This window comes from Lepeophtheirus salmonis, chromosome 13, assembly GCF_016086655.4.
Source record: "Lepeophtheirus salmonis chromosome 13, UVic_Lsal_1.4, whole genome shotgun sequence".
NCBI classification, from domain to species: domain Eukaryota; kingdom Metazoa; phylum Arthropoda; class Copepoda; order Siphonostomatoida; family Caligidae; genus Lepeophtheirus; species Lepeophtheirus salmonis.
Window position 1 is genome coordinate 35,733,506 of NC_052143.2, and position 72,089 is coordinate 35,805,594.

At 30.6% G+C, this 72,089-nt stretch overlaps 1 protein-coding gene and 1 long non-coding RNA gene across 4 annotated transcripts; both read left to right on the plus strand.

Moving 5' to 3' along the window:
• The first annotated feature begins 3,113 nt into the window (after window positions 1–3,113).
• On the plus strand, window positions 3,114–16,307 carry LOC121128707 (uncharacterized). 3 transcript variants are annotated; one of them, XR_011783301.1, is made up of 5 exons: window positions 3,114–3,426; window positions 5,185–5,372; window positions 5,707–5,918; window positions 15,527–15,686; window positions 15,794–16,307. It is a non-coding gene; the product is annotated as an uncharacterized lncRNA (long non-coding RNA). The 3 variants fall into 3 exon arrangements; XR_011783302.1 differs by lacking the exons at window positions 15,527–15,686; window positions 15,794–16,307 and adding an exon at window positions 12,629–13,231 and having other exon boundaries at window positions 3,115–3,426; XR_005868253.2 differs by lacking the exons at window positions 15,527–15,686; window positions 15,794–16,307 and adding an exon at window positions 8,956–9,621 and having other exon boundaries at window positions 3,116–3,426.
• Window positions 16,308–29,236: 12,929 nt separating this feature from the next.
• On the plus strand, window positions 29,237–30,942 carry LOC121128511 (matrix metalloproteinase-9). Its single transcript, XM_040724092.2, has 7 exons — window positions 29,237–29,368; window positions 29,477–29,647; window positions 29,709–29,735; window positions 30,152–30,319; window positions 30,408–30,428; window positions 30,489–30,653; window positions 30,721–30,942. Exons 1-7 carry the CDS (start codon window positions 29,317–29,319, stop codon window positions 30,855–30,857), a joined length of 741 nt encoding a protein of 246 aa, XP_040580026.1. The 5' UTR covers window positions 29,237–29,316; the 3' UTR covers window positions 30,858–30,942.
• The last annotated feature ends 41,147 nt before the right edge of the window (window positions 30,943–72,089 follow it).

A 72,089-nucleotide genomic window follows, 5' to 3' on the forward strand; every position in this document is an offset into this window, starting at 1 on the left:
AGAAATACTCCGGATTGTCATAACTAATAATGCTCCTTGCCTGTTGATACGTTAAAAAGTTTCAAAATAGCAATGAAACATATGCTTAAAAAGAACCTTCCTATTTTGCTCTTAGTAGCATATAATTTTACATAAATGTATGCTCTCCTTATTTGATATCATGTTATAATTCCTAGATATGATTTTATCTCGTCACATCTTTATACAACATTCATAACAGTATAGATTATAGCTACAAAGTATCCCAATCGTTTTAGGTCATACGTTCTACAATTCTATCAATACAGGTGCAAAGATGACCTGTGACAGAGAAAAAAAAATACATTCATTGATCAATCAAAAATAACATTAATTTGTACATTTTGTCTCTAAATCTTCGACAACACAGAAATTTGTAGACCTACTCTCTTAATTGTTCCCAACTGTAAGGTTATTTTTATTAAATAATAGGGATTTTCACAGCTTAGTAGAATAGAATTATAGTTCATAGAATATCAACATTGTCTCCTTAATGCAGACAATTGGATAAAGAAAAAAAGTGGTAGCCAAAGATATAATAATCAGGGTTTTCTTTTAAATCAAAGAAAATCTTGTTACATTGAGGTCAATGTGTTAAATTAAAAATTGAAGAAATAAATTGGCAAATAATATTATTCAATATTAAGATAATTTAAAGGAATGATAGGAAATTCAGTGGAGTCCACAGGATAATAGATTTATATTTGTATTTATTATTATTGGGTATTTAATTTTTTTTTTTTAAACCCCAATAATTAGTACTTTTTGAAAATCAAGTTTAAAAAAATTTTTTGGAAAAAAATTTCAAAAATCAAATTTCAAATATAAAGTTTCATAGAAAAACAAAACTTGATGTAGAATTTTTAGGGATAAAAATTCAAAAATCCACAGCTATTTACAAAAATCAATTTTTTTGAAAAACATTCAAAACCCACAATTAATCACAAAAAAGGTAATTTTTTGAAAAAAATTTCAAAAATCCATCGTTGTTTACATAAAATTTAATTGTTTTGGAAAACAAATTTTAAATATTAAACTTTTTGGGGAAATTTTTTTAAAAATTCACACCTATAGAAAAAAAATGTAGAATTTTTTTTTCAAAATCCACTGTTGTTCACAAACTATTTAATTATTTTGGAAAACAAATTTCAAATGTTATATTTTCTAGTAAAAATTAAAAATTCTAATATATGTCTATGAGTTCTTTAATCTATTAAAAGATTATGCCAATAAATATTTTTTCCCCATTGAATTTTTTTCAACCATATTCTTGATCCTGACAATATATAGAACCTGATACTTTTACAAATTACTTTAAAAAATTCAAAAACTATATATTTTTCTATAGTGATAAATGAATTAATAGCATGAGTTAAATGTTCAAGGTAAGGTTTTCTTCATTATTTTTAGAGGAATTTCAATATAAATATCGGCCAAAATAGATTGGTATCCTTTTTGCAACTCCTAAATAATCGGTATTGGTCATCCAAAAATAAATATCGAGTCGTAGCTTATTTGTCTAAGATAAGTGATAATAATGTCACAGACTGATTTCAATGAACACAACTTACTTCATCAATACAAACATGATTTTTTTCAGACTCGGAACATCGAATTCAAGAAACTAGAAGGAAAGTTTGATCGAAACTTATGGTAGCTACGTATAGTTTTTACATATTAACTATCTTCGGACAGGCAAGTATGCATTAATACTCTATTGAATTCATTAATAAGTAGTGTCAGTTTCTTTTATATATAAAAGTCAGCTGATAAAAACAGGTGAAGAGAGAAATCATAGCATTTTTGTTTATCACAAAAAGCGTGTCGCAATGATAATTCGCGTAGGGGTCACTGCGGGTGGGGAGACTATATTTAATTAAATCTGGTATTTGGTGAAAAAAGGTTCTGTGCATTAGATGCAAAATGTTGCATTTAAAAATAGTGAGTAGAACTAATTCTACGAAAGATTTTCTGAGTTCATCTAGGAATTTTATTTCACATTAATTCGTGACTATATTTTTATTTTGTAGTACCCTTGTTCAAAAAGTTGTGACATTTCTTTAATTATTTGAAAACTTGATTTAATTCCCTTTACAACATAAAAATAGATATTCAAATTGCGTTTTTGGTTCTAACACAAAAGAGCAACCCGAAGAAATGTGCATTTTTTTGGATTAAAATAGTACAAATAGTTTGTACGGCGCAAGAGTTCGTACATTTTGCTTAAATTTTGTGCAATTATGGATTTTTACGGACTTTTTAAAATTGAAGCAACTCCCCCATTGCAATAATTAACATATATTCACATATTTGAATACAGTCAATTTTGCGATACAAATAATCGTTGCATAAAAAATGTTATTCATTATGTGATTTAGTAGATCCTCGTAGTGTCGTTTCTTGCGTTTTCATCAGATAGCGTCACGTCCAGCCAGTGCTTTGACTTTGGAGTTACAGTATGTAATTCCTCGCCCCTTGTGAGTCACAGAAATGGAGGACAAACTCCAGCAACTAAGAGAGTTTGTTGTGGTATCGTATAAGTTTGAAATCCCCATTCCATTGTAGGCATAAAATAGTAAATTTATACAAAGGATGAGTGAAGATGTTCTCAACTAGTTGAAACTACCACTATAAGGCATTTGTGACTATCAAAACTTGTTTTGAATGATTTGTTTTTTAGTACCAATAACACTTATCTACTTTCAGTAAGATACAAAGATAGAACAATATATATCAATTGTAAATATCATGTTAACTACATTCTTCATATTTCAATCTGAAAAAAAAAACCGAACACATTTTAATCAAAAAAATAGATAAGATACAAAAATTCCTAAATTTTTCATCAAAACCCATAGGTATATAGAGTGAAATTTAAATATATCATACAAGTTATAATTGAAAAAAAAAGAAATTGGGGCGTGTAAGATATTATTTCCTTCTTTTTTTCCTTTTCTTCCCTCCCCTCCCTCTCCCCCCACCACATAAAGCAGATCCTTTTAAATATTACACAAAAGAGAGGAAAAAAACATAAGAGAAGAGAATTATAACACTGAATAATAATAATAATAATAAAAACTGTGAATACTTGTGACAGGATTAACGTAGCAATGTGCGTGCACGCATTTATTCCTTAATCAATTCCGGTATTATTCAACTGTTTAACTGGACTCCGTGGCATTTATTTTTGTAAACATTTAAAAGGAACCTCGTAATCATTGTCTCTATCTTCATGTCTTCGTCAGCTCCTGGAGACACCAAGAAAAACCAGTCCTTCTTACCCAATGTTACTCCATAGCCTTTCTTAACCCTTTCCTCGAAAATGATAACTTCCGGCAACACACGAAGAGCTGAGAGGACGTTTTCACTTTCTCTTGACAGAAACTACATTTTTTTTCTTTTTCCAGGGTAAGTTTGGAATTCGTATAGAATATCATTTTGGTATCGATATAGCTTCTGATGCGAGTTTGTGAAAGGGGTATTTAAAATACGTTGAATGATTTCTTGAGTTATTTTGGCCTTAAGTAAAAATTTCTAAGAAACTATTTGAAAAAAGACACTATCCTAAATAAAGGCTCGTGTAAATAAATTACTCACGTTGGGGCTGTGTCGACTAGAGCCATTATCGACTCGGTTAGACTCCACTTGAGTGGGCGATTTGTCGACTCTGCTTAAATATTGTGTTATTTTCAAAAACAAAAACCCAAGTTGACTTCATATTTTATGGAGTTGGCTTTATTTTTATCAATAAACTTCATGTTTTGAGTTTTGTTCATTAAATTTCTATTTAGTACCAATTTCGAATGAGATTCTGTCAATTTATGTGGAGATATTCTACAATTTTGTAACGAATTACTAAAACATATTAGTTCAAAAGTGGCTATTAAGGAAAAATAAATCAAACTTTCCTTAAAATACTTTGTGAAAAGTAGTAAGGTAATACATGAATGACATTAAATATTAATTACTAATTCGGAATTGGACATGCGTAACTATTTAGTTTTGTTGACAACATAATGATTTTGTGGATGTGTCATTTTTAATTGTATCCTCTATATGTAAACCCACACTTATTAGTCTGATAATAATTAATGCATGTTTTGATTTCATATCTAACCCTTTTGCATCGACGGGACCCTTGTGCCCCGTATTTTCATTCATTCTTCCTTGCACTATTTTTCAATATATTTAAGATATTTTTAAATTATTCAAAAGAGTAATCGTACATTCCTAAAATTTATTAACACCTTTTTATCATAGAACTTTATATTTGCCCTATATAAGTCTTCAAACTTTGTCATTTTTTGGAATTCTATAAAATAGCATTCTTCCTAGCATATGCTTTTTATGTATAGGTATTAAAATTTTTTATTGATTGTTTATTATTTGTATAGTATAAAGAGTAATTGTTGAAAATTTTACCATGTTTTGATGAAAAATGTAAACATTATGGCCGTTTAAAACACTGGTGTCCCTCTGAGTTTGAAAGCTATTTTTTTTTCTTTTAATTATATTTTAAAATAGATTAAGGATGAGACATGTATCTTTGTTTTTTGTCCTTTTAGAGTATTCATATTAAAGTACTCTTTATTAGTAAACTGATTAGCAAGTAATACATGTACATACAAATATTTTTATAAATACTTTATAATCGAATGTAGAGTTGTTTATAAATGAAAAAAAACCCCGTAAAATAAGATATTTTAACCTTTTTAGCTGCACTATTAGTAACTAAATTTATAGCATTTTAGACAAAGCAGACATTGCTGATGAAGAAAACATTGACAATTCATTATATGATAATAATACTTAAGTTATAGCTTATGAAGAGATTACCATATAAACGAATGCATAATATGCTTAATTGACTCTTGAAGCCCACGTTCAGGTTATTATTATGATATTTCGAAATTTTTACTTTGATGAAGATCTCAAAGATGATTAGAGGGATAAAACATATAAAATAAGACCACCGATAGTCTATCTGAACGGAAGGATCACAAATTTTTTATCCTACAATTGTTAAGCTCTCAGATCAAATAACTCCTTCAAAACACTAAGATTCAATCATCAACACAATTTTATCTAAGAGTTTTCTTTGAAATAATACTCTATACCGTTTATAACATTAAATATCAAAACAATTATCGCTTCTTGACTTCAAAGTTGTAATGGACAAGAGTTTGATCATATTCTATGAAGGGCATAAGAGTGGAATCAAATCGTCAAGACCAACGAAAAGAAAAAATGTATCTGTTATAATGGACAATCATAGTGGACATTAACCGGAGTATGAACAAAAAAGAAAACAATGTGCTTACTGTGCAAGTAAAAATATAGAAAATCGAACTTTGGTAATTTGTATGGCTTTTAATCTTACTTTATACTTATTACATTATTAATTATATTAATTTTCATCAATATTTCATGGTAGAATTATTACTTGATTGAATTATAAATAAAAAGTATATCAAAATAACTAAAAATCTTAAGAATTCAACTCCATAGCGTAACTTTAGTATTTCGTTTACCCATAATAAAAAATTACGGTTCATACCCAGAGGGACACCAGTATCCCATCAAATTCTGGCGAACCGTTTAAAGTTATTAAAAAAATAATTATAATTAGTTCTAATATGATCAAAGAGATCAAGAATTTACTATAATTATCTTTGATTTTCTTTTTAGTTCTTTGTGGGTAAGAGAGGACCTTACTTGATCAAAAAATAACGCTGATGGTACGAGTTCTTCAGTTAGGTACGACAAATGTGCCGAGAATGGCTTGATTGCTACATATACATAACTTTTATAGATCTTCATATAACTGATCCAGTTATTGATTGGTTTGAGATCAATAAAAAAGCTGCTGAAGGAAGTGGAGCTGTAAATCATCAAGACAGGTATCCAAAAATAAAAAAAACATATATAGTGATTTAGTTTATATTGCTCTCCAGTCACAAATACAGTCAGTCCCCTTAAGTAATTCTTGAACTATATTTTCGCTGAACAGATCGATCTTTATAACATAAAGAAGCTTCGACATCTACCTTGCTTTGTGTAAGGCACTCGGTCAGATGAACTGTCGAAACCTTTATCCTGTACTTATGTAGAGAAACCCCAGCATTATCAGTTCCTTACCTATAACAAAAGTCTAAGTGGATTACATTATGCAAAGCTGTAGGATATCTTGTTCTTCATTTCTAGCCTATCGTCCAGAGATGGATATTTGAGGTCCTTGATATCACAACAAAATAATGACTTAGGCTAAATAATAGTTTAAACCAACACTCAAATATTGAACAATGCTATTAATGAACAAAGCGTACCCTGTGAATGAAAATTCGTCAATCAATGATACTTGATACATGAAACAAAAAATGAATACTTATGTAATAAACAGTAAAATTTGACGCATGTACAAGTAACAGTGTCTGTATATGTGTTCAACAAACGTTGTTGCAATTGGGGGGTTAGTTCATGAAAATAGCAAATAAATTGAAGCCCAACTCTTAAGATACAAATTATGCACTATATCAAAAAAATAATATTAATAATTCCGGAGTGCCCACCCCCAAAATTACTTTTAAAATTTTTTTCAAAGTGGTAAGAAGAAACTGGCTAATGCTGTAATTATTAAATCCTTTTTATGCGAAAAACAATAGTTATATAATATTTAAGTTTATGAAGTACAGTTTAAAGGTCATAAAAAAGGTCCAAAGTAACAAAAAAGTAAATTTTTTCTAAATTTTTTTATTTTAACATGTGTACTGGGGTCTCCAATATTTAGGATGGCCTGTAAATTCAATCTTCTGTTGTAATATAACGAAAAAATTATGTTTCTAAATTTTCAGTCTTCAGGGGCCGTTTGTTTTACTTCTATAACAATTGTACTTTAAAAATGTTTGGCCAAAACTGAATTTCATTTTTAACCCCTAATTGCAATACTATAATAAGGATCATCTGATTTTGATGATGATTTATAATTTGGGGGAGGAAAAGGGACTGCAACACCTATATATGGTTATTTTTCTTATTAGAATATACAAAATTTTCTCTTAAAATTTAAATTATATTAAAAGGATAATTAATAAGTAAAAAAAGAATAAAGGTTTTTTTTTTTTTGAACTGAATTTTAATGGTTTTTATTATATTTAATGAACTGTCTAAATGCTCTCTACAATCAAGGAAATAAGATTCACCAAAAAATTACAAAAATATCACAATCCTTTTTTCTTCATATAAATACATTTTATATTTTACAACATTTGTTTAAGTAACACACATTATTATTATTTTTTTTTTTGCTTTATACGTGTTTAGAAATTGCAAATACGTTTGTAGTACTTACTTAGTTGTAGTACAAAATTAGGTTCGTGGGATTCTGACAAGGATTTCCAATAATGGGGTTAACTGTATCATCTTTATAAACAGGTAATTAAACTGTTGGAAATCATACATTTAAATAGTTTGAATAATTAGTCATTGAAAACCCCTGAAATGTCTAATTTTTATTACAATAATACGGCATTTTACCATACCAACATTCAAAAGTATATTTAAACAATATAAAACTGTATTTTCAATTAGTAATTATTATATATGATATAAATTATTAACATCTGTGAACGAAATGAATACTTTTTTTTTGGAATATTTTATACTTGTGAGTTTATTATCTCGAAATGTAGCTAAATTAATAAATGAAAATCAAGAAAGACACTTTATATACAGAATAAACCATCTGTGTCTCCCCTTTCATTTCTTTCTTTCATTCACCCTCAACCTTGACTGTCAATAGGGAAAGACCAAAATTGTAAAATAAATATCTATATATATAAATATTGAATTGATAATCATGTCAGTAACTAAGTATGATATGACAAGAGTTCCAAACGCAGGCCTTTGATTGATATAAAATAATTGTTAATTCCAAATTCTATGTTTAACCTATTTTTGAGTTCATATTACATAGAGCCATCTGCTTAAAATCATACAAAAGTCAACTAATGAAATCTATGAAAACAGCTGAAATTATTCAAATTATTTGAATATATGATTTCCAACCGTTTAATGACCTGTTTATAAACATGATCCAGTAGCAACTATTATTAGAAATCCTTGTCAAAATCCACGGAATTTAATTTTTGGTAAACAGCTGTGAATTTTTGAAGTTTTTTTCCTAAAAAATTTATTTGTTGTGAACAGGTGTAAATTTTTGAAACTATTTTTCAAAAAAATTAATATTTGAAATTTTTCTAACTTATTTTTAAAATTTTTTGGATTTTTAGATTTAAAAAAAAAAATCCAAAGTTTACATACCTTGCTACATATTTCAGTATAATAAAATGAAACAGCAAATGACAAATCTACATTTAAAAAATACAACATCGAATACCAGTATCAAGTATCCTACCTTCCATAAAAAACATTCTCTTCATTTTGAAATTTGATATTTGTATTATTACATAAACATGGATATATATATATGTAGACCTCCATGCGAGAAGTAGAATGTGATATACTTCAAAAGTACTCGTGTAGTATGACCAAATAATATATATTTGCTATTTATTTTTGTATTGTGATGAGAAACAACATCATTCGTTGAATATACATAAATATTTATTTAAGTATCGGTCATTACCATGGACTTAAAATCAGTCCTGTCTCCTCCCTGTTATCAGTCCTTGACAAGTGTCCCAAATTTTAAAGCCCCTTCAACAAGATAATCATTTGTACTACTGGTTGGTCAATTGAAATCTGAACACTTACTAATTCAATAATTAATTAAGGTCCAGGGATTAAAATTATTTCATATCTTTATATGTTAAAGCATAAGCAATTAGTTACAAAACAAAACAAACATTTGCTCTCTAACTTACGTACAAGTCAAAAATGGCTCTTGAACATGATCAACAAATTTCCATTCATCCACAGCAAGTAGTGGGGCGTCTACAGACAACTGTCTACGCCGTCAGCAAGTCCAAAACGATGGAGGAGAAGAAGGGCTTTGTCAAAAAGGCCAAACTGGACCTGGAGGAGTTAAAGAAAACAGCCCAGGCCAGTCCATTCAAGTCCTTGAGGGCATATACATAGCCTTGTAGAGTCAACTTTTGACACCATAAATAAAATAAACCCATCTCCTCCGTTGCAAGACTTTTTTGAATGAGTTTCAAATGAGTCTTTTGATCTTTTTGAACTCTTTTTTTGACACTTTTGGTCCTTCTACAGCCAGGTCTTTAATGCCAACCCATTCCACTGCACCTTTTGGATAAATATCTAGGGGAAAGTCTGTAGTGTCCATCATCCAAACCGATTCCCTCAATGCCCCTGTCAACCAGTACTGGGACGTCATGACAGAACACTATATCTGCAGCGGGTGCCAGGCCTTCCGTTACCATCTGGAAGCCTTAATTGCGAGTAAGGGCAGCTATATTGATGATTACAAGAGCTCAGGCACATATATATTTACAGTAGTAATTTTGTTGAAGCTCTATTGTTAATAAAAAAAATATGTTTTTTTGTTGGATTATGTTGAATTTTAAAATTATGTATGATTTCGAATAAGTAAAAATATAGTGAGCCTATGTTAGATATTCTTTATATACTCCTTGTTTCAACTCCCATTTGCAGTTTTACTTAAAATATGACTTGCCGATATGTAAAAATAAAAGACATCTAAAATGAACAGGCTCAGCCTGAAAGTTTGAAGATTGTTTGGGAGGAGATAAATCCCACTCCGTGTATAGTAAAGCACATAAGGTCGAATTACTCCGATGTCAGTCTTCAATTCTACTCTGATTCCAACCCAGACTTACATTCATAATTCCCAAACAAACCCTTATTTTTATTCTCCAACTTTCCAGAAGAAACCCTCATTTTTATTCTCCAACTTTCTTAGGGACACGCAATATCTATTACTTTATACTAAGTTTTCAAAAGTTAGATAAAACTCTATTCATATTGCCAACAGGAAAAAACCACTTGAGCTTTCTAGAACATATTTTATACACATTTCTATAATTGTACCAAAAGTGTCCAAATAGACTTCAAATGATTCTTGCAACGAAGGAAATAGGTTTCTTTCTTTTCTATTGTCAAAACTAGACTCCCTGCCCTTGAAAGGCTCTTTCCACCCTCTTTTTTGATAGCTCAATGGATAGATTGGTGTAAAATATCTAGATCTCTTGCATGGGTCCACATGGACTTAAGAGGACTAGGCTGTTTTCTTTAACTCCTTTGTGTCCAGTTTGGCCTTTTTGACAGAGTCCTTCTTCCTCTACCATGAAGGGTGCGAATGAAAATTGGTCCATCACGTAAGCTAGAGAGCTCAGGTTTGTTTTGCTTTGATACTAATTCTGTATATTTTAATATATGTACGAAAAGTAAATTTAATGTCAATCACTACAACTTCATTAATTATCGAATTACTAAGTGTTAAGATTTCTATGTACCACCTGGTATATGTTTAACTTTGAATATAAGAGTAGTCGGCTCAGAGCTTTTTACCAGTATCTAAAAAGACAATATTTGAGTATCATGGCAACATTAATTCAAATTTAAATCAACCAACATGAACTTTTTTTTCACAAGTGCATGTTCAACGTTTTGTTAATTCTTTTCATATTACGAGTAATATCTCAATATTTGACATGGAGAAGTTCAGACTTTTCAGTGAAAGAGTCACATAAGTAAATAGCAATTTGTAAACCTCTGTTACATCCCTGAAGTGTTTATCCAACTCAACGACTAAAATATCCATATAATATATTTTGTGTATAATATTTTTACTTCAATTTCGATGAAGTAAGTTCTAAATGAATGGGTTGCTTCCCAAATATATTTTTTTTTTGCATTGATATGTTATTTAATTAGTTTCTGAGCTATGAAAGAATTTAAGAAATTAAATAGTGAAGTTTCAAGTACATATAATGATAATTTATCTATACCAAGATAAAAGTGAGATGAAAAAAGAATGGAAGATATTATACTATTTGGATTGTAATAATCTATTCATATATAAATAATCCATCCTATAATAAATACAAAATTTAATATTCCTTTCTCCAACTAGTATTTTTGATTGTGAATTCAGGAAAATATAATATAATAGTAAAAAGTATTCAATTTGTTCACTGATGCTTGTCGTATTTTGAAACAGAGACGATATGATAATTGTAGTAACTAGAAAAATACGGCCGAAATAGGAAGTGTAATACACTTCCACAAAACTTATAGATCTTGGTCTAGTTAGCAATCCCACGAACCCAAAATATGGCATTCACTGGAAAATCATCTTATGATAACGAATTATTAATGGAGGACTTTATTACATACTCACCTCTTGAAGGATAACAGCTTTGTTAAAGATTTTCCCTTAACTCTCTCCATATATTTCAGATAACTTTCCTCTCGAAACATCTTTCTCATACCTCATACCCAATAAAAATGACAAAAACATTTTGGAAACATCATATATTAATAACTATGAATCAGAGTGCCTTTACAAATATTGAGATAATTATTAGAGACTTCAACATATTCTAGAAAAATCCAAATTATTCTCACACAGTCCTGAAAGAAATTGAAGCTAAATGTTTTACAGTATGATATAAAAAGTAATATTGGTAAGGTATTGCCAGTAATAATGTAATAAAAAACAGAGACATTATATGTCATTTATGAAGAAAAACGTAATAAGTAGGGATGCTATTTTTGTAGATCTTCAGACGAAGACAAGAAAAAAACTTTTAGTGTTTTTTTTTACTTCAATTTTTTTCTTCTTTTTTATACAATATTATACATTTAACTAAAAATTTCAAACTTCACATGGATAAATTTTTAATAGAAACTAGCTACAAACTTCAAATCTACGCAGGAGCGAGGACTATGCAGTAGGATGATCATTCAGTCTATACGTAGACGAAACAAGGGGTCCCTTATTCAAAAACTTCTCCAAGAGATCAAATCAAGTACTTTTCCAAACAAAGAATAACTTTTTTTACTATTGATTTGAGGAATTGTTATTCACATCAGCTGTATTGTATGTGATTAAGAACGATAGATAACGAGGTTCATTTGAAAAGTCCGTGCAAAGTACGAGAGATGGCACTATTTGCTCGTATCGAGGTTATGTTTAGTTAGTAGCATCTTTTGAAAGAACGCTCGCCAACTTTTAGCCAAATGGGTATATTTCTTTTACTGTTTAATATTTGTTTGAATCGAGATATGCAATTCCTAAGGTAATCATTTTTGTAATGCAATAAACATAAAATTGATAATTCGACAAATCATCAACGACACTTTCAGACATTTCACATGGAGGAAACTTGTACTAACTTTTCTGAATTTATAATTAAATTAGATGTCGGGAACGTTAGGACAAATAATTTCCCAAGTTTCACTATTAATGATAAATAAACATAACCCATATTAAACATGAATATAATATGGATACTTGAAAACGAGTTTGTTCAATTTGTGGGTCCATCCAATACATTTATTGTATGATATAGCGGTAATTTATTGGTATGAAGTTCACACACTTTTTAAACAAGTCTATGTACCAAAAATTATTTTTATTAGTTAAACTCTTAGTATTTTTAAAAAGGTATCTTTTCTAACAAGCTCTAAGCAAAAAGATAGACAAATTGGGATATCGAAAATAAGAGATGGAAGTGATTTGGGAGAAATCAGTGTACGACCATAGTGTTCACCTAGCCTAAATCGTAATGATACTTCAATTATTAATATTAAGATTTGAACAACGCCACTGAGCCTTTTATCACGGTATTCATTCCTCAAAGTCAGCTGATTAGTTTTATATATAAAAAAGGAATTAAATATTTGTAATGAATGAAAATATTTACTTAAATAAAATAAAATCAACCGTAGAAATTAAAGAATAATAAATAAAAGATCGCATTTTTACTTGAGTTTAATGGACCATGTTTGTAGTCCAAAATTATACATTGATAAAATAGGGTGTCTTATTTGGCAAAAATGACCAATGAAAGTATATTTAATAATAATTTTGTATACACTTGGTATGGAAAAACGAGATTTAAGTAGTGAAAATGAGGAGAAACGTCTAAATAAATGCGCGTTATACGCTGTACCCAAAGAGAATATTTATTTTTTGACAGCATGTTTGAAACTAAAAGATTAATCCTTTGTGAGAAGTTATAGAAAGATTGATGAAATATTATTGTAAAATATATGTTTCATCTAAAATTCTTAACAAAATAAAAATCATATTACTTGATTAAAGTCCTAAATTTAAAAGAAATAATATCAAAATTTCCTTTTTTCGACATTTTAAAGATTTTCAAATCAAAATACTTCCATGAATTACCATTTTTTTAGAAGTTTGATGGTTATTTTTTTCCTTGGAAGAATAAAATGCCAAATTAAAAATATCTGGTGGAACCAAATTCCAAACTTTTGTCATTACAGTGCACCCTAATATATAAATAGGTACACTTGAATAAACGATGTGCATCACGCTTCCTTCTCTTGCAATCGTTCTTTATTACAATTGCAATATTGCAACAAAAAAATGTTAATATGGAGATTAAGACATCTTAATGCATTTTTAAATCATTCCTCATGCAAATACATAAAGACGTGTGTAAATATTAATATTTGATTCCACAAACTGCATCTCTTTATAACATTATATATTATTTATGACACCTCTTGAAGCCTCTATTATAGCAGCGGCTTTAAAATAAGATCACACCAGTTTAAATAATTGTTTAAAAAAAACCAACATAATTTAATAAAAATCCACCGTTAGGGTGGTTATGAGGATTTCTATTCGGAGGTAAGGGGTTTTTGAACAAATGTTTTCTTATAAATTTCAAAAATTTAACAAATAACTTCTTTTTTTTAAATTCCCGTTACCTATTAAAAAATATAATGAAGCCGTCAATCAAAAATTCTAAAATGCTACTACCGTTAGTATAATTACATTATACGTCGTCATAAGAATCCCTGTGCATTGCCTAAGACTCGAGCGTATCTTACTTCTACTTTATGGCTTTATATTTTTTAACACTGGTACGGGACTGGCAAATTGTTTTGTCAGACACTTTCATACAGGTTATATTCGGTCCGAAAAAAAACGTGATCCCAATTCATGCAAGCTACATTTATTTTTAAATGTATATTATTCTTTAATTATTGAATTATGCTTTATTTTATCAAATTAATATTGACAGACATTTTTTAAGCATAATTAGAGAAGTATACCCTTTTGAATAAAATTCCCCATGTTTACAAATGTTAAAACGAATTTACGAGATAAAATTCTTTTTTTGAGACTCTTAGTATGAAAGTATGATAAAATTATACACGTTAACAGTGTAAAATCATTTCTTACACTAAAATTTAACAAATAATAAAACCAGTTAAATATACATTGATTATTGCCAATAAATTATTTTTATGGATTAATACTCTCTATTAAGCACAATTTACATAAATTGCAAGACAAGTGCTTTTTTTTTTGTAGAACAGTAAAAAAAAAAAAATTATAATCTGTCCCACAAAATCGTTTAGGAAAAAATAATTCACAAACCCCTGTACATAAGCTTTGTTTATTCATAAACGTGAAGTATTATCATTTTAATGTGCAGTATTTTGACGGTTATTGAGCATTTACTATTGTTGAAACTCGGTCAAAGACCGATTTTTTTTTCGGTTCGGTGTTGAGTGAACTTTTCTAGACCGATTTGGACCCATTTTTTGGCCTAGACCGTGGACCGATTTTTTCGGCCTCATATTGTTGAGCGATTTAGATTTTGCCTCACTTTATGGATCGATTTTTTTGGTCTTAATTTATGGACTGATCTTTTCGGTCTCGTACATTCGGATACAATTTTTTTTTCTACATCAACTATGATGCATTTTTTTCAAAAAAATCTCTAAATTACACTTGAAAAAATACGAAACAGGGGGATTGAAATTAGTCCTAGTTATCTCTGTTTAAACTTCGTATAACATCATTGTACTTGAAAAACACATACGATGTCTTGTTATAAACAATTTATCAGTAAAATTGTTTTTTTGGGACAGTTTTGGAAATTAAAAAAAAACAAAAAAATACTGTTAAGGCTAAAAAGTATCCTGCTCGTTTACACTCATATTTTCTAAGTATACATATTTATTAACATCCTATAATTACAATTACCGAATTAAAATTATGAATCCTTTGCTTAAGTGATTTTATTATAATTGAGCGACGTTGCTTAGTGAACAAAGCACTCGGAATAATTTATTATCTTGAATTCAATTTTTGTAGGTTCAATATTAGATTACTTCTAAAAGCGAAATTATACAGGGTGAGGACTTAAATTTAGAAAATTTTAAAAGCCGTTCCACTTTACATATTTGTATTTTTGCAAATTTTTATGGCAAACTTATGAATCAAAAGTTACTAATTAAGTAATTATCTACACTTTTTATGTAATATGTTCCCCTTCATTCTGAATGATGGCTTCAATAGAGGGACGAACAGAAGAACAGCTGGCATTGGTGAAGTCCGAGGATAAGTTTTTCCACTCCGTTGTGATCACGATCTTCAGGGCAACGACATTCGAGTGATAAGTCTAGTTCATCTTCCCTCCAGGACGCACCAAACAGTGAAGACCAGGGGTTCATGTTGGGTGAGACGCAGCCCAGAAGTGTGCCTTAAAATTTTTAGCTTTTTTTTAAAAATCAATATGTCGTCCCTCAAAAGCAATAACAGTCTTTACACAGAACATATTTTCAGTTCTTGACGAATAACACTGTGTCAATGGAATACTACAATAATTTGGATGAGATGTGGGGCAGACATTTTTCTGCAAGGTGACCTAAACTGCAATGTCCAGGGGGTTGAGTTCAGGGCAGGAGGAGGTCCTCATTGAGGTAGGCTCGAAGTTGGTTTTTTAAGTTTCCGTTGTTCTTGCCTGAAATACCTCTTAAACCAATTCTCATCCATCCTGGACATATTGATGCTGTAGGCATTCCGGAAGGAGATGTCAACGGTCTCATCGGCCTTCTCAATTGTGTCAGTAATGCAAAGGAGATGGCACACTCGTGGCCTTTTTTTTGTTGTTGCTCCGACGTTTTTCCACGTAGAGACGTGGGATAAAAAACATGAATTAGTCATTTTCATTGCATCTATGGTCATAGCCACCTCCTCCCAAAGCCACAGAAACCCCAATTCAATACAGTAACCATTGTAACATATATCTTAAAGACTGAGATTTATTATAAATATACAAAGTCTGATAAAAACAAAATCGATTTTTTTGTAATTCCGTATTCAATTCGTATTTGATTCCCAAATTTTAATTTTTAACATGTTGACACATGTGGAGACAAAGTATGGATCATTAATTTCTTTTGGCAGATAACATTGTTAAACGTCATTTGGGGTTCACTCCAATTTTAATTGGTGAACAAAATGCGAAAAAAATCAATTTATGGATAAATTTCTTTAAAACTTCTCAAAGATTGTTGATTCTATAAAAGTATTCAGAAGTCAGCCTTATTGTTGATGCAGAAGTTTTGGTCTTTTTGGCTGTAATTGGGTTCTTGATGCTATAAAGTGCCCAGTTGGAGATGCTAAAGGTCTTGGCAGCGTTCTTGGGAGTATCGTTGGCGCAGAGAAGAGTTAACATGCGTTACCTTTTCTGTTGTTACTTGGACATTTTTACAAATAGTGAACTTTTACCACGACAAAAGTTGTTTGTTTTTGTTTTAACCGTCGATTGGTTACGTTTTTAAGCCCCGTAATTAAAAAAATAACTGGAACTAAATTTGTATTAAATACTACCGCAAGTTTTGGGCCCAACTCCCTATGCGAGCATGAGAGCTAAGAAATCACACACATAATTGAATTGTAACCCCATGGATCCCCCTTTGAAAACGTCTTAACACAATAGAATACTAGTTTTATTATTATTTTTGGGAAGTATGTAGACGTAATTTTCTCTCATTAAAAGGTCAATGCACCAAGACAATTCTTTTATATGTAGGGATCATAAATTTGTCTGCATCTTTGAACATACACTTCATGATTGATCTTTTATAGAGTAATCTTGGACTATGTATGTATGTACTACATTGAATTGACAACTAGAGCTTTTTACTCAGAAACAATATCAATAATTCTTTATTTCCTTATGAAAGAGTTGGAGACATACGGCGTATAAGATATATAAGTCTATAAATAGTTATTACACAAAAACCAGATGAGCTATAGCTATGTAGAAAAAGACTTATGAACTTGACAATAAAACCTGCGACAAAATTTATTGCCTTTGTACAATTATTCTTTGTTTGCTTATGAAGAAAGGCACAATTACGTGCTGTGTGGAAGGGACATACTCCATATTTATGTACATGTATGAGTCCCTTATTACGTATTTTTATTTTTTTGGTTGGAATATATTGTGCGTCAATATAAAAACAATCTGGAAAAACAGAAAATTCCTATATTTTTTTTTATTTCAGTCACAAATTTGAGTGAGTTGTAGGCTTTGTATTCAAATTTGTGGGATGAGTTAAGATACCCAATAATTTTACCGATAGTTTAAAATCTTAATTTGATTTAACCTTTAAGCATGTGTATTACTAATTTGTCAAACTATGAAATAATAAATATATCAAGAATAAATAAAGAAGTAGAGCTTAGAAACAGAACAAGGCTGATAGAGAAAAAGTTCTGCTTATGCTTTAAGTTAGTGCAACTTCAGAAAAACGCACAAATTTTCAGTCAAAACAAAAAACTTTGGTTGTGTTTTTACGTGCATTTCAGTTCTCCTTAGATCTGACTCATTTTACTGAATGAACAAAATTCCGAGTACGCTAAGTAGTAAACAATTATGTACATTTATGTCACTAAAACAGATTATAAGTTTAGTGTCATGAGCTAATTTTCAATCAACTTCAGTTGACGTTATTTTGAACATAGAAATAATATTTTTGTTAAACCAATTATGGAATTATTCTAAAGTTAGTATGGTCAATTTATTGTTTCTACAAAAAAAGCTTTAATTCGAGGTATAAGGACAAGCAAATCAAGCAAATGCTCAGTTTATTCTTTAAAAATAAAAAAATTCAAATCTTTAGGACCGGACAGCTACCTTCAAATATTTTTCAAAACTATAAAAACTTTTTTTAATGTTTTTTTGTACAATTTGTTACGATTTTTTAACCTTAGCATTTTACTTAACAAAAAAAAAAAGATTTTTTTATCACCCTAGTGAGTCAAAGTATTTCTTTAATGTGGCTAGGACTAATAAACTTAATAAACATAGAATGAAAGCAATAATCATCATGATAGCAGATAAGACTATTAATAATATTGATGAATATCACGGGGGAACACTCATTTTTTACAAATGAATGCAAGCCAAAAAAAAAAAAAATGAATTTATCTCTCAGCGCAGAATCATAAACTGATATAAGCTATGATAAGGAATATCATTGCTTATATTACAGAAAAATATTCAATGTATAATTTAAAAAATATGCATCTCCAATAATTTTTGCTCCATTTTGTAATAATCCCATTATTGATGAGGTGTATTTGCAAAAAAAACAACAACTTTGTCGTCATATTTTTTTCCCAATTTCAATACCAATTTCATGATGCAATGCCTTGCAAATGGAAGATTGAGGCAATCGAAGGAAGATACTTCTAACTTTGTCATCCATTTCAAGAGATGCTTGAATTTGGATTCCAAATTCCACGAGGGATAACAAAAGGAGAATTCATTCTAGGAAAACTACCAGACCTCATAAGAGACTAGAGTGGACTCCTTTTTTGGGAAAGAGACAACAGGATCGAAACAATAAAAATCGTTGGAGATTTTTTAATTAGATCTTTTTCTATGTTATATATTCAATAATTTCTATAATTTAATCTACGATATTCTTCTTCACTATGTGTTATGCATAAATTATAAGTGTCGTTTTTGATCATTTTTCAACTAGAAAATTGGAAGTATATCGAGCTCAGAACAAGATATAGAATCAATGAAAACACTTTTTAATCCTAAAAACACTTAAATATAAGTGTTATTAGTCCTACTTTTAATTTTGGGGTTGTGTTAAGAGTAAAAATGACTCTGAACGATAAAAGTCCCAATTTTGTATAATTTCAGACAAGGGAGAAAAAAACTGCGGTCCCTTTGGGATTCTGCAATCATAGAAAAATTCAATTACTGTCTTCAATTAATTTTTAAAAAAATTTCCCGCCTTATTGGCCTTCTGTGTAATTAATACATTATGTTTTTCTTGAACCAGAATTCGAGTAGTTTTTTTCCCCCTTAAAATTATCAAATAAAATAAAAAACAACGTAATTAATTTCATAAATAAACAACCAAACAATCATTCAATACAACTAACGCACATATATTTAAAACAAAATAAATGTTCAAATATCTAAAACTAGCTTAACATATAAAATAGACAATTCATAATCAATAAAACTTCCATTTAGAGCTTTTGAGTTTCTTTTCGATCGATATTAGTTTAACTAGTTTAGTATTAGTTTAAACTCTAGACAAAAACTTTAGTGTAATATAATTCTACATATTTGGTCTCATTAAGTCTATCGACAAGTAGATATCCCCCTCATCAACAATTTCCAAATATTGTCCAATTCTCATTCATATAATTAATACATGATGGATTATTCATATTGTAAAATACTCATTGAAGGACAAACATCCAACATACATATTGAACATACTATAATTTTAAATTGAACTAAAATATACAAGTGTATATATCAATATATTAATTATCATTTTTCGGGCAAATGTCCAAAATGGTCCTGCAGCGGAATTTTCATTAGGCATATGTACAGGGTGAGGACTCAAAAATTTAGAATCCTCTTCGATGCTGTCTAGCCTCAGTTCTAAAACATACAAATTTTTGTATTTGACGCCATTCAAAAGAACTGCCAAAAAGCTAAAATTTGATGTTGGTTTTCTTTAAATGCGATCAAAAATGTCTGAGCAACAAGCAAAACGGCAGATGGTTTGCGATCTCCTTTGCGAGTGGAACAACTTCTCCTCTGACTTCATCAAGGCCAGCTGTGCTTCTGTTCGTCTCCGTATTGAAGCCATCATTCAGAATGTAGGGGGCATATTGAAAAAAAGTGTAGAAAATTGTTGAATTACCAAATTTTGCTTTAAAAGTTTGCATTAAAAATGGCACAAAAAAAATATGGAGTAGTGAAACAGTTTTTTTTCTCTCAATTTTGTAGACCTCATGCAGTGCATTTGGCAAAATTGTTTTTTTCGGGCAATTGTCCACTCACAGCTTGAAATGATTTTATGATCTAATGTGTACTCCATGAAAATATTTGCCTATAATTAGTACACAAGAGTACTTCCAAAATTTGAAATATTTTATCTAGCCATTAGTATTAATGAATGTCAGTAGGGATGAGCTGTATGTAGAGCGCAGTGAGAAGATATGTTTGAGACTTAAAATGATGTTACTTTTGGCTTATATTTAAAATTGAGTTATATAATTTTGAAGAGATAGTCATGAGATAGGAAATAGGCGTATTAAGCAATCAACAGCAACTGAACGCCTTTTAAAACTAACAAACCCCGCAAGTAAATAACGTAGTTTTAGAAATTTGATTCTGATTTTGATTCTCTATAGTTAAAATTTCATTAAAAATGCGTATATAAAATAAGTTGCATATAAGACGATACTGCATTAATTTTTTTCAATAGCTTCTTAATATAAAGTCTATTAGAAAAAAGAATTTAATACAGTCGACAATAAATAATCTCTATGTAAGGAAGTCTGCATGAATAACATTTCGTCTACATATATGTAAAAATACTTTTTTTTATATGTTTTCATTACACCTTTTGTTTTGCTGCATAACTTTACAAAGGGTGTCACAGACTCGGTAAACAATCCAAATAAGTTTCAATTCAATATTAAGAAAAATAACTTCCAAATAATTAAAAAAATCATTTTTCTGTATATTGATAATCCACATTTTTGTTGCATGAACTAACCAAGGAATTATTTTTGTATCCTTTGTTGCCCTTAGCAAGACTTAGGAAAAAAGTTTGACTACATCTTAAATGAGATTAGTTAAAGTTAAAATTGAATCAGTACTTTATAGAGAAGGGTGGGGGTGAATTTTTGTGTTTGGAGGTTTGTCCCAAGGACATTAAATACCCTTTCGAATGTTTTCATTTTAACATTACATGTCTTAGTTGTCAATTTCACCAAAGGAACATTAATTTATAATTTAAAAAGAACAACTATAGAAAAAAAATCCATACCAATCTTATAAAAATAAAAACTTTTGTGAAAAAAAACCCAATATTTTAATCTTTAGCGTAGTGTCTGTCAATATTTATTCCGTCCAGTACAGTCTTAGAACCGGTAAAATTGAGATTGGCCCTTAAATGTCTGTTATATTAAATCTTTACTTAATTATATAATTCAATATAATAATAATTCAAAGAAGGAAAAAAAAACATCAATGACGTCAGGAAGAATCGATTTTCTTTTCTTTCAAGACGTACAAATGATATTAGACTCGACTGCAGTCCTCAATCACATATAAGGACCAAAACCTCACTGTTTATCTTCATCTAAAGTAGTGGTTCCCAACCTATGGGTGGTGGCCCAAACTGGGGTCGCCTAAAGCTTTCTAAAAAAATAAGTGTCCTTGTGCTAATATCAATATTCTTTAATTAAAATAGTCAATTAAAATAAAATTTAATTTGTAAAATTTGAAATTACGCATGATGAATCGAGAGACAAGCATTTTAGGTTAGAAAATTTAGTGCAGAATTTTTAAAGTATGAGTTTACACTTATAGTTGAAGCAGGAAATGAAAAACCATAATGTATTATTTGTGTAAAAAAAAAGACAGGGTTGATTTGTCGGAAAATACCAGCATTAAAATATGGCAGCCATTGAAACTTCATGTTTGGTGGCTCACATAATCAAAAATGAAAAAAAACCATTTCCTGCTTCGAGGAGTTGCTGATACCAGCAACCAAATATATTTTTCGAGTCATGATTGGAGCTGAATATGCTAACAAATTGTGATTTTCTGTGAACATTTTTGAACATTATATTGGCAAAAATTATATAAGTTGGAGGAAACCTATACGGTCTAATATTCCTACGTTTAAGTATTTAAAATAAAATTTAATAATATTTGTAAGTAAAAAGTTATGAATCAAAAACGAAAACACATCTTTGACCTCACCCTACTTTGTGATAATTTTACCTTGGAATAATTACATATAATACGTACACATTTTTGCAAGTGTGTTCAAACTATCATATCATTTTGAGGTAATGTTGCGAAAATTAGATAAAGATACATATATAATTAAATTCAAATTAATTACATGTTCAGCAATTTATAGATTCGATTTTATAAAAAGTTAACAAAATATTGGATATGGGAAATAATATATATATTTTTAACTATTCTTTGAGGATTGCAACATCTCAAACTTCAATACAAATTAAATAAAAAGTACTTTTCATAAAGTTTACTTAATTAATTTACATCTAAGTGTATAGATTTGTTGGTGTAAAATTTGATATGTCTAATCCGAATCATCTTCCACTAAATAAACAAAACGTTTGAAGAGTTTTCTAATTTGTTAACACAATTGGGAATTTGTATAGAGGTTTCGAAGAGTCATATTATTATCTTCTTCAACAAATGAGAAAGGGAGTTTGAAGAGGTGTGTGGATTGTTAAATTCTGTATCAAAAAAACTTCTTTTATAAGAGGTAATTTATTAATTTAAAATAGTCTATACTCTATCGTCTACATAATTGAATATTCTTTTATTGAACAACTATGGTGTAGCTTACGAATTTACAAGTATATAGCAGTAAAAAAGTATTCAATACTTTTTATATTGCTTAAGTATCTGTTGTATTGTTGGGATGACTCAATACTCAGTTAAGTTATCAATAAGATGAGGCATTGAAAATCAATGCGCTACTATTACTTCTACTGCCTTTTCATTTTATTCCCCTTGATACATTCACAAATTTTACAATGAAACATATTTTTTTAATATTATTAATATTTTACGATGATTTTCGCTTCTTAATTAAAGTCCTATACTTCATTTAAAATGGATGGTGGACAATATAGATTAAACGAAAATGATTTGCCTTTAATGTAACTCTGTATCTCTCATAAAATATATATGACGCTCGACTCATCATTCATTCAGTACCCTTACATTTTGCGAAAAAAGGGTATCTGTCTTTTTTCAATTAAACACAGAATACATTGGGATTCACTGGACTAGTTTGCTCGCACGTCGTATTTTCTTCTTATATCTCAAAATTGGAGAGATCGACAGCGGAAAGTTGAAATTCAATGATCTGAGCCTTTTAATAACTTAAAAATAACTTTGCTAAATGAAGTGAAGCGGAAATTATATTCTTGGAATAGAAGTAAAGAGACAAAACAGTGGATCTGTGGACTGGGGATGAGGCCAGAGGAGATTACATCTGATTATGTTAAATACTACGACTATTTCTACGATGTGATCTCCTCCAGCCTGTTTCTGCAGTCTATAGATCAATTTCGAGACCCTTTTTCCCTCCCTTCCCCCTGGTATGCCCATTGGAAATAAACTTATAACCTTCACCACATAATATGACCGCCCATCTACTTTCTTGATCCTACAAAGTGTTAATTGTCCGAATATCTTGAACAAGTCGAATGACAATAATATATTCCTTGCTTCAAAAAGTAATTTCTTTATAATTAAAGGTTGCCATAATTGAATTTAAACTTTAAAATGTCCCTGTCTTCAATTTTGAGATAGAAAGAGAAAGTGTGACATGTGGCAAACTTATATTTTTCCTCTTCCAAAGTTTTTCAATAAATTTTACAAAAGGGTAAAGTATTTGTTATGGTTCTGTAAATGAACCTATGCATGGAAAAGTAGAGTCTTTTACAATTTAAAGCATGCAATATTCCCTTCACAGGAATAATTATCACTAACATTTTTATATTGAAAAGTTAGCCATAAAATTGTTTCGATAACTCCAAATTTTCTACTAGCATAAAGATACAATACTATCTTTGTCATTATATATGAATGTGTTTATTGTCAATAGCTTTACTGACGGAGTCATTTTTGTAGTTACAGAATTGAATCTTTATAACATCAACGATGTTATTCAATAATGATTGACTTACACAGTATTTTATCAACATAAACAAATATTATCTGGTGCAATTTTCACTTCTTGGGGTAGTGGATGAGTTTCATATAAAAACTTACGCAAGGCTTGAGAAAAAAATAATATCACTAAAAAGTTTAAGAGCCAAGACAGGGGCATCCGTTATAGCTCCCACTTTCACTAAAAAAGAAAGGATTTCCTTGAGAAAATTGTTTTTTTTTAAAAAGGAGGAGATATACTTTTAAAGGACTTTTTTTCTTTTTAAAAAAGGTCATTTGATCAAAAAAATTGAAATTTTAGAAAAAACAAGCTTCCCCCATTTTGTAGACACCCATGTAAGGAAGCCCATGGTGTCAGCATAACTCAATTATTTCAGGTGAATATGTGAATCTTTTGAAAAGTCCAAGAGATGGGCACGACTGGTGTATATCGAGATTTTTATTTAGTATTATCTCTTGGATGAAACCCCACCAACTTTCAGCCAGATAAATTTATTTCAATTTGGCATTCGTTTGAATCAAGGAAGTGGAGTAATTTTCAAATAATGGATGAAAAATAATTACCTATGTTGACTAAACATTACTTTATGAAGGACAAAACGCCTAATTATACTAAAAAGAAGCTTGATAAACATTATTGGGACCTCTGCACCTTTGATTAGAATAGTTTATAGGTGGTTTCAAATTTTTCGGAGCAGCCATGTGGGTGCAAGTGACGCTGAACGTTCTGGACGCCCTTTTGAAGTTACTACCTCGGAAATCATTCATAAAATCCTTGATATTGGGATGGATGATAGAAGAGTAAAGCATGAGATTGCTTGTGCTATGGGCATATCGAGTTGGAACCCTATTTCCGATAGTTTTGCGACCACAACTGCTGAGGCGTGAGCTGGTGCATTATTGTCATAGAAAAGGACCTTTTGTTGACGCATAGTGGGCTCGTTTCTTGCCGCACGGTTTTCAAAGAGCCCAATAACGATAAATAATATGTAACTCTTATAGTTTTAGCTTTTTCCAATTAGTCGATATTCCTTGCGAATCCAAGAGACAGTCCCCATAATCTTTCTGGGCGATTCCTCGATTCAAACCATGCCAAAAAGATCGAAATTGATTGATTTGGCTGAAAGGTGTTTGTGTGTTATTCCAAAAGATGCTACTGAGTAGACATAACTCCGATACACGCCAGCATTTCAATCTATCAGACTTTGCACGGACTTTTTAAGTGACCCTCGTGTATTTTCGCTAACATCTCCATGTGAGAATGTGGTGACAGAATGAAAATGAAAACATTAATGTTTGAAATTGACAACAAGAGCCATTCTTGTAGTCACGTTCAAGCTTAAATGGACACATATTTATCAAATTTACAAGAGGTTTATTTCATTATTGGATATGTACATAGTACTTATTCGTCTATATAGAATAGACTCAATAGTCAATAATACTTTAATAACCATTAAGAAGAAATACAATCATGTATGAGTATATTGTATAATATGTTCACAATGTCGAGAAAAATCGTTATTTGTATGATTTTTGTTCTACTCTATGACCTATTTTTATTGTTTTTTTTCTTCTTTTTTTTCTTATGGGTAATAAAATATTGATCATGTCGTTAAACAGTTTCATTATTTCTATTTAAAATCTTTAGGTATTTGAGGGTAGTTTGTTCCATAAGTTTTACAAAATATAAAAATAGATGAACATAATTCTGTTTAATAAAATTAAAAAAATACCATAATGGATTTAAATCTTTATTTACTAAATAAATAAAGTTTACCATAGTTTAAATGATAGTTGGGATATGCAACCCGCAGATGATGTCGTACAACAGAGTGGCACTTATTGGGTCAAAATACACTATGCTAGGAAATATGAAAATATCGAATTGCTTGTTTTTATCAATGATTTCAATGTTTATTACTTTATAGGAACTTTGATATACACGATATGGATTTTCAATCTTTACAAATGAATTCAATAATGTCCAGTAGATGTATTTATTTCTGAATCATTTTTATCAAATTTAATGAAAGTTTTTCTAATTTATATTCATAGATTGAAATAACTAATTGACTCAATGTAATCTCCCTTAGCCTTGATAACGGCCGTTAGCCTCATCCTTCAGGAATGACAGCACTTTTTATCATATTAATATCTATGGTGTCGCAGCACTCCTCCACAAAGGGCCTCTAGACGTCGATATTGCGGTGACATATTTATATGGCTTTGGAATCAATGTGCGTCAAGAAGGCAAATTCTAATGGGTTAATTGCACTAACACCACATTCCCATCTGAAAAAATTGTCATGACCCATGGGATGAACATTGTCTTCAGAATGTCCATGTAGTCAGCCGCATTGAGGCGATACCCGGTTGGTAACCAGATGAGAGGAGCCACGAAGCTTTTGTAAGACATAAAGCCCACTCAGATTACTTTTTGTAAAGACTAAAATTGTTTATGAATTTGATCAACTAATATTTTTATACAAATATTTTAGCAAATTTGTTTATTTTCATCATCGATAAACAGATATCATTATGACATTAAAGGGGAAATTTGGGATTCTTATTGAGAGCCCTGTAGTTGAGGAAAAACATTTTGTATAGGTTTTTTATATGACAAAATTTAAAAGACATAAAATCAGTTGGGGAAAAACAAATCTATATAAAACGACATCAATACATTTTGACTGTCTTTATAAGTACATATGTAATGATTTTTGAATTATGTGTGAGAATGTTCATGCTTTCCCTTTCTTTTTATTGTTTTTCTTGGAGGGGGAGTAATTTCCTTTCGCTAGTCTTCTTCTGATTCTGGTTTTTCATTTTTCCTTTCCACTATCTTTATTCTTATTCATTTGTTACTTAAATAAATTGATAATGTCTGGAAAATATTTTTAAGATCTCCTCAAAACTTTTATTTCTTATTTTCCCTTGATGGTTTTTCCTGGTGTGTATAAGGTTTTTTTTCTTCTCCTGTATCTTATCTCAGAGAAAAAATAAGGAATTGGGGGAACATTTCGACCAACAAAATGTTATTGTTTTTTTTTCCAAATGGTTTTCTTTTGGATGTTCTGTTAAAGTACATTGATGCACTTCAAAGATCTTCTTTACTACAATAATGGTTTTTCCAATGGATTGTTATAAATAAACTCTCTGACTGTATACAATGGATACAAACAAACTTTTTTTATAGGTAAATCAAGGGACTCCTACATTAATGTATCAAACTGATTCAGGGTAGGGCAACAAATCATGGACTCAAAAAGATTCATAGCCTTTATGACCTCTGTCAGAAGGTGGGAGTGAATTCTTGTGTATTGGAACAATCCTAGGTCCCTTTCACCGCCCTCCTGATCGTCTTAGCAGCTATGGAGAAGTCCTTGTTGAGGCGATTCATCGATTTGGATGAATACACATTGATTTTCTTCCCAGTCCAGACAGGAACTCTGAATCCTTCTTTAAATTATCCCCTCCACTTCCTGCTTTTCTAGAGAGGTCTTCTCCATGAATCTTTTCCCTCAATATCTTGAAAACCGAGCTCGTGGAGTAATTCACAATCCCCATAATCCTCCACACCTCAACTTTAGCACCCAGGAGATCTGAGATGCGCTACATTTGGACTTTTTCTCACTCATATGATGAAATGTTTATAGACAAAAGATGACTAAACCAGAGTGTAAAAAAATCACCAAATCTTTTTATATTAATGAAAAAATTAACATTAATTAACAGTCCATGTATTACTGGCCAACTTTGTAAATAAATTAAAATCCTTTTTTTTTAAATGAGAATGAAATGCCTATTATTAGATTTGTAAAAAAAGTATGATAATGTACGAGTGCTAGCCATTTTTTAGTTGCTGCATAAAGAGTATTTTTTGGTTCCTATAAATGTTCTCATTCATAATTTAATAACAAGAAAAAACAACCAAGTATAAATGAATCACTAGAGCAATACAGAGGATTTGTTGTTGAGTTAAAGAGTAAGTTATTGTTGAACTCAGAGTAGAATTGACCTTTAAGAAGCAAATACTCTTTTAACTGAAAAACTAATTACTCACACTTCAATTTAACATATTTTCTTGCATTTTTTAACTTATGAGTTGGCTATAACCTATAACGAGTACAAAAATATTTATTGATAAACAAAGCCTATAAAGGTCGGCTTATTTCATAAAATATAAAAACTATCGTTTTTAATAATAGTGATGCATTTATAATATAAAAGACAAAAACATAAAAAAAGTTACGGTGCAGGAGAAAAAAAACAAAACAAGTCTCACAAAAAAAAAAAAAAAAAATGTACTAAAAATTGCTTGAGGTCAGTCTCACTTCCCTGGCGAAAGAAAAAAAGGTATTTTGTTCCAAATAAGAATAGATTTGTAATAGAAACTATGCTAAAAAATGTCAATCTTTGGTTTTGGTAGGTAGATGGTGTTTTGAGTGGAACCGGTAAGCTTGATTTAGTATCCAGGTTGGGGGGGGAGATAGGTTAACCAATTTGGTTACAATTCAGTGCAGTGAAATCATATCTTTAAATGCACACCTATGAGACAAAGTGATGAGGCCAAGTCTTTTGATTTTGCACTCATAGTTCTCGTTGACTCACAATGAAGAGAAAAACGACAGACACCTGGCTTGCACCTTTTCTAAGGAATCAATCAAGTACTTTCTTGAAGGATTCCAGATCTCAGATCCGTACATTAAAATTGGAAGGACATGAAGTTGATATAGTTTTACCATGAACAAAGGGTTACGAGTTATGCAGCTTCTTTTAAGAGAATTTAATTAGAATAGTTCAAAATTAATATACTCCATTGCCGGGTAATAGATCCATGATTAACCCTTTAAGTACTACTATAGAACTAGAACAAGTAATAAAAAAATAATATTGTTAAAGTGTGTTATCAATATGCTATTCTAAATGACCAATGAGTATAATTAATATATTGATGAAAATATATTACCACTTGTATTCAATATTGCAAGTCCAAAATGATTCAAATAAGTTTACTTTTTCAGTCGAACTTTCTACAAAAAATCATTTAATATCTAATTCTTTAGGACTCAACATCAAAATGAACATTTGGATTGCTTCAATTTGTATTTTTGCGCTAGCAACTTCTGTGTGTAAGTTAATAAATACTCGTTGTTTAAAACTGACAAATATTCCCCTATCGTTTGTGAATTAAAGTATAATTTTCAAAAAATGAGTATTCAAATTGTATTACCTTTTAGCTACTCAGTCGTGTCAGACTGCTAGTGGAGCCTGTGTCTTTCCATTCAAATATTTAGGAGTAACGTACACTGAATGTACTCTCCAGGATTCGGCTATACCTTGGTGTGCTACCTCAGTAGATGGAGCCACAAATTATGCAAGCTACGATTATTGCCCTGCAAGTTGTGCACGTAAGTTAAAAGAACAATACTCTGTAAAATATTTGTATTTTATACTCAACTGTGCTTACAGAATCTCCAACAACAACAAAATCCGGTGGTGAGTTAAGACTTTTATATGTATGTAGGGTAGACCGAAAAAAACAATTGCAACAGTCCTTTTTCTCGAACATCACAATTTTACATTATAATAAAACCATTGTGAAAAAAAAGTATATCATTTCTAAAAAAAATTCCATGAGAATTTGGATAAAAATGATTGAAAAGGGTAACAGTCATTTTTGAAAGGAAAAAAAACATTTTCATAATGTAGTCAGTTTTTTATCGTATTCTACAAACTTTTGATCATTTGGTTATTAGTTGATAAATGTATATTATTCCATATTCATTGAGGATACACTTTTGCAGGTCTAAATCAAACTAACTCTTAGTAAATGGGACAAAACTAATAAATTCCCTGGTCCCCTTAATTATGTCTTTAATCAACATAGTTGCATGTATCTCTTTCATTTTCAGCATGCCAAACAGTTGATGGAGTTAGCTGTGTATTTCCTTTTGTGTACCAAAGTACATCATACAGTAATTGTACAAATGCAGATTATGGATCCACGTTTTGGTGTGCCACTGCTGTTGGGGCTGGAAATGTTTACACCTCCTACGGAACCTGTTCCGCAGAATGTCTATGTAAGTTCAACCTTTGCGCGCTAAATCTACACATTTTATGTTTTAAGTCAAATCACTTATTTACTCAACACTCTTTTTGTTCCTATAGCTAGTAGCTCGGGCAGCACTGGTAATAACATAAATACTACTCTAAAAAAGGACTAAGTACATTTATTATTTTTATGTTTAGCTTGTAAGACAACTTCTGGTGTCAGCTGTGTGTTTCCCTTTACTTACAACAACGTTGAATATGCATCCTGTACTTTAGTGGAGAGTTCTTTTCCTTGGTGTGCGACGTCTGTCAACAATGGGGAATACAATGGTAGTTATGGATATTGTGAAGCTAGTTGTGAAGGTTTGTCATAAATTTTTTTATCTACACAAATGTTAAATTATATCTTGATTCATTCATCCATTTTTAGTGGGAGCAACAGTACAGACGACTACAACCACAACGACCACTACAACCACAACAACCACAACAAGTACCACTACCAACCCAAAGGCATCATTTACTAAAACGACCACAGTATCAACAAAAATTGGTTCAAAAGGTTAAACACCCAGTGATATTTTATCATTCTGAATGTATTTTGATATGTTTATGTATAATAAAGTCCAAAATGGGACTAGTTGTTTCTAAATTACATCTTAAGTTATTCCATCTCAAAATATGAATAAAAATACTTATTCGAAACCCCACTTTACTATAAATTTAAAGAAATTACATCAGTTTTACCCAATTTTAAAACATTAAGATTACAAAGAAATAATTTTGATGAAGAATACTTATCAAATAATTTTTTCAAGGATAGCATCATGAGTAAGTCCTAGATAAATTGATAAGTCATTGGCAAGGCGAATCCTCGATTTGGTTTCGGTCCTCCTGGATCTTCTTATCAAGCTAGATAGAAACTCCAAATCCTTCTCTGAATTGTAACCTCCTCGTCCAGATTTCCTAAAAAAGTTTAGGCCATCATTCTTAACCATGGCCACTGTTACTTTATATCTATTTTATTAAAGCAACGTTCATCGACACTTATTTACTCTGAGTCATGACTAAACGGCAGCCAGTCAAAATATAATAATGGAATTGGGTAGTGCACCACAGCTATAAAATCTGTTGAGATTTTAAACGGTGAAATACATTATTTTCCATTTATTATCCGATGTAATTCAAATTGTTGAAAAAAATATTAACATACAACTTTAGCCTAAGAAACAGAATTTGGTATGTCCATTTTTATCTTCATTGTCCAAGGAATCAAAGGCTCTTAGAGCGTCCCCATTCTCCCAAGAGGAAAGAAAAATTTCGTCAATGTTCTTCGTTGAAGTCTTTTAGATCTTCAATATTAAAAAAAAAAAACTTCCTTCGTGAATTATGTCTCATGATCTACATTATCAAAGTTGAGTCATAGATTGCATAAATTTTCCATAAAATTTAATGGGCACTGCTAATAAATGGAGAAAATGGTTTAATATGACAGTTTGTGAATAGATATGGAGTTCATAAGTTTTGAATTTAGATTCCATTATAATTCATAGCCCCTTCACTTACATATATGAAAATAGTAAATGTATGATAATACATCAAACTCTTTTCAACAGAGCTCCATGAACATTAAACTGGATCAACATTAGAAAATTAGGGATCAAAATATAATTAGATTTCCAATTTATGTAATATGTAAATAAAAAAATCTAAATTATATTAAAATTAATAATTTTCTGTATTTCTATGGAAAATTAATTTAAAAAAGCGTTTTTCCAATATTGATAAGAAAGTGAAGTGACAAACTCAACAAAAATTAGATTACATGTGCAATGTATCAGCATAAAAAGAATCTTGAACAAAATTTAAGTAAAGAAAAATCCGAATTAATTATTTTACTTCATATTTCAGACGGGTGGATTAAATAGATTCGTGTTTTTTGCTTTATTTCAATGCGTTATAAAAAGTGTTGCAATCATTTGATTTAAGCCAAGTATACCCCGTTCTTCTCCATAACTTATTCCAACATATATCTAACTTCATAATGTCCTTCTCGTAGAAGCCCATGTTCCTATTAGCACTCGGACATCCAATTTTCAGTGGCTTTTTATTGAGCCCAAATTTGTACCCCCAAGTGAGTTGGCCATAGAAAGGAATAGGTGGTAGTCACTTCCGAGCTCTCAGAGATTCTGGAGCGTCATCATTAATGTTTGCGACCATGTCTTGTCTCCTATTGACCTATGCTCGACCCTTCTCTTCGATCACCAGCTTAAACCGTCAAGTTGTTCAGAATAGAGGGCAGAATTGAACGAAAAAAAAAAAAAAAAAGCAGCACTAGAACAACTTTTGTGCAACACAAGCCGAAAGAATATCGGCTCCATATCCAAAGAAAAATTTCTTGGTCGCTTTCGACGCCTTTTTCCCTATCAGGTTATGAGGGAATTTGAGGCCTCGAAAGGTGATTTTAAGGAAATAACAATTTTGGTTTAGGCAAAGTGACTATGTTCCGATGTGGAATTTGTAGACAGAATCCAACAAATCGTCAGTTAGGACCCAAGGAATTTCATCAGGGTAATTGCTGGATAGGTGGCTGGTGATCGACTTGGTTCGCAATAGGAGGCTTTACCTGTGGTACTTGGCTCTCTACCAAGCCTTTACAAAAAGCCTCAAATGTCTATATACCAGCTTTGATAACTTTATCTTGCCTTAATTTTTGCCTCAAAAATCGCTGGATAAGAATATAATTGAATATTCAGCGTAGGGCGTTATCCAACGAACAACCAATCAAATCCCTGCTACAACAAAGACGAACTTATCCATGGGATCAAAAATAAATTCCAAAATTTCAAAGGGGCTTGCGCTTTTGGTCTCGTATAGAGACTATAATTGACGCTGGTGATGATATATTTAATTAAATAAATCAAAATTTATCAAGCTTTCATAATCTGTTTTTTTTATTTGATAACTAATTGGGAATCAATTTATTTTCGTGACAGAGATAGCTTGTGCACCCTGTAGGTGAGGCTTTCTGCTTTTTAATCAAATTAAGAAATTGAATTTTGCAAGATAATTTTTTATGAATAACATTTTCCTGCATAAACAGTCTAAAGAAACCTGAAAAGGGCGAGTCCCATTCTTGCAAAGCATTATTATGTAGTGACTACAAATCATTTTGAGAAAATAGTCGAGTGTGTACGTAGTTAATGGAACAATAGCTATTTATATATTTTTGCAAAATACTATGGTTTGGGCGGAGAAAGAGGGTGAGTCACATATTTCATGGTTGTACCATTATTAAGCATACAGAGCAAGCAAATCCGTTGATTGTTACCATTTTTTTGTGTGTAACATTTGTTTTAATCAAACACATTAATCGCTCTTTCTACATTTATGATTATGATGGTTGTAGTTTATTATAGGAGTGGTGAGACGAGTAAATAAATTATATATGTGGTGCTTCAACATAGGAACAATCTTGAACAAAAATCAAGAAGAGCAGAAAATCCCAATTAATTTGTTTTCTTCATAGAAGGTGCAGGCTTCAAATATTCACTAAACTCATTTTTTTAAACAAATTAGCATAACTTTTTCAATTGTTGACAGATTTTATTTAAATAAGAAACAAATAATTAACTTTTCATGTTAGGAATCATATTCAATGTAAAAAAACCCTACCTCAATGGATTGCTCTACCCTGCTCCTGAGCTTGCTGCAAGCCTCTTCAACAGGTCTTTCTCCATACTGTCCGTCTGCTCCTTGATGGAGGCTATCTTGGAGGCCTTTGTAGTGTGAGGACGTCGATTGGTCCTTGCTTCCAATAGGTCACAGAAGAAATAGTTCAGGAACTGTCCATGGATACCATGTCAACAACTGTCCAGTTTCAAGTATGTAGGACTTGAAACTCAAATCCTCCTCCACACACCTCCTCACAGTCTTCTTTTCCACCTTCATGTCCTTGGAAATCGGCCTTATTAGCATGCAGGGATCATCTTTGATCATCTGCTCTAACTTGGCAATGAAGGGGAGATACCTGGACTTTCGTTTGTCTTCCAACGCCTTGGGCGCTCTCTGAATTATGGCTCTTGGATTATTCTCCTCCTTCAGACTTTTCCTCAGGATCTGCACAGTTCTTAAGTTGATTCCAAGCATTTCACCAATCTCATGATTGCTTGCATTGCCACTGGTGCGCACCAATGCCATGATGACAGCACAACACTTTTCCTGTTGACTGAATTCAAGGGGGGACATATTATTGTATGTTGGCAGCTTGTGAAACATCTATATTTCTTTCATTGGCCCTCATGAACTTAAAAGGATTGGCTAGATATGTTTTCTTTAACTCCTTCGGATTCAACAAAGCCGTTTAGACAAAGCACTTCTTTCTCTCCAACGTTTTGGACTTGCTGACAGGGTAGATGGAGGTCTTGGAGACGCCCATCAGCTTGGAGTGCACGAATGGAAATTCGTAGATCCCGTTCAAGTTTCATTTCTCAACCTGTATGTAAGCTAGAAAGCTTAGTTTTGTTATGTAACAAATTCTTATTGATTTAATATATCAGAATATGAATTAATTTCAATACTTAATAATCATTAATTGTTGAATGAGTAAGTGTTAAGATTTCATTGGACACCGCCCCCAAATATAAGCCATGTGGCGAAAATAAGACAACGTGATTAATATTTGTTCAAATATGTCGTATATGCTACGAATAACCATTTAAAGGGGGAAATGAACAAAAATATCACTCAGTATCAAGCAAGGATACAAGGAATTACTTCGTTTTCGATCCTTAATTCCAGTCAAAGTGCAACATGGACTTACTTAAAACTCCACAACAAACCATCAGTGGGACTCCCCTTCATTCATGAGCACAAACTACTTTATATTTACATGTTTCCTCCTAAAGAATTAAGGAATAATGATGAAAATAACTTTAAAAAATTTATAAAAAAAAATATTCCAACTGCAATTTAAAAAGTCAAGTGTTATGACATTTTTTTTTCTGCAACTATACTTATCATCAAAATACTTGCTTTATGAATAAATGACAAACTATAAAAAAAAGTATTAGTTTTGAGGCTCCGTCCAAGACCGACATTCACCCTTAGATTGACCTTCAGTGACTTTTTATTAAATAATTTGGACAAATATTTGAGTTCAAATAGAGGTTACAGAGCTTTTACTGAAATTAAATTGCTTTCAATTCGTGGACCAATTTTTTTTGATACACTTCATGTGACATTATTTTTAACAATTTGATAAAAACCCATAAGATGTCTTCAAAAATTTATTTCTAAATTAAGAGAGGATCGATCTAAACCGAATTGCTTTTTAGGAGTAAATTATTTCAGTTCAACAAAAATTCTTTGAACTTTTTATTAAAGTTGTACGAAATTTTGAAATAGTGATGAGTTTAATCGAAAAAGAAAAATATATCAGTTGGTACAATTTCCTTGATATTTAATTAAACTCAGTCTTCTCCGTATTGTTTAAGTGGCAATTTGTTAAAGTATATGTATCCTTCTGATCACTTTTTTTAATAAAATGTGCTTTCATTTTGAGCTTACAAACAATTTTCTTACTGGGATGTTGATTGTAATCCAAGGGTTTACTGTAATTTAAAAAAAAATGAATATTTACTTCAAGCATAGTTTTGATTAGTCTAAGGAAGAGCTGTAATTGAATCTGCCTTATTCGAGTCCAAACTCAAGTACTAATAATCCATGTAGGTAAAAAATAATAGAATACTCTTAATTTCTTAAGTTTTACATTACATTTCTGTATTAAAAGGATAAATATTCAAAACAACTTTGAGCCCCAAATCCAAATCATTGTGATTAGGATTTCATATGCCCCCAAATCTGATTCAAGCTTGATTCAATATTGTCCAGAGTTCAAGTCGATTCCAACTCCTCGTCCAGTCCAAGTTCTTGAGGTATCAACCAAGTCCAATTCGAGTCTATGAAAAAATAAATTGAATCCAAGCTCAGAATCGAGTACTTCATTTCTCATCTAAAGCAGTATTAATAATTATAATATAATATTAAGGTATTTTTTTTTAGAATGAGGAGTAGCTAATTTTTCTCGAATATTTAATCAATAATTTTTGACGGAATAAATAAAACCCTAACGGAAACCTTAAGTTACAAAATAACAACAAAATTAAAATCTGAATAGCACAAAAATTTAAAATACAAATGTATCATTTTCATGGAAAATTAACACCTTTTTTATTCGATTTAAATAAAATTAAATACCTCAAGTAACTTATTTTTGATAAACTAAAAAAATCATATTTCAGAGCTATAACTCAATTCATCTCCAAGTTCCAAGCTACCATTTAGGATTAATTTTATCAAAAGCAGTTAAACAAAAACTTTGCATTTTAGATTGTAGTTTTTAAATCACTCATCTGATGAATACAAATACTACACTATTTGATAGCAAATAAATTATGCAAAAAAATACTTTGAACAATAACTATTCTTGGAAATTTATATAACACGTAGATTTTTTTTTAAAATCACAAGATTTAATTTAATTTTATAAGCATTACACAATAAAAACCACTAAATGTGAAACAAAATTGTAAGCTTTTAATTATATCAACTAATACAAACAAAAATATATTCCAAGCCAAAAAAGACACATCTTTATTTCTTTTTTTTAAAGTGAAATATATTTTTATTTTATTTTTTATATATTTACTTGTAAAAATATATATATTTTTTTTAAATCACATAAATATTTTATTTTGTATACATTAATTTGATATATCTATTTATTCCAAAAACACCTAGCAAATTAATCACAAAATAATATTAATTAATTCACTTAGCACTAGTGACAAACATTTGTCTCCAATTTGATTAGCAGTATTATTTATAGAAAAACAGCTCAGAAATATAATTATGGATCAGTAACTTTATGTAACTTTCAGTTTTAAAGTCTCAAAGATGAAAAAATTAACATTTTTATAAATGTAGGATTCTCAATATCTCGTAAAGCAAAGCAAATATATGTCACTTAAAGTCGTCTTTGAAAAGCTATGTATTTTGTATAAAAAAATAATTAACCATGATTTTTTTTGCCTATCATTTTTTCAAGATAAATAATTATTAGCTTTTTTTTAATTTTACTCATCTAAAGATAAAAAAATATATGTTTGAAATGTATAGAATAAAAAAATATGGAATTAGAAGTAATAGATCATTTTAAAATATCTTCACTTCATTTATATGGGATTTTTTTTAACACTTATTATATTTACGTGACAGATGTATGTATGTTCGATGAAACCTTATTCGCATATTTTACTATAAAAGAAGTAATTTTTTTAATATCACACCAAGACTCCTGCTCCAATAACTTTCCACTTCACATTTTCAAAAAGATTACTAATGCGTAAAAATTTCCAAAAAATCAAATGTACGTTGAAAAATTACAGGTCAAAACTATGTTTTACTTTCTTTATCATCACAAAATTCGATATATTTAGTATCATTTTCTTTAGTAATTTAATAGTCTTTCCATCGTTCATTAAACTATGCGTAGACGTACCGGAAGGGACGTCAGGAACCGCACGTGACGTCTCTGGTCTCAGACTTAAAATGACTCAGCCTAATTTTTAAAAGGGAAAATAAAAAAAAGGGGCAGGGATGAAAGAAAAAAGAACAAATAAAGGAGAAAAAAAACAAAACATTTGCAATTAAAAAATTGTTTGTTCATCTTCGTTTTCTGTGACTAACATGACAATAATAAATGGGGATTTTACCCGGCGGGTAAAATACTGTTACACAGTGATATAATTGCCCACCATTCCTATGAGTACGAGTTATCGCTTTCAAACACGCATAAAAATGATAATTACTTCATTTTTAAAAGCATTGAACTCAGAGTTGGATTTTATTGCAGATCCAAAGTTTACTTTTGAGCTGGTCGACACTAAATAATGCCACGTATCCTATTGAGTCCATTTCCTCGTGAAAATTTATCATGACCTACATATATTTGCAATAATGGTATAGATTTTAAATCTTACAACTTTTGGAACGAAAATTGTTTATTCAATCAAGTTTTGAATAATATATCAAAGAATATAAATGACTTTTTTTTTGGGTTAGGAGGTCAAAAAAGAAGAAAACAGTCAATAGAACCATCTTTCAAGAGTAAGAAAAGTAGAAAAAGTAATTTATCTTCTTATATGAACATATATATGGCTAACGAAAAAAATAGTTAATTGACAATTTCCTTCCTTCACTGAAATATGTAAGTACGACTATGTATTTTACTAGTAAAGTTGATTTTAATGCTTTTAAGCTTTATAAGAATCCCATATATATTTGTATGCATATCTAAAAGGTTTTTAATGCACAAATTCAGAAATTTAGCAATATTTTACTACTGTTATTCGTTTTAAAGGCAAATATCAGCCCCATTTTTTTATTTAAAAAAAAAACTCTATTAATTTTCAAAGGGTTAACAAAAATAATTTGACAACCTAAATTGACGATAATTTTTCAAAGATTATCAGAAAATTTACTATACCTTGCTTTTGTGTTGATGGCCTACATTTGCAGGATAATTACATTATTACAAAAATTACTTTCTCAAAAATATTTTAGGTTCAGTTTATATTTATGTTAAAAAGTATTTGACACGTTGATCACAAATCAGTAATTAGTTTTTTCGAATGAAATCTGCTTTTAGAAAAAAATTAACTAGGGATTAGTTTTTTAGATTTGTGTAGATTTTGGATTATGATAAAAAATAGTTACCAGTAATTATAATTATTTTTATAAATACCATTACATTTCTAAGGTTTTTTTTAAACGGGCTGATGGATTGGCTATATTTCATTTTCTATTGAAAAAATCCAACTCTGTAGGACCCAAAAATAACAAAGTATAATTTCATATTAATAGATCAACGTTTAAAATATAGGCTCAACAATAATGTAGTGTACATACATTCTCAGGTTTGTTTTCTAAGTATGATACAAAGTTTAAGTAAACAAAAAAATGAGTACACTTAAAAAATGACCTATATATATTACAAAATCTAGTGACACTTCCGAATGTACAGGGCCTTGCAGATAAATTAGGACTGAAATTAACTGCATCTAGATCAATAAAGAGCGTGTGTAGAAAAAAAGTGTAATGATTCAATTTATGCTTCATTTTATTGATATAATCTCAATTTTCGGCAACCATTCCATCGATTATTGCCTTGAAGGCCTTTCACCAATTGACAACTTCTGCAGGATCAATAGCCACGTAGTGCTTGGTTATAGAGGCTTTTAGGGCCACTATGGTGTAGTGGAAGGTAGCTCCAACCTGTCTCTCAAACTTTTCCTAGAAGTAAAAGCTCAATGGTTAATATCAGGGGAGTTGGAGGCCACATATTTTGTCTCTAACAAGGAATTTTATTACTGTTAAGAAGGTCCTGAGTCTTCTTGGCAGGAGCAAGTTTGTTGAGCCAAGAGCTGGGTTCCATTGGCCTCCTTGATTATCCAGAAAATGAAAATAGTGGTCAAAACCTCACAGTATCTATCTACTCGACCTGTTCCTTTGAGTTAAAGAAAAATGAGGACACCACTGACCCGTTGCTTCTTGATGCCAGTCTTGAGCTCCTACACTCTTCTGTGTGATGTTTTCTCAACCTTACTCTCTAAGACGCTTCACTCACTGTAGTTGAGGGGAATGAGATCAAGACAGGTTCATGTCCCTGTAGTCAGTAAAGTGCTCCTTGCAGAAGTTCTTCGTCTTCAATGCCGTATGGCGGGGGTACCTTGTTAATTCCACACAGAGTTCTTCTCAGGATATTTCACCTCCAGGCAAGTGAAGATTGCCCACCTCAGAACCTTATAGTAGGCCTCAGCCCTGATTTTCTCAAGGGATTGGAAGAAAAAGGGATTAATTTTCGTCCCATCACAAGCCACAACTCTCTTTCACATTGTTACGGCCAGATATTTTGTCCTGAAGATGCCCTGCAATTCCTCAGGTGATGCTACATTAGATCAATTGTGTCTGTAGTTCAAAACTTGGTTGACTGTGAAGATCTTAATGTATGAGAAGATATTTACAATCGACCGATTACTCTACAAGTAACTAAGGAATTTTTTGCATCTCTCAAGCCTGAAGGCTTTCATCTTGTTGGTGAGGAGATTTTTTTGGAGTCTTTTTTGACACCAGCAATGAAAGAAACCCATCTCTTCCGTTGTTAAACATTATAACCTTCAAAAATTCTTTTTGAAACTTTTGCCCCCCTACAGTGCTGATGCCAACCCTTTCGACTAAACACTTTGGATACATGTAGAGGAGATGGCCTGCAGTGTCCGTCATCCAAAAACCAAGGCCCTCAAAGTAACTGTATGCCAGCACTGCAACGCAAAGACAGAGGACTACTTCTGCGACGGGTGCCAGCCCTTCTGCAGCGCATAGAAGCACATTACCACTACAGGTGGCTACATTAATTATTGAGACAGCTTAGACACACATCTGTTTATGGTATTAATTTTTGTAAATTCTATTGTTAATTAATTCTTCTTGAGGTTTAACATTCAAAGAGTTTGAATTTTAATATGCCTATATATATATAAGCTACTCGGTACCAGTTACTTTAATTTTTGAAAAATATTTTTTTTCCGAACAAATGACTGATCCCAGTAAAATAATAATTAACTTTTACATTGTAGCACTCCACATTAACTCAATAAACAACCTCTATGTTCCCATCTGAATTCATTTGAAGTCAAAGTCCCTTGTGGATGGATCCACGCGTTGAAATTGACACGTCCTTCATCATTTCTTCGCTCGATCATTGAGGTAATGAAATGTATGTATAACTTTAATATGTCTGAAAGCTTTATTAAATCTTTCTCTATTTCATTATCGGTAGTTACTCTTTTGGCATAATAAACAAATTCGTTATAGTTGGAGCAGAAGCCTAATTAATAACGATAACACTGATAAAACTTAATCTACAATACTGAGAAAGTTGTATGAATATGACCACTATATAAGAAGTTGTATTAATACTTGTTGATACCTTAAAAAAATTGATTAATCAATTTTTTTATCCAAATGTGTTATATAAGTACTCAAAAATAATTGCTCATTTTTATTGATATACATTAAAATATTAATATTTTATCTAAGAAATTATTTTAGTTGGATCAACTCAAAATCGTGAGATTTAATGAAAAAAAAAAAAAATTACCCTATAAACGCTTTATTTGTCAATGACTCTTTGATGTTTTCAAGTATAATGAACAAGTATAGTTATATCTTCTTTAACGTTATTTTTTAATTCGGAATTAAATTCTCAGCCAATTCTCCAATATTTTTTTATTTAGTAAATTGATCCACGTATAAAATATGTTCACAATATCAGCCATTTTGTATTGTTAGATTGGTTTTAACTGATAAAAAGGTAAAATGACTTTTGGAGTACTCTGCAAGTTTCTAATATCGAAAAAAAAGAAAGTTTTTATCCCATGACTCTAAGGCTAAAAAAGCTTGAGTAAAAACAAAAAGAGCAATCCTTCCGCGTCCTTGTGAGTGCCAAGAAGGCTGCTGAAACCGTTTGCATCTCCATGTGTACTGTCTACAATATTAAGAAGTCCAAAAAAGTATAAAAATGGTGTTAAAGGCGCTTTCAGGCAAGAAAAAACAAAACTTTTCCATCAACAATATGGCTGACGCCTGGCCTACCTCAGTGTATCCCTCCTATAGCCATCATCTAAACCAACATATTTGTACTTTGCTGTTTGGGATGTCTTGGAAATGAATGTCTTCCGCACGCCTCATTCAAACTTGGATTCGTCAGCTGTAATCACGACAGCATGGTACATTATAAACAAGGGCTCCATAGTTAAGAGATACCAATCTATTCGGAAACTTATCGAGGCTGCTATTGGTTGTGAAGGGGGACATATTATATAAAAAATATAGCTAAGTATGTTACTAAAAATGTCAAAAATTGGTTTTGAGCTGTCTTTTATTAATTCTATATAAATCACATTTTTGTAATTTGGTCTTGATACTGCAAGTTTTGAGTCCCCACTCTGTATATATACAGGGTTGTTCATCAAAACGTAAACTCACAAGCATTATATCCCCTGTTAGAAGGTGGCGTGGGATCTTTGTGTATAAGAACAATTCCAAGTCACCCTTCATGGACCTCCTGATGGTCCTAGGAGGAACAGTGAACTCTTTGACGAGGGGATTCATCGATTTGGTTGGGTCCTCCTTGTTCTTTACTAAGCTGGACAGGAACCCCTGATCCCTCTTTAAATTTTGTCCTCCACTTAATACTTTCCTGGAGAGGTCCTTCCTACTTTTGGACACCTAGAAAACCAGGTTCTTGGAGAACTTCACAATGTCTATAATTCTAAGCACCTCAACTTCAGGATTTAGGAGCTTTGATATGCGCTGCGCTACCTTTTGGCTTTTTGCTCACTCATGATGACAAGATGAAAATATGTTTATAATTGTTTGTTTATGCACTTTTTGATGACTGAACCAGAATGTCAAAAAGTAATTACTAAACCTTCCCATATTAATGAGAAAATTAGAATTAATAAATAATGCCAGTTTCGCTTCCTAACCTTGTATATAAGCATAGAGAGATGAAAAAAATAAAACAATTAAACTTTTTACCTTTCAGTATATAAAAAACATAACAGCATACAAAAACGTGGATTTGTAAATGTCGTTGCCATCAAGAAATGCGGAGACATCTGATTTATGACTGTTGGATATAAATGTATACTATATATGTATATTGTATACTTTTATATTTATTAATTACGCTCTTAGTAGAGAAAGAAATAAAGGTATAAAAAGAAATATCATTCTTATTCTTATAGATGGAATGCCATTTTTCATTTTTGACATATTTTTTATACACCCACTAATACTTTTTCCTCGTCTTTTTTAGATATTTTCTATGAGATATTATAAAATATATCTACTTTTAATATCATTTCATTCATTTATACAAGATAAGTATGTACACATACATATTAGTATTGGGTCTGAAAGTTAAGAACCGGTCTGGGAACGTTATGTTTTTAGTAACGAAACTAAATGTGATCTTTGAAAGAGTTCGATCTGGAAAAGAATAAAAGACAAAGTCGGTCTGATTTAAAATTTTGTATAGATGGGTTTTATAGACAAATAGTTGATGATGTCATGTCTGTTTTAAAATTGTAAAGATCTAAACTTTAAAGAAGCAAAATAACAAGTTAAGTAAACATTAATCCATTAATTTCCCCAAATTTGACTTTAGTAATGTGTAAATCATGTACAATATTTTTGAGCCGTCAACAATAGAGAGTGTTAAAAAAAATATACGATTTCTGACTTAAAAGCGACTATGTGATTGTTTGAGTGCGAGTCAAAAATGGACACAAGTAAAGTATACCATATTTTACAGTTTTTTCTACAAACAAGGCGAAAACGTAAGCCAAATAGCTGAAAATGTTAATAGCCTTGATGGTCTTGATATTGTAACAGCCAATCACACAGTATTTTGTTTTTGTGGATTCTGTTCCTTTAATTTTGATATCAAAGATGCACTAAAAGGACAATGGGTCGTTTTTGAGCATCTTAAATTATGGAAAAGGTCGAGTACGACCGTTATGTAAGGACTGTTTTGCTTGCCAAGTAGATACACGTTGATGGAGAGACAAAAAATATGAAAGTAAAGATTTTTTATTTATTACATCTATTATTTAGAGGCGACATGTTATTTTTGGATGACGGCGGGTCTATACATTTGTATTTCAATATGTTAGCCAAACAAAAATTTATAAAAATAATAGAATGTTCATTTCATAAATACAAGGGAAAGGCTCTAAAAGAACTTATAATGCATAAAAGTATTTACAGATTAATTTGTGTAAAATCACGAGGAGAATGCATTGTATTTTTAAAAGAATTTACACCAAAGAAAGGCGATAATTCTTCTTTAAAAGGGAGAGTTAAAAAAGAGCGAATGCAACAACCGTTTTTCCTTTTCTAATCGTTAAACTCAACTTTTTCTTTACATACATATATTATTTAAGTATATTATAACTAGAGTTGAGTAGTTTGCATTGAAAAAACTAACAAACCAGGTATTGTATGTGCTTTTTCTTATGCTTTATTCATTATTTCATCCGTCGTCTTGGTGTTAACCATTCTTTCTAGTGTATGAATTATTGTCTGTCTTTGGTGTAAATTGTTCTAAAACAATTTGTTCTGTAACAAATATTTATGAATTTAAATATTATTATTATATTGTCTATGCACTATTGCAATTATAAATGCATAAACAAATATAGTTGTACATTTATTTCCTGCCCCTTTCCGTAACAAAAAAAAAATCATAAAACAGACAGCTCATATTAATAAGCTGGTCTTAATTCTGACGTACCATATGAACTACTGAAATTCAATTATAACTTTTTTTTTTTTATTAAAAAGAGTACATTATGAAATAGCCTTGACGTAGGAATCGATAGCTGAAAACAAAGTCAATAGAGTATTTTTGTGTTAAGAGGTAACACTGTGCCATGTGTTTTTCGTTTTTATATTGTGAGTTGGGGAACTTTTAAGTCTTTCATATCTTTTTTCAAATTAGACGCCTTCATCTCTGATGTCCCCTCTTTCCTTAAGTACCTACTACATACGTAGGTATATAGGCCTAAGGCTTTAAAATGAAAAAGGACAGGAATATCAAATGATAACGATGATTTGTAATATATAATATTAAACCTACACTAGGACATATCTGTATTATAAAGAGATAAATATCCGTTTGTATGGTTGACTTATTTTGCTAAGTAAGGATGATTTTGAGTGTTTTTCTATTTGATTTTAGGAAGTAAGGCTGTGTGATACAATAAAGGTATATATCCTTGGAGTGATCCCTCTAGTACCCGACACAACAATGAAAACACAAAAGTTTTTATAAAATAATAAATCTATACTTCAACCCAATCTACTTTCACGTTTTTGTACTTTGAAAAAAGGGGGTGAGAATTCCAAAAATATGTATTTATTACATATATAAATTTTTCAAACAGTGACAAAAATTGACAACATTAATTTTTATAGCAATGAAACTTCATCCTGGCACTAATTTTTCCACGTGTGTGAGTATACATAACACTCATATTACACACAACTTGCTCATTTACAAATTTTCAGATAATATGCGATATACTCTACTTTTTGAAATGCCTCCAATGTCTATAAGTTCTTGTCTTATAAGACAACAATCCACCATTGGCAATTTGTGGATTTTCTTCACCATTTCTGGATTATTGGTTATCTGGACGAATTTTAAATAGAATTAGTGTATCAAATAACGATGACCGATTTTATGAATTTTTAAAAATTCACTGACAAGATGAATTATTGATGGTTGCCAAACAAATACTAGATTTTTACAAGAGATACTGTCATTTCTTGGTTATGCTGAGTATTTCAGTGAAGACCCCCCGTAGACTAATAGAAAATAAAGAAAAATGTGTACACGTCCAAGTTAAGTCATAAAATGGATAATTTATTCTATCGATGAATTTCCACTCTCACATTTCTTGTAGTTGGGCGTCTCGAGGATCACCGTCTACCCCGTCAAAAATTCCAAAACGTTGGAGAGAAAGAAGGTTTTTGTCAAAAAGGCCAAGCTGAAACCGGAGGAGTAAAACAAAAAAACAAAACATAAAAAACAGCAGACACTACTCTCCTCGAGTACATGAAGGCCGTAGCAAGTCGAGGGGAAGGCCTGTAGTGTCTGTCCTCCAAACACCGAGGACTTAAAAGCCACTGTCAGACAGCACTTGGACATTATGAAAGAGGACTACATCTGCATCGGGTTCCAGGTCTTCTGCCGCCACCTGGAAGCTATTATTACGGGTAAGGGTAGCTACATTAATGATGAAGAGAGCTTAGACACACATCTATTTATAGTAATAATTTTATGTAAATTATATTGTTAATTAATAAATTAGATCTTTTTACAGTTGTAAATTTAGAGTGTTTAGATTTTTCTGGACCTCTCCATATTTAGAATGTGGAGAAAATCGATTCAAAGAATGATATAAATAGGAACAACATAATTGAAATAGGAGGAAACTTCAATTTATTGAAAACATTTAAGGCGCCTTAGTTTATTTAAGACAATGACTTCAACAGATAATCCGAATATTGCAAAATATATAAATTATCATAACATCATTTTTTAGATGGTGCAAGAAGCCTATTTTAGTTAAATAACAAATCTGAGTAAACAATAAACTGGTTTGCAAATTTTTGTATTAATCAAAAGAATAATAAGTGTAGTTAGATTAAATGTAGCTTTCAACCTAACTGTCTGTTTGTAAGCGTATTTAAGTCAAACAATCCAATTGATTAATACAAAAATGTACAAACTAGTTGATTGTTTACTGAATTTGTTAAAAATCTGTAATATGTATTGCATAGATTATATCAAAGCATCAGCACTTTTTTTTGTAAAAAAGTGAAAAATTTCATAACTTTAGGGTCATTGAGCTATCTCTAAATATTTTTCAACCTAATCCAAGTCAACCAACCAATGATATATATTCATTGAAAGAAACATTTTGAGACCGTTAAAAAAATACTTTCCAAACTAATAGGTATGAAAGTATTAAACGCTTCTTTTCAATTATAACTCTATAAAAACATTCTTAACCAACAATTGAATAACCAAAAAATATTTTTATAAGTTTATAGACTAATATTTATAAAGAAGACCCGATTATAAATCGTACGGTATAATATTAATAGATTATTGTTATTCGTTTAATGAATAAAAAAAGTGTATAAAAATAAGTCATTGAATATATTTATAGGTTATGTCTAAAAAATCTAGTCAAAAAATGGAATTGATTCAGATTTACAACTCTTGGACTTATATAAGTAATTACAAACCGACTCATTTTTGTACACGTTAAAAGAATATAGTAATAAACTATGACATAGATATCGTTGCTAAAAGAAAAGAAACAATCCCTAATTAGATGAATACTGAGTAAATGTAACATGATCTTGGAAGGTGCGGTACTTAACCGCCCTTCATACCTATGAATCATAGATAACACCTGTCAGAGAGAAATAGAGCTGAGCTACAAATAGTATAATTTATCTATTTTTAAGTCCTAAATTTATGCAAATATGCGATTAAATTAGACATAAGTAGGTAGAAGTGTAGTGGCATAACTACAGCTGTTGGTATGCGAAAAAATAAAAATAAAAATGACGTGGTAAGCCTGACAATTTGAAGAATCTTTGAGGAAAAAATAGGTAAGTTGTAGTCAGTAGTAACCAGATAGATAAATTAAATTTTGGAAACAAAGATAATACTATGTTCTCTTCCATAAACATAAAAAAATTTAAATGACAAAAAGAAGTTGAGTTTTGAAGATTATAAATCCCCGTTTACACGCATGATGGATGTTGTAATCCACCTTTACAATGTTTTTAATATCCTTTATAATATTTAAATTTTATCAATGGCACATTAAGCAATACAACAATATTTTTAGAATTCTAACTATCGTTACAGAAAAATTATTTATTTATGCTCTTTCAATTAAGTCTATCATTTTGAATTAAAAAAAGTAGAACAGGTTAATTAATTGCAAGAATCACGCACTGTATTAGAAAATTTTAAAAGCCGTTTTTCTTCCACATATGTTTAGTTTGTGCCATTTTTATGACAATTTTTTTGAACAAAAGTTGGTAATTCAACAATATTCTACACTTTTTATTCAATATGTTCCCCTCCATTCTGAATGATGGATTCAATACAGGGATGAAAAGAACCACAGCTGGCATGGATGAAGTCTGAGGACATGTTGTTCCACTCTTTTGGATGAGATGTCTAGTTCGTCTTGCCATTCAAGACGCTTATAAAAGCGAAGTCCAGGAGATTCAAGAGGTGTGAGGACGAAGGTAAAAAGTCTACTAGACAGAAGGCATCCGTGTTCTCCCTAAAGTAATGCTACAATTTTTTTGGATGTGTGAGTGCTGGCTTGGGAAAACACATAATTGTCTAACGGCAACTTGCTCTTCAAGCATGGCAAGAAATGGTACCTGATTATCTTTTAGTAGACGTCCATGTTGACTTTCTAATTGCCTTGAAAAAGGAAGGAGGCATCTTACTGCCGTTAGACGCCACAACGTCGAGGGGAACGAACTGAGCTGGATGTTTGCTAGTGAAGACCTAGCTCTGAATTTAGCCAATAAATAATCATTTCTCCTGCTCAGAACAGCGTCCACTGGGAAAATCTTCTTGTTGGAGATCAAGTTATGCACTGATGAGATCCCACACCCTCTGCAGTTTGCTTGTTGATCGGACGTTTTTTATAACACAAAACTAAAACAATCATCAAATTTTAGCTTTTAGTCAGCTCTTTCGAATGGCACTAAGTACAAAATCGTCAGACTTTTGAAAGTGAGGCAAGATGGTATCGAACATAATTCTAATTTTTGATTCATCACCCTGTATAGCAATTCACATCCAAACAATTATACATCTATGTAGTTTATCTATTACTCAACTATTAAAAGATTTACTTTAAAAAAAAATTTTCATTTATCAAGGAGTACCAAATTTAAAAACTGGTACCGGTAGAATACATATAACTACATTTCAACTCATTCTAATATTATGAAAATCATACCACGTGAAAGAAAACTTGAACCTAAAACCTATAACTTACCAAAAAAATGGAAACTATATTTATAAATACAAATTTCTTCATACATTTATAAATAAATTTTGCCTAAATAAGAAGGAATGGGCTTCTAGTAAATCTAAATTTTGATAAGATGCTCTGAATTTTTGTGGTAATAAAAAAAATTTATCTATGATTAAGGCGATTGTAAAAATATGTAAAATCTGTGGTATTTTATAATATTTTAAAATTAATATAAAAAAACACATCTTAAGTGACATATGATATATTCTCGCATTCAAATAAAAATGCCTAGCTGTTTCTATTAATACCTTACAATTGAAGCAAAATCGTTTTTATTAGTCTTCCCATTTACACTACCTAGAGACAAGGCACACTTTTAATTTATTAAGAATCAAAAGCCGTAATTATTCATAAAAATTGATAATCTATATATTAATATATTGTGGATATAATACAACAAGGAATGTCTTTCAATCAATATACCTCAAATGGGATGAACAAACATCTTCCAATCTCTTTTCAAAGTCCTTACCGACAGCTTCAATATAGTTTCGGATATAATGGCTCATTGCCGATGGCCTTCATGACATCAATATTTGAGTGATAAAGTTTACATACTAAATTTGCAGCAATCTACATAATCCAGAGGATTTAGATACATCCAGTAGCGTCTATTTTTTTTTCCAAATTTGTAATATTTTGTGTAAAAGACAGTAGTTCTCAAAATTTGGATTATTTAATAAAAGAAAAATTTTTTTTTAAATTATAAATATATTTTTAAAACGATCCCAAATATAACATTAATGTTTTTGAAGAAATAAAGACTATGTCCGTTATCAAAAAGGCCATCCAAATACTCTTACATAATATTTTTTAAATTTTGTGTAATATTATCCGTTTCCCTAGATACCACCCTGACTGTTTACCTACATATGCTGATGTGGGTATTCATTCAAGTAATACTATTTTTTTTGTTTAAAAAAAAAGATTTTATTAGTCATATTTCTAAAAAAGATTAATTTTCTTACTACAGTTATTTTAATAAATATTGCATCCTGATAAATCATTGTTTTTTTTTAAATTATGCAAATGGTAAAAAGACGTTTTGGCCGCAGGGAAAGGAGGAAAGGTCCTAATTTTTCTTACTTGAAATAATGTTACGGACTATTTGGTGGGGTTTTTAATTAGTTTTCCACAACTGTAAGATTATTCTTAATTTAAAAAATGGAATTGATTTTAGCTAAGCTAGAGCTAATTCCAGTTGAACCAATCATTAGTTAAAAACTGATAATTATTATAATAAATGATCCATAGTCGACAAAATCAATAAACACTAAATTTTTGTGGGTTTATCTGGGATAAGAAAGTAATAATTGAAATTAAATTTTTTATAAAAATTACTTTTAGTCACGTGTACATTTTAATCATATTTAAAGCATAATTATCTCCATTTTGAATCTTTCCTTACTAATATATACTTTAGAAATAAGTTACATTAATCATATGTAAAATATTTGGGACTATAAATTTAATATCTATTCAAACCAGACCAGTTCGATGGATTAGTATATACGAACGTGAATTGATAAGCAAGTTAGAATTAAATGAACCAATATACTCAATCAAGAAACTTAATATGTTTGAATACGCCAAAGAACTTACTTACAGAAACCTTCATGTTACTAATTCAATTAGTATTGATTTGACAGCTGTTTTAAAAGGACAAGTCATTCTTTCTTTTCAAAGTTGAGAAAAGGGATTATTTTGACTTTTGGAAACAAAAACAAACACTGAGAGTAAGGTCAGAAGGGTAAAAGCGTTAGAGAATCACTTCTTAGTGTAACTTCAACAGCTTGGCTGATGCAATGACGCAAAAGGACAAAAAAATAACATTTGTTTGATTAAACCAAAACAAATTCTTGGCAAGATTCAGCTGCTTTGCTAGGATTTCAAAATTCAACTTCTTCAAAACTAAATTGTAAACTCTCCATTTATTGTCTTTATTTTCTTGTTGAAAAGTTGTAAAACTGGATCCATGTTTTATCTTCTAATATAGCGTAGAGCCTCATTTGAATTTCCTTCAAACAAACGCAAATGTGTTTTAAAACAATTACTTTATCACATTATTTTACAGTTTATAACATACAAAGCAGCTTTCTTTCCAAAAACTTTTACACACAAAAAATGATCATGCAATATGTTCAAAATTGGTTGCTAGAAGATGCTCAGAGTGTTTACTATCTCCATTATTTATTCGGTCCAGCCCATTATTCTCATTACACCGGGTTGAAGTCCTAAAAAGTCGATGATTTATTCTTCAAAATAAAAAAAATGAGATATCTATTAAATATATCTTCCAAAAAGTATTCCCATTTTCAATATTTACCTCCACTTACGAAGTTGAACACAGTCTTTGTTTTTGCTTCTATTAGTTTGTTTGTTAGTCACCTAGAATACGCCAAAAGTTGCGAATCAATTTTGATAAAACTTGATGCGAAGATTATATATGATCACAGTAAGAAGCCATTACATTTTGAGAAAATGTAAAAGTCAAGGTAACAGACATCATAAAAAATGCATAATTGAACATCACTTTTGAACAAATTGTGATAGATTACTTTTTTTAAATTTTGGTTGGAGGTTTTGCACTCTAACGAGTGCCCATTCTAGCTTACAATCTAATTATTTTAATTTACTATATAGTTTATCCTATTATACGTGACAATGGATCAATTTTACCATTTTTCAGCACCGATAAGTGGGGATAGACATAATGGAACCAGAGAGTAAATTGTGAATTATCTACTCTAAATAAGGGCCAACGCACAATATCTATAAAGCCCGAATAACAATCTTCTTATTTATAATCAAAATCAAATTTTGTCTTTTGCACGGAGTCTCAACTCGTGTTATTCAAAAGAATGAGCTTATCCACATGATATCTACTTATTAGGTATATATATAAATAAACAATAAAGATTAGTGGTATTAAGGGAGAGAAAAAAAAAGGTGAAAAAACTTTGAAATATGTTACTGCTGTTCATTTTAAATACAAATTAAATTATTTCAAAATTGAATAGACCCAAACAAAACAAAAAAAACTTTTTCCCTTCTTCAAAATCTATTAATTTAAACATAAATGGATCCTTCGTATGTGTTTGAGGTAGGTAGGGAAATGTCTCAAATGGATTAAGAATTTGTAGAAAGGAAGTGAAGAAAAAATATATTTATAAAAAAAATTAAATTTTTAAATATGTCAAAAGCACTTACGTCTTCCAATTTTGAAACTTTAAAAAAAAAAAAAAAAAAATGAATACATAACCCTCCTTATGAACACAACCCTATTTAGAATGACTCTGCCCCTCATAAAAAATTAGAAAAAAATATTTGTCCATGTACTTATGTCTGTATGTTTACGAAGCCTTCTAGTCATTGACAAATATTTAACTTTACTGAGTGTTTGTATAAGATAATTTATATTGCTTCGTAATGGGTTATACTGATATAAATAGGTACACACTTATCTATGTATGTTGTAGGAATATGTATACAATATATTAAGATGTTTGATCTACATACATAGACATTGGGGAAAAATAAATATTTGGTATTTTGCCAATTTTGTAACTTTGCCCCTCTGACCAAGAAAAGAGGCGTCTTTAATTTTAAAAGTAAGTTTATACAAGAGTGTTTGCTTAAGATGTTACATTTTTTATTTTGCTCTTGAATGCGATTAAGCATTCTGATTGGCAGTGGTCAGCCAATCAGTGAATCCATTGCCTCTTTAAAAATATATAAAACGGAGTGATGAAGGATTTCATCTTGATTATCGTAATGGCAAACATGAACCAACGAATCAGATGAAGGTATTTTAGAACTTTATCAACGAGGTAAGACATCAACATACATCAGTCATGAACTTGATGTTTCCAGGCAGACTGTCTACCAGACCATGGAAAGAGGGACTGCTAAGGCTCCTGAGAAAGTAAAACCACGTCTAGCATGACCATTTGGGACTGCAATGGCTGTCAAAAAATGCCTATGAGATGAAAGAGTGGTGGGCCAAGGTCAAGGGACTCTCACTTAAGTTTTATATTCACAGGAGTACCATGAAGATTCTTATTCCGGAGGATTTTGGCCTTAAGAGTTACAAAAGGACACTGAGACAAGCCCTGAACTCGTTTGATTGTGAGGAAAATGTTGCAGTCGGAAAAAAGTAATTGAATTGCATGGAGAAAATGCTATCTATAGTTATCCTCTAGCTCGCGGGTGAGACGCCCTTTTTGTTTGATACAGTTTTACTTGGCCTCAACATATAGCAATTCACCCATGCAATTACGAGAAGAAAATTTACCAACTTGCTAGTGATTGCACTGGTTGGATAGGATGGACAAGAATGCAAATTCGCCTTCCTGGAATCTGATGGGAGTTTGGATTCAGCAAGTTGTATTAATCACTTGAGAAAGTTGATCCTACCCTTGGCCAAGAAAACCAACAGAGGGGATCGATGTTGATGAAGGAAGCTCCTGGCTTCTTTCTAAAGGAGTGTCGTGTTCCCCACACTTGATGCTGCAACCAACAGACTTGAAGATAAAACGTATTGAGTGAATAGCTACGTGTGAGTGTTCTCATGAAAAATGTACACTAACACCATAGATGTGTTATGGAATTATCTTTTATATTATTTAATCAAATTTTGTATGTTCCTGGACGCCTAATAACTAATTACTAATAGTATGATAAATCAAGGTTAACTAAAATTTTATAAATATGATTCTTCCGATCTTTTGAACATACTGTACTTTTGTGAAAATACCTACTTAATGTCTTACAGTTTTGAAAGAAGCACTTCCTTTGATTTCAAGTACCCTTACATAAAACGGCAAAGAGATGTTCAACTCCTTCATGAGTTGTTTTGATTTTACTTTAACGCATCTCCTTTGCTTTTAATCAATTTAGCTTAGCAAGGCAGCTTAAGTTTAAAAAAAAAATCGGCAAAATATTTTCTTTTTGTAAATAAAGTATGTTTCAAAATACCCATCAACTTTTTTTTCACATAGAGTTATATCATCAACAGTCATATATCATTATGTATTTCATCAGTCTCCAAAGCACGCTGATCCTCAAGTGTAATGGAATTCATTTCTATCATTCTTACTTTTGTAACTTCATTATGCGATACTTGACTTTTTTTTTTTTAGTATTTTCAATTTTTTTTCATTCCCAGACACTTCCACTTGGATGAAGCCCTTAGCTGCAAATGTTTTTCTGTTTGTTTTTTTCACTGACTCACCTCTTGTTCAGGAGTATTAAATTTTATTTTGGACTTATTTTCAACCATAAAAATAAAAATGATATTTTGATATGTTTATATTTCTTGAAAGGTTTCGAGATATTCACTTCGTCAATTTTTCCGTATCTATTCTTAAGAGTATTTCCTCCTATTTTTCTCAATATTACTGCAAAGAGATGACTTTTACCTTTTTCAAACATCCAAGATTATCTCATCTGTTTTGTTGCCAGAAAGTGAATCTATTACCAATGCAATGTTACCTAACCTTTGTTAGTGATTGAGGATTTCCTGGACCCCAAGTATTACAAAGTTACCTTTTATCTTTTCTAAAATATATTTTTTCTCCGGAACTTATGGGTATGCTTATAAAACATTTTTTTGGGAGAAAAATACAACTTCCTCTTGTACAAATATATTTCCTTGAAATTATTTGTAAAATTTGCAATTGTTTAATCTAGCAATAATGAATTAGTTTGCTTTTTAGTCTTTTTTGGCTTTTTCCTCTTCTTTCAATTTAATGTTCATATGGGTTTCTAATTGATGTAACATCAGCTGTTATTATATATACATTACACACAACCTCAACAAAATAAATAAGTAAATTTTTGGTAGATAAAATATTATCAAAAATGAAATTACAGGGTTGTTCAGGTAAATCTGGACTACCTTTAACAGCATACTGATGACTAAGTGAAGCAAGTATATAAATCTTAAGTTATATTCATAAGTTGTTATAATAGAGAAAGAAAAAAATCATTAAATGTGTTAGTCATTTTCCCCATTCATTTGCTCCCAGACATATTTGCATGTCTTTGGTATATCCACAGGATCCACTTTTTTTAAAATAGACTTATAGATTATATATAGACTTAACTATACTTTTGTTTAAAATAGAATCACTTGATGCTGAAAGTTTTGAAGGAGTTGAGGCTGTTGAGTAAATTGGGAGAAACATTCCTCTCTAACTCCCACTTAAAAAAAGTAATCTATGAGATTCATAAAGGGGAAGTTAGAGGGGCAGGTATTTTTCTTTAAACAAGTTTTGGATCTTGCAGGCCTTGTGAGAGGAGCGCAGTGTTTTGAAATAGTGACACGACACCATTGGCTTCAGCTTTCATTCAAGGAATCACTTGGTCTGATAGGATTTAACAGTAGCTGTAGGTACCACCCTATCCTTTGGCTTAAAAAAAGGGGGATGCTACTGTCATTACTGTTAATAACCCCAAGGGTAATTATGCCGGCTAGAAACTTGGTTTTATAGACGCAGGGGGTATTATTTCTCTCTGTGGGCATCTTTCTGTTGTTCTGGATGTTGTGGGATCTGTCAACAGTCCATTGTTTCTTGTCCAAATAAAGTATAATTTGGACACCATGAGACTTCAAATGGATCAAAATTATCTTTTCTTTGGGCAGTCTAGGTGGCCTTCATTTTGACTGTTAAGATAGGTCTTTTGTAGTGGGGTTATGACTTTATAATGAGGTCAGTGCCTATAGCCCTGGAGACTGTTGCACAGCTAACTTGGTGCTTTTTGGTAAGAGTGTTTATCGTAGTCCAAGGATATAACGTCATAGATCATTACAGACCTAGGAGGAATATAGAAGTGTGTTTTTTAATCAACCTGGGCGTTCTGGGATTTTCTCTAATACGTTCCCTTTTCCTTTCAACGGTTATTAACGTCGTGAACTGTGCTCTTGGGATATTTAATCATCTTGGTGATGTACGCTGGGCTATGTCCCTTGCAAGTGAATTATTTGATGGTATTCTTCCAATACTCCTATATTGTAAATACTGAAATTCAATTAAAATTAGTGCAACTTATTTAAAACTAAGCCTCAACCTTTCACCTCTACCTCAACGACAATAAATATTGTTTCAACTATAGTATAGCAAATTATTTCTTGTTGATTCTCTAATGTAAAGTATTTTTTCTTCTTGTGTTAAACACAGGCAAGAAAACTTTATCATCACGAAATATAATTTTGGAACCCATGCTGGACTCCACAGGACTGAGGAATTTCTTGCTTCGGTCGACTCTCTTTTTGTTGGTTATGAATGAAAGGAGTCATCTTGTAAAGGAACATCTTCATGCCCTTATTCAAAAATTGTTCATTGTTGTTTAGCTCATACTTAGGTCTATGGCAATTTTAAAGAGACTCCACTTTGGATTTCACCAAGCCTATCTTGTATAATTGTGATGTTCTTATTAATCCATTTTTTCCGCGGTCGATCACATCAAAGACCATGTTTAACACTATTTGTCTCCTGGTATCTGTCTATAGTGAATTTAATGAAGGTTCTGTTTACTTTCATTACCTTTAAAAACTTAAAAAAACTATGGGTTGTTCTTCCCCAAGCAGCTAATCCTCATGGCAGCTTCACATTTGACTTTCATACTCGTAAATTAAGGATCACAAAAAAAAGAAGAAGTTTCTTACAAACTTTGTAGACAATTGATGACTCATTCGTCACGGAAATTTTTATAATAATATCTCAAAACCTTTATGAAAAATATATATTTAAATATTTGTTAAAGTATTTTGTGTTCATTTTGTAGATCACCTGCCAAATGTGACAGTAGATTTTGACATTCTCAATAACATAGTGGAATAGTCCCTGGAATCACCATCTATCCCTGGTACTGTCAAAGAAAACTCAACATATTCAGTTGACCCGGATGAAACTATTGTTATGAAGTTTTCCCTTGGTTTATTGGGAATCAGTGTTTAGGTGCTTAATGGAGCAACATTTTTAAAGGATTGTCGCCGTTGCTTTATCATCAAGGGAAACAAAAATTTTGCATTTGAGATATTAATATTTTTAACAAAATTATATTTTATTTACCCACTACCACTCACCTAATTAAGTAGTTTAACCATAAACAAAATGTAAGCCCCTTTCAAGAAATAAATCTTTTTCATAGAAAGAGTTAAAATATTATGCATAGAATGAAATGAAAAAAAACATAAAAAGTAATATGAATGAAATAAAAACTTTTTTCTGGAAAACAAAGAAAGGAAGAGTGAAAAAATTCATTATTATGTTCACAATGTGCATTACCTTTCTAATAATCCTTATTATTTGGTGTTTGTTCCTTTTCTCATCGATCTTTATTTGTTCTTTTTTTAAGTATTGCATTTACTATACTTTCAGAAACAAATGGAATATATTTTTCCATCATAGATTCTCAAACCCTGGTACGCGTAGATTTAGTAAAACTCCCCTTGGATTTATGATTATAATTGTAAAGCGTTAGTATTTTGGGTATGTAAAAAAAAAGAGACAGAAAATTAAACGGTCACCCGGACAATTTGAAGAATGTTTTGGAGGAAGGAAAGCAGATTTGCGCTCATAATCTTTCATTAGATTAGTTCCAAGAAGCATTCAGAGTAAGGAAAGCAATACCACTATCCATCAGGTAAAGACATGGACAAGAATGTCAATCCTCAATTCTATTTATATGTAAGACGAGATAAAATAACCCGTAAAAATATAAAAAATAATTCTATAATTAACATAATATTTGTATTAATATTTCATATAATTTTTTATTGTTATTATAAATGGCTTAACTCCAGAACGACAAGGTTATCATTTTTCAAACCCATTTGGGATTCAACAAAATATTCTGAGAAACTTCTTTATTATATTTGTTTCAAAATTTCTTTGAATTATCTTAATTCATTTTTATGAGACCAGAAAAAATCAAAATTAGTCATCGTTTCGTTGATATTGTGAACACTACCTAGATAGACGTGGGTATCATATTTGATATTCAATCATTTCAAATAATGTTTTTGTTCGACAATCGCGTATGAAAAGGCTGTAGCAAGGTCAAACATGAATGGGCAACTTTAAAAAGATATTGTGTACACTCCTTAATTAAATATAATCATAGTTTTTGCTAAACATGCAATTCTGATTCTATGTTTTATTGTGCAAGGATGTCCAAGGAAAAAATTATTCATTGAAGAAATATGACATTATTTTGTGTAAACTCATACTCCAATTCTGAGGTGATGATTTCAAAATGGAAGGAAATGTCCAACCAGATCAATTAAGTTCTTTTGGTTACTATGCTGAAGTTTTTGACACGCCTCACGGTGAGAAATTTTCTTGATTAATATTATTAGTTTTGTATGATTTTATATGTATATATTGAAAAATTAATTGGTATACTTAACATGTCAAGTAATGGAAGGATGCAATCAAGTGACTCAATTCCCACTTTATAAGAAGAATAAATCAACCAATTTATTAGGAGAATCAATACATGTTGGCAAAGATAACACAATCTAGCACAAACATGAATTCCAGAGAATTCTGACCAATTTAGACAAGAACTTTTTTTTGAAGGAAGTCCGAGGTGATCATAATTTGCAAGACGTAATTGGATACTAAAATGGACACTCGGTAGAATGCCCATTTTAGTATCAAATCTTTACAGGTAAAAATATTAAAAAATAAAATGGCTACTATTTTTAATATCCAACATCGTTTCAGGGGGATCGTTAACATCCGTCATTCTAGGTCAGCCTCCCTCTTTTGACAAAAACATAGAAGTATTTAATTCCGGTGACTCATTTAAATTAAATTAAATTATGTAAAATTTAAATTATCGAAAAATAACCAATATTGATTCAGCAACCTTTTTTATTGCAAGTTTGTTTAATAACTTAAAGTTTTAAGTTAAGATAGCTTATCAAATACTTAGAGGACACTCCCCTCTATGCAAAATTATACGTTTATTTTCTATGAATATATACTCATAAACAATTACAAAATTATTGATTGCCTCTTTTTTTTAGCCTATTTGCAACATTTGTTGAATAAACTTTTGCTCTCTTTCACAAATATTTAAAAAATTTCCATCAACATTACACATCTTAACATTTATTGCTGATGAATAAAAAAATGAAACATATCGGAAAACAGGGAAAAAAAAACCAGAAAAACTATTAATCTCTATTAGAATCGAAAAAATTGAATTATCCAAAACATATTGAAGTTTAGCTTACTCTTATAAATCTAGTCTTATAATCATTAAATGAATAAAAATTTGACGAACAACTATATCTTAGATTACTTCTTGTACAAAATAAAGTTAAAGTCCTTTACAATATTATCTTTCTTAGTTATTTTTATCAAACATTTCGGTTTTAACTATTATTACACATTTGATTAAAAAAATTATTCAAAAAATAAATAATAATTAGATAGACACGAATGTATCTTGTAAGTACTTAAATGAATAATACAAAATGTAATTAGTAAAAGCGGTTAAAAATTAGGAGGCCTGAGAAATGTAATTCTATAAGAGAAGAACAATCCTTGAAAGCATCTTCATCAAATTAATAGAACATGTGATTATTATGATTCTAATATTGTCCCCAAATCTTTCACTACTTTATCCATCACTGTGTCGATATCATGGGAATTGTCCTGACACGAACAGTTTAATTTCCCTCAAGTACGTACAGTTTCTTCCAATATTGCTCCTAAGTCAACCCCATTGTGAAAAGAAAATGTCTCAACTTTCCTTCAAGAAAATACTTGGGAATCTTTCTTGGCCCAAAAGGCCAATAGTTCCATTCAAAATGAGAGCATGGGTGTCTTCTACGTCGCAAATTAGGAGGATGTTCCAGAGAAACACACTAGACCCCTTTAGCTCTTACTTGATAAGAAGAGGAATCACTACAAAAGAGGCATAAGGAAATGTCGAGTAATAAAAACTGATTCGTCACATCCTCAGAAAAATTGTTCAAATACCGCCTGTTCTCTAGAACGCTGGAAGTACGATCCAAGATCTTTGATGATCAGAAAAGCCTCTTGATTTTCTGCACGGACATGAACGAGACAACAGATCATATTTTTTGGAGCTGCAGATCACTAAAACAAGTATACCAAAAGGTAGCATATAATTTGGCAAATAATTTAGTTGCAAATATTAGTAATGAGGAATTATTGGCTTACTTCACTGGAAACGAGAAAGGTAAAGTTAACGCAGTATTAATAAAAGTGTAGCTAGTCGTATACACGAAACAATCATCAAACGACAAAGTCCTAAAATCAATATTAACAATTGTGGAGATGTCAATAAAACTAGTAAATAAAATGGCGTGATTTTATCATTGTATTAATTTTTATTGATGTCATGGGAGTTTATTTATATCCCTACTTTAAATTATTTGCACATGTTTTTCTTATTAAGTCGCTTTAAGCTAACATTTGTTGATTATATATATATATATATATGCTTACGACAGCACAATTATGTTTGACGGAAGCTTATAATTGAAAGCCTAAAAGAATGAATAAAGTTAAGCCTCTTGGCTGAGAAAAAAAATGTATCAATATCATCATAATCTACCTAAAATGATTCAAAAGAATCCTGCCTTGCACAGCCATTCTCTTTCTCACTGTTTGTACTAAATTAATACTGAATCCCCACGATATCCCCTTTCTTATTCGAACTCCCATTTTTAGACAATTTTATTATTTCTTCAGAATATTGCGATCCATTGAGACTTGGAGGGGGGGAGGGCAGGAGATCCAGTGCCTTTGTAGCATTTTACAGCTTCATAAAGGGTGATAATTTTTGCAATGGCACCACAAGCTAAAGTTTCTTAACAAATGCTTGTTCTGATTTTTTTTTGTATCATGGGTATCAAGAAATGTTTTAAACAGATAAAAGGTATGCTATTAATTATAATTTATCCTCACTTCTTCACATAAGAGTTTCTATAAACTATTAAAGCAGGTAATAATAGAGTTGAATATGTTTTGCGAATAAATATTTATATAAAAGAGAATCCCAATATCTTTTATATTTTGTGATCGTCTTTTTTTATTTTTTATTCGGTTTTTATTAAAATTATCAATAAAAGAGATAAAACGAAATAAAGATTAAAGTTATTCAAAATAAATTAAAAGGGATTGTTATAAAACTAATCATAAAGAAACGTTATAGTCTGCAATTAACCCCTATATATCAAATCCCGAATTTTCAATATTGTTGTTAAAACTAAAAAATGTATGAGGTGTAGTTTCATTCTATATCTTTGGAACGGGAAATCCTTAAGGAAAATTTTTGTATCTTGCAGCAGAAGTAATGTCTAACCGAAGAGAATTAGATAAATTTGTTTCCATCATAACATATGGATATATTTTACGATTAAAAATGACACAACGCCATTATTTTTTCCGATGATAGAAAAAAATCATAAGTAATAAGAATATACTTTAGATATAACAGGTGTCAATCAAGAAGCTGTCGAGAAGGGATGATAACTCTATTTGTTCCTCACTTGGTATTTAACTCCAGAAATATTTCCCTTAATAAAACTTCCTAATTCCTGTGGAAGTATTCAATGATACAATACAATATACTCGTATATGCAACGGATATGTGTTTGAACCAATGGATGATGAAGTAACATACTTTGATTTTAAAAGATATGAGATCCATCGAGTTAGGCACGAGAACCATTATAAAGAAAATGAATTATGAGTGTACATAGATCCATATATCTCAACACCCTGTGGCGAAAAAAATCTATCTAAATCATCCTTTTTGTCTATGAAGTAATTGATTTGTCACTTGTCATCTGTTAAAATTGTTAATCACTATTTTTTTTTAATGTTTCTTTAATTGGTTAGATGGAGTTGCACTGATTAAGTATAAGTAAACATTATATTATCTCAATGACTCAATCTAAACCTAGGAATCTTTTGGTGAAATCCATAAACATAAAGTATATTTCTTTGTCTACGAATCACCCGTGCACGAACGTGCACACATCAAGTTCAAGAGAATAACTCCCGAGCGTGCTGTGTATGAGATATGACAATTCCATTCTATATCACTATTCATTTATAACACGAACTATTTAATAAAAATAAATGTAACATCATTCCTTCTTCGCCCCATGATGTGTGTAATTAGAAAGTAATAGACTTCGTGGGGCTTCTAATTCTTCCTTGTTTGGATATTAATAAATGTTATTCCATGTTTAGTGATTAAAATCTGCTATACTTTTTAGGTCACCCTTTTTTTGAGTTGGTAAACTGAAGAGTTAATTTTTTCCGTAGCCTATGTCATTATCATTTTGCTCCTGAGGACTGAACTACCTTTTCTACTGCATTCAATTATACTAAAAATCTTTTTGAACGTTTGTGTGTGCACATATAAAACACAATTCAGTTATTAATATTAGATAAGGAATTATAGTTGTAAGTCCCTGTTGGACTCAGAGTAAAGTTGAGGATTAGGGTCGAATTAATTCCTCCCTATATCTTTGTTTATTTCTTGTGCCACTCCCTCCTTGTCAAAACTGCATGCAGATGGTCTAATGAAACGTGATGAAAGCTAAGCTGTTCGCCTCCAACACATTATTTTAATTGTCAAGGTTACCATGTTGATTTTCGGTTTTCCTTATTTTTTAAAATGTATTCAACTGGCATCAATGTTTGTAACGACACACCTTGAAACTAAAATCAAGTTCATTCTCTTTAAGCATAAAGGTGGTATAAGGGACGTCAAGGGCCTCGTGTGACGTCCCTGGCGTCGGTCTCATTTTCAAAAGAGAGAGAAAAAGGGTGGGGGGACGAATCGACGAATTTGCAAAACAAATTGTGGCAGGCGAGCATTTACCTTTTTGATAATTCTTGATGTGTATTGGTTGCATAATTTAGTGTTGTATGAAAAATGTGTAAAAATGAATAATATATTTATTTTTTTCATTTTATCAACAACTGAAACTGATTTATATGTAACTGAGTTGTTATTTTTATATTTTGACCATATATACTCACACAGATATACCTGATCATTAAAAACTTGTGTTTTGAATCATCTGGTGTATGTATTAACGCCCTTAAATGGTCATCAAGCTTGAAAGAGGATGTGAAGTCCTTAATATCAGAGCTCCGGTGCGTCTATGTTTTTAACTTGTACATTATCTTTATATTTTTTTCCCCTTCCAATGTTAGAAGGACGAATAAAGAATAAAGGCAAATAAAATCCATCAAGACTTTGATGCATTATTTACCTATATGTATGTACTACAATGAATCAAAGAGGCATTATGTATGGGCATGCTTCACAATACTTTGATGATGTTTTTATAAGTCACTTTAGAAATATTACAATATTTTTATAAAAGAAACAACATTAGGTAAGGTAAACTTTCTTTGTATGTTATGATTATTATAAAATATGCCATAGTTTGAAACAACAATATTTTAATTGACATATACCGCCAGGACATGTATCTACCGCTTACTTTATTTCCTTATTTCACCTTTTTTCTTCCTGATTGAAAGGTTTATATTATAAAAATTACATTTATGATTGTCATATGTCAAATAAAAGAAACAAATAAATAAAGAACTTACTAGTAGCAGGATATTCTGTACGTGTAAGAGTATTAGTAGAGTTGTAAATCTTATTGATTTTTATTTATTTTCTCTTTACTTATCGAGGAAAGTTGCATTTTATATATAAATGTAAATAAACTTCGTATTTTAAAAGTACTTTATTAAAAAAAAAGACAATAAAACACTACAATGCACACAAAACACCGTATTCAAAACAAAAAACAACAAAATAAATTAACAAATAGCTTATAAAAATGAAAAAGCTAAAGCAAAATCATGAAAAATGACTAGAATAACGCAAAAATACGAAAATGATTATCACGATATACAAATTTAGATTTTTGCTAAAAATTTCAAATAATCCTAAATGAAACCATCAATTATCTTGCTCAGAAGAAGGATAAAATTCAATAAGATTATCATTTAGAATTTTAGTAGTATATGCGGTATAGTGAGCAATTGCAGCTATGCTAATCTCTCTTAATTCCCCCCATTTTTTATGTTTAAACTACGTCAGTTTCTCTTGCGAATAGCAAACTCCAATACTTTGGGGTCTTTTAGGAACATTCACTTTTCTACTGTGTCATCCAAATAGTAGAATTGAAGAGACTGCTTTCTCTGTAACTCCCTTCAAATTGATCAAAATGAACTCTTTCAGTATTTGTAGAGCCTGTCAATTGCTAAAAGTAAGAATCACAGTCTCTTCAATTCTACTATTTGGATAACACAGTAGAAAAGTGAATGTTCCCTAACTGTCTATAATGACTCACTTTGTAAGAAATAAAGTTTAAAAAATTATAATTATCATTTTGATGAATTGCAGTTAATTAGTTTCCCATGCTGGGCATTTCATTTTCAAATTTAAGTAAAAAATTTAATAGTACCCTCCACCCTTTAAAATCTAAATTGTTTGGCCCACGTTACCTCTTTTCTTTTGGAATTATAAATACGGTCCTGTAACACCATCCTATTTTTAAGGAATTTTGTACCAAACTCAAATATTTATAGACAACTGGTAACATTTAAAATTATAAATAAATTAATAACTGTTATTTATGTGTCTTATGATATGATTTAAATTATAGAACTTTTTAATCTTATAACGAATAAAAACACAACTAACCTATAATTTAAATATATAAATTTCTATTTCTAAGAAATAGAACATGTTTTTCCCTTAAATTGTATTTTTTAGTGGAAATTTACAATTGTTTTTTTTCTTAATATTACATGGTTTCCAGTTTTTCTCCTAAAGAAGCATGAAATGACAAAACATTATCCTTTATGTAGTAAATTTTACAATTTGATTTACTAATACATTTTAAAAATAATAATTATTTATTATGTATGAATTAGTTCCAAATATTTGTAGAAAATGTAATATTTTTATGTCTTTTCAGTACTTTTTTGAACTATGGTGCAATACTTAAATTTATATTCCACAAAAAGCGACATCATTTAATGTTATTTTTTGCCTTGAAATATCTAAATTTAAGAAAATAAAGCATATAATATTTTTTACATGTACATTTTCCAGATTAAAAAAATACTTATTCCTGCATTCTTTTCCAGTTTGTAGAATTTACTATTTAACTACAAAAAAATAACAATTGTTTCTATTTAAGTCAAAAAAATGCAGAGTTGTAGGCAGGGATGCCTTGTATCACGATTACTATTTGTTGTAACTATGGAGATCATAAATTGATTTATACCAAGAAAATATAAAGCCTGGTGTAAACTTTGGAAATGAAAAACACTTGTCTTTATACGCAGATGACCTTACAATAATGGTGGAAGAAAACTCTGAAAGTCATCTTTTAAAAAGAATCAAATTTATTTTAAATGTCCTTAAAAAATTTAGTAATATTTCAGGCCTAATTATGAACAATGTAAAAACAACCATACTCCTTATGGGCATGTGGAAACCGGCGATTTTAACCGTGAAGGGATGTTTAACAAGGATGTTGTCAAAATTTTAGGAATTAAATGGACAAATCAAAGCCTTCCTGACTCAAATTGTACATCGTTAAGCTCTCTTGTCAACATTTGGTGTCGCGAATGGCGAAAATTTACTCTTCAAAAGAGGGTAGATCTTAATAATACAAAATTAGTTTAAAAAATTATTTATATTGCAACAACTATTTCATCTGTGGCAGAAAGGGAATTGAAGGAAGAGGACACTTGGCTGGGACTTCTTTTTCACCTTAGTTATATTCCAGCTCGAAAGATACCACGTTCGTAATTGGTGTGTGGCTTAACTCTACTGGCTAACATTTTACCGGAAATATATCTGAAGATATTTATTGATTTACATAGAAGACCTAATTTGGAGTGGAGATATCAGTTAACTAATTTTGAATTATTTAAGGTTTTTTATTTTGGGATCACATCTATTTAATTGTGCCATCAGGGATATCTCAAGCGAATGGGCGGCAGCTCACTTAGTCATGTGGAGTAAGTTGTCCTAACTACGACTCAAACAGTACCGTGGATATTATTAGACCAACATATAAAAAAATTACTTTCTTTAAAAATCTTGGAGCACATGAGGGGTTAGACTGAATTGTATTGAGGGATGAAGTCATGACACTACATGATATGAGTCCATATATCATTTTTTTTACTGGAAAGTTTATTTTTCCCTTGCAAAGGAAGGCAGCCTTACATCTTCCCCTAGTCTCTTGGCATTTAAAATTTAATTTCATGATACTAAGATCTGTTGATACAACAACAATTTGCAAATATTATATCTTCAAACTAGGTGAACCACATTTTATGGCCATTGCATGTTATCTATGATGGAAGCTTACCTCACTATACTAGATTGCAATGAGAACAATCAAATTTTTTCATCCCTGAAAGATTGCGGCAAATTATTTAACGAGACGAGGTGCGTGTTTTTGTAGAGTGCCCAGCATTGGAAATCTTGAGGGGGCTTATAGATTTAAATATAAAAATTATTGACAAAGACAGCTTAAAGGCCACGGTGTTGTTTGGCGTTCCCTTCAGTAGTAACCGTTGCTTCATCGAGGAGGAGACTTTCAAAGTGCCGTTAATTAATTGCAAGGTTCTTATAGACAAAAAACTAGCTGAGGGATTGATCATTTGTGCTGTGGAGTTTAGGAAGATTATTTTATATGCTGCATTGAGATACACTTCATTCTCATTGAAGATTCTGTGGCTGCAGGACTCAGGGTCGAAATATGCCGGTGATCTTATTGAATATTTTCTTTCTGCTTTAAAATGACACTATACAACCGTGGAATTTATTATCAGGCAATACAAAAAATGTCACGGTAAGATTATAAAGTTATCACTTTTCTTGGGGGATTCTGGTAACTTTTTTGAATGACTGCATTAAGACTTTTAACTGGGAATTTTATCTTTGGCCAACATCCCTCTCTTTTATGTTATTTCTATATGTTTACTTTTAAATCATTTTTACATTACTTTCGTTCAGTTCCCTTGCTTTGTTTTCGTTCTATATAATTATAATTATATATGCACTGCCTGTCTTCAATTATAGTTGTTGTCTCAACTATATACAAACTTTTAACCTGAAAATATTTTATCAGCTGGATTTTTGTCGTGGTCAATATGTTTTTTTTTTTTTTTTTTTTTTTTTTGTTATCAGTTCATATTGCTGATGAACTTTATTTTTTTATATTAGAGGGTTGAAAAAGGAAATTAACTGTAAGCTATAATGCAAATTTATTTTTTGTTTTATTTACTTACTTGGGTATGTATGTATAACTGTAATGTGGATGAATAAGGACTTGAAAAAAAAAATGCAAATAAAATTCTTTAATTTCTATCACAGTGTTAAAAAACAAAGTTTGCCAATCTTCTTTTTTATAAAACACCTTAATTTTTTTTAAAAATTGATTAAGAAGAATTATTTCTGAAAAAAATATTAACAGTATATAAAATGTTGTTCTTTGTAGGCCACAAAAATATTTTTTACATTTGTATAGTACCATTAGATACTATCTCAATGTAAAAGCAAAAATTTGTTGACTAGTGAAATTGATAATAGTTCCCACAATATTATAGAAAAAGCGAAGAAAAAACCAAATATTTTTAATGATGAAGATTATTCAACAATTTCTGATGAAGATTGAGCAAAAATTGTTCGGAAAAATAAAAATAAACACCTTTAATAAACAACTTTGGCGTTTGCAAGCACTCTAGTATTTCAATATTGAGACAAAAGGTTTTAATATTTTTTGCTTGTTTATCATTATTGTCAGAAAAATATTTATGTTGTCGTAAGAATGACAAACTTGTCACCTTTGTTCAAAAGAGGGTATACACTTTTTGTGAACAACAAGGGGAAAAAGAACAAAATTAATTAAATAAGTTTCTATAGATAAAGAATGAAAAAGATTGGCAGCTTACAATATATAAATAACACACATACATATTCCAATTCTAAACATGTCAAACTTTAGCCGAAAAGAATAAACATTTATTTTAAAAAATTAATTAAATAATCAAAAACTTTGAATGATAATAATTTAGCTTTATGTAAAGAGTCAACCATATATCTCCCGCTTCTTTTCCTCAATTTTTTTATTTTCTAAAAACTTCTTTAAATTGAAAGTTAATTAAAATATAATGATGTGCAATACATCTTTTCTACTTTCATAAAGAAAAGTTTGTCTGTCTATTTATTTGTTTGTCTGTCAATGACTTAATTTTGAGAAGCCCCTTATATCTTAGAACTGTATGAGGGCTTATTCTAAGAAATAAAATGTAACGAGCATGTGTAGCTAGAGTTCAGCTTGTAATATTAAAGAAGAAAACAATTGAGTAAATATATGCAAGGGTCGTATGGAAAGTCCGTACAAATTCTGAGAGATGGCACTACTACCATGGATCGAGGTTATTTTTAGTTAGTAGCATCTCTTGGTAGAACAAACACTAAATTTTAGTCAGATAAGTATATTGGTCTTCAGCCATAGTAATATGGTGTACCTAAGCACCTAGTTGTAGGCCTCCTGGCCGATTTTCTGCCCATCTTTGAAAAATAATAAAGCATCTTTTTTACATCAGAGGCCACAACGCCGACGACAATTGTTTTGGAAGGATATTTGGTATGATACACCCATTAGACTTTTTCTTTTGTTTCTGCAAACCAGCAGTTGTTCCGGCAGTTGTGAAATCGATCAACTGTGAAAATCTTCTTGAGCGAGAAAATTTTCACAATTGACACATTTAGTCGTGTTAGGATTTTCTTGCATCTCTTGAACCTCCTGGCTTTCATACCCTCAGTAAAAAGATGACATGTGGGTCCTTGTGAAAGAAAAAAATCTCAAGTTGTGCTTTATGGGCCTCCTGACGGTCCTAGGAGCCAAAGAGAAATAATTGGCAAGGCGATTCTCCATTATATGTATTATTATCCAAACTTAAAAAGAACTTCTTACCCCTCTTTGCAAATTATGCCCTCCACTTCTTGACATACTGGAGGGGTCTTCACCAATTTTTTTCATCTTGGCTAACTTAAAAACCATGCTCCTACAACAAAATGTACGTAATCTTCATCAAATCAACTCTAGCATCTAGGAGATCTGAGATGCTTTGCCTTCTGTCTTGTTGCTCGCTCATGATGATGAAATGACTTAATGATTAATATAGTTTGTTTATGTAAAAAGGACAGTGGAAACAGAATATCAAAATATAATCACTAAACCCTTTAAAAATTAATTGACTGTCCACATTTTCTCCCCTACTTTGTACACTTGAAATAAAAATTGTAGAATAATGGACCTAAGGACAGTACGCTCGGGAGTTATTATCTTGAACTTGATGTGTGTACGTTCGCGCCTTGGTGATTCCTAAACAAAGAAATATACTTTAAGTATATACATGGATTAAACCAAAAGGTTCCTCGGTTAGATTTAGAGTGATTAATTGTAATACTATAATGTTTACGTATACTTAATCAGTGCAACTCAATCTAACCCATTGAAGGAACACTAAAAATTTTTTTTGGAATAAAATAGTTTATTGTCTTTTCAATATCATAGGTTATTAATAACATTGAAAACCATATTGTAAAAAAAAATCATAATTATAAAAATAACCCTTACTCAGATAAGATCACAATATTTGTGTTTATTAGAAAACAAAAAAAAACAAAAACAACAACGACATCAATATAAGGAAAAAAATAAGTTTATTATCTTTGCATTCATGGACATTATACAATTATAATTTACTTGGACGATGCTCTGGAATTTACAACATGAACAAACAATAACTTGTATTTTTGACTATTGAAAATTATATTTATAATCTTTTAACAATAATTATCATTTAAATTTATCACTCTCAGTCTTAGGTTCTGAAATGGTCCTCTTCTGTTTGAATCAAATATTTGCAAAAAAAATTGCTTTATACCTCTCTCTCCCCCTCCCCCACCCTTTAAAAAAGGTCTGATCTAATGAGGATTCTGACAGTTGTTCCCAGTTTACTATTGGCTAGTTATAATAACTGTGGACCTGTTGGAAAACAAGTTTAAAAATTATTGCTCTCAGAACTAATTCTTTAGCTGCCAACACCCTTTTAAAATTTTCAATGTTTTAGTTTTTATTATATCAAAAAATATTCGATACAAAAAGATTGATTATAATTTTATAAGTTGTTGCGAATCATGTTCATTATTGAATTCTTTTAATATATTATTTATTTGAGTTACAAATAAAATTGAGAACAATAAAGGTTTTTAACCTAATTTAACACAAAAAGCAACATTTTTCTAATTTTATATAACAATAACCTTATTTGTTTTGATGAGCTGTAGGTTCGTAATTTTTTAGCAACAAAAAAACACTTAGTGATCTTTTTAAGGTCTCTTTGCAGAAAATATAGGATCCCCATATTTTTTCTTTATTCAAGCTCCCACTCAATGTAAAACCTGCCCTGACGACGGCCCTTTTCGGAGACCAAATTAAAGTAAACTTAGTATACCTAAGCTAATACTTAATTTACTAGTAAACTTGAGTTTTTCAAACGTCAATAGAAATACAAGGTTATATAATCGTTTAATTGGGCTTGCTGTAATTTTCAATTTGATGTATTGCACCAACTGTTAGGCAAGACAGACAAATTTTGACGTCATAAAGAATTACAGCAGTACTTTAATGGTAAAAATCAAAGAAGGCCATATATAGCTACTTATAGTAACAATTATTCTATATGACGTCATTATTAAAATCGTGGTGGGAGTCAAAAGTGCTCAGTATATTCTTGTATTTCTATTCATCTGGAATTATTCGAATTACCATGCAATGCATGCTAAAAATTAAGGAATAATAAAATAAAAAGAGAGACTGATATTTCTTTCCCAAGTCGGCAGTTAAACACGTTTTCCAATCAATCTGAAAATTTGCATATATGCTTATTTTTATACATAACATTAAAATATAAAGAAGCACATTCAATTTTCTAATTTTTTGGTTTTCGGCCCATCCTAATCCTCATTATCTCTGTTCTTGCGAAATGAGGAAATTTTATGCATAGTGTAGAAATTCAAAATAACGTCGATATCATTCTCTCAAATCTTTGCTAATATTATAACATTCACAGAATTAATCAAATAAATTTAAATCAAACAATTTGAAATTAGCCACAACACAAAATAGATATTGAAATTTTAACTTAAGGAAGAAAATTAGGGCTAAAACAATCAATTAAAAAAGATTTTAATATACAAAATGTATTAAGTTAAGAGCACTCTCAGACTTCAGTTACTTTTCTTTGTCACACTTTTATTTCTAAGAAAAGAGGGGGAAAGCTGGTGTGTTGTTTCATTATAGGTAATGATGGAAATTGTTTGTATTATGGGCGTTTAAAAAGACAAAAACCAAATAAAAATGGTAAACCTGATCATTTTAAAAGTATTTTAGAAGAGAGCAGATTCAATTAATTAGATTACCTACAAGAAGTTATGACGAAAGAGGAGGGTGAGAAGGAAATAAACAAAGGGATTGCCAATAATTACTCCGATGTAAATCTTCAATTCTAATCTGAGTCCAACAGGAACTTACATTTATAACTCCACAACAAATCCTCAACGCTTCTCTCTGTCTTTTATGTGGAGACACGAATTTTCAATCCAGTTTTGAATATGATTGAATGCTGCAAAATAGGAAGTTATCTCCTCCTCAGGAATTGAGTTATAATAATAACAGTTTATGAAAATAAAATTCATACTCTAGGTTGTCAAGTCTGGAGCTACCGTTATGTATTTTTATAAGTCAAGTTAAAAGGTCAAGTTAACAGAAAACGTAAAAAATGTATAATTTCAATATGATTTAAGGCAGAGGTTAATGCATAACTAAGAGCATATTTTAGTATACCTTTCACTTTCCCTCATGTTACATCATATGACTTAAAATAGACTTGAA

What these genes read in the sequence shown, in the direction of transcription:
- LOC121128511 (XM_040724092.2), top strand. Translation starts at nt 29,317, where the DNA reads ATGAACATTTGGATTGCTTCAATTTGTATTTTTGCGCTAGCAACTTCT. An exon ending in CTGTTCCGCAGAATGTCTAT is followed by an intron (nt 30,320 to 30,407) that starts GTAAGTTCAACC and finishes TTGTTCCTATAG; the next exon opens with CTAGTAGCTCGGGCAGCACT. An exon ending in TAGTAGCTCGGGCAGCACTG is followed by an intron (nt 30,429 to 30,488) that starts GTAATAACATAA and finishes TTTTATGTTTAG; the next exon opens with CTTGTAAGACAACTTCTGGT.